Below are 60,382 nucleotides of genomic sequence, written 5' to 3'. Positions count from 1 at the left end.
ATATATATATATATATATATATATATATATATATATATATATGGACCACAAACTTTTGCACATTCTTGACTCAACAAAGTTCCAGTCAGCCACTGTTTAAATAAGATGTTACAGCTTAAAAGGTCAAAGATGAACTTGCTCTTGGGCTTCCTGCCAGATTCGTCATTGATGCGAAAGTATTGTAAAACCCCTCCAACATTCTTTTAAAAAAGCTGACGTGGTTTTTACAAGCATTCCCAGCCACCCTCTAAACAGGATCAGTGGTTGGTAATAAATAGCTGAAGTGAATCTCTGCAGGAAGTCTTTGCTATTGGACTTCCTGTTTCCATGCTTTTGATTGACAGTGTGACAGAAGACCACGGGGTGGCTGTATTGTAGAGAGTCTGACACACAAACGAAGGATCCCGAGACACTGCGTTCACGTTGGCCTGGTGTTCTTTTGCCTGACTACAATCTGCTGGAGGACGCTGCATTTCCTCTGGAACAGACGTTACCTAAGCAGCCTGATCCATGGACTTGTTTTTTTTCTCCGTCATTTGGCTGTGGGTGGATTCATAAGCTCAGTGGAAAACAGGTCTCTTAACAGGCTGGCTTCATGACACAGCTTTAAAAAAACTGTTATATATTCTCCGGCTACGACGCCTCAGTTTGTTCAAATATGTCACAGGTTTTCATGCAGTCGGAGGTTTACCGCAGCATGGACAGCCTGAGTCATTGCATGATTTCCGTCTCAGAAAATGCTGGGAAAGGGATGAGTTGGACAATACAATTGGTCACTTTTTAGACACAATCTGGAGATTTGTTATAAATGTTTAGTAACACAGTGTCTTTTTAGCAGATGTTTCTGCTCTTGATGCGACTCTCCAGCTCACATCGCATCTGTTTGTTATACAAGTTTCTCTTAACAACTAATCACTTTTCTCCAATAATATGAATTCCAATTTCTGATTGCCACTAGATTAGATTAGATTAGATTAGATTGGATTCATTGTCATTGCACAAATTACAGTAATAAACCAATTCTGTTCTCCATAATGACCAATCCCTGATTTCTGTTCTCCATAACAGCCTATCAGTGATCATGGTACAAGGCAACAAAATGCATTGCACTAATTGCAACAACCAAATATTGATAATTTTTGCTCCCAAAGACCGGTCCCTGATCACTGTTCCCCATAAAGACCAATTCCTCATCACTGTTCTCCATAATGACTAATACCTGATCACTGTTATTTATAATGACCAGTCCCTGATTACCGTTCTCCATAATGACTAATCCCTGATTGCTGTTCTCAATAACGACCAAACACTGATCACTGTTCTCCATAATGACTAATCCCTGATCGCTGTTCTCAATAACGACCAAACACTGATCACTGTTCTCCATAATGACTAATCCCTGATCGCTGTTCTCAATAACGACCAAACACTAATCACTGTTCCTCATACCAACCTATTATTGATCACTGTTCTCTTCATGAAGACTAATCCCTGATCACTGTTCTCCATAATGACTAATCCCTGATCACTGTTCTCCATAATGACTAATCCCTGATCACTGTTCTTCATAACGACCAATCACTGATCATTGTTCCTCATAACAACCAATCAGTGAACGACAAATTCCTAATTAAAAAAACAATCCTTGATAACTGTTCTCTATAACATCTGAACAATGATCACTGTTCTCCATAACGACCAATCCCTCATCACTGTTCTCCATAATGACCAATCCCTCATCACTGTTCTCCATAATGACCAATCCCTCATCACTGTTCTCCATAATGACCAATCCCTCATCACTGTTGCTCACAAGCGTTCAATACCACAATGACTTCTCAATGAACATGTAAATTAGTCTCTGGCATTAATTTATACTTTTTCCTTTAATTTTTTTGAGCACAGCATTTACTTTGCTCTGAAAACCAGCTGGCAGTGTAGACCTCAGTCAGACACCTTACACAAGGAGCTACATGGGATCACATGAGAGATCAGATCCTAGATCACGTTACACAAATTGTCTGGGTCTATCGAAGAGTTCTTTCTTCTTTTCCCTCTGATCAGACAGTGGATCTCTTCCAGACACTTTTATTCTTTAATAGGAAGCCAAGGCCGCCAGGGGGATTTGTGAGTGTGTGTGTGTGTGTGTGTGTGTGTGTGTGTGTGTGTGTGTGTGTGTGTGTGTGTGTGTTGTTTGGTGTTTTAGCTCTTCGTCTGCACTTTGATGGTGATATTGACACACTTATAATTATCCCTTTACCTCCTTACGTCTTCTTATCAGACTGATCTTTCAAAAATATTGGCACCCCTACAAAATATTAAGAAGTATATAAGGCATTCGTCACCGCTTCTTGCTTAACAACCAGAATTTTACTGTTGAAAAGATTAATTATTTATTCTGGGTGTCACAAAAAAATAAAATAAAAAAGAATGACTTTACACATTGCATAATCATATAATCAGTGTTTAATCAAATTTTTAGTTGTAAGCCTTTTTATGTGCATTTTATGTTTCATAGGTTATTCATTTAATAGGGATTAGGAGGCTGAGATGATAGTTCAGTGGTTAAGACTTTGGACTCTGGATGGTTGTAAGTTCATATACCAGCACCACCCATCCACCACCATGTGGCCCCTGAGCAAGGCCCTTCACCTTCAAGTGCTTATAATGGTGTCTAAATGTAATATAACTCAATGATAATACTCAATGCATTCGAACACTTGGTTCTGCCTTCTGGAATATTAAGGCACATCATCATCTGCCGCTTATCCGTAATTCGGGTCGCGGTGGCAGCAGTCTAAGCAGGCCCCCGCCTGCTGCCCAATCCTCACAGCACCGTCCCTTACGGTCCCTCCTGCAGGTGGTGAGCCCACGGGAAGGCGGCCCGACGTCACGGACCTTGATATTTCCCTCGTAAGGGACCCCCGGAGCATAGAGGGTTAAGGGCCTTGCTCAAGGGCCCAAGAGTGGCAGCTTGGCGATACCGGGGCTTGAACCCCAGACCTTCCGATCGGCAACCCAGCGCCTTAACCGCTGGAGCCACCACTCCCCCATATACATATTAACGCACTTTGCATTTAAATTCTATAAATTTTCATTTTTTTTTATTTTATAATACTAATTATCTAATATATAAAAAGTATATTTTATAATATTTTTCTTTTTCTAAATGTTTCTTATACTATCTATGTATTTATTTAACACTATTCTTCTTATTCAAATTTTATTCTTGTATTATTTAAACAAATTCTACTTTGTAATTCTCACTGTTTTCATCGTTTGTTTATTTTATTATTATTACTATTAATATTATTATTATTATTATTATTATTATTATTATTATTAATATTATTATTATTATTATTATTATTATTATTATTATTATTATCATTATTACAGACCAGTCTTGAAAGCATTTCACTGTGTATCCATTTCTTTTATATTTTTCTATAGTTATATACACCTCTAAATTAGGTTTTTTGTTTTCATGGATCATATGCATTAATTTAAATTTCATTCAACTTTATTTGTGTAGTGTTTCAAACAATGGACATGATCACAAAGCAGCTTTGCAGAACTGAATTATTAATACACACACTTTTCTAGGAAGATGCTACACTTGATTTTTTGTGGAGATTTGTGAGATTTCATTACACAAGTGTGTTAGTAAAGGCAGGTACTGATGTAGGTGAGATGAGGAGGTCTGGTGTGCAGTCAGAGTTCCAATTAATTCCAAAGGTGTTCATTAGGGTTTAGAGCTTTATACCAGATCTTCCTGTCCAACCCACACTCTTCATGAAGATGGATTTGTGCAAAAGGGCATTGTCATGCTGGGACAGGTTTGATGTAATGCTATTGTATCCTAAGATGTCCTATACAACTTGATGGTAACAGTTTGGAGAAGGATCACATATGGCTGGAAAGGTCAGAGTACTTTTGTCTATATATTATATATGCTTTTTTTTAAAAATGTATATAAAAAAAATAAAAAAGTGTTTTCCCTTAGTGTCCACTTAATTACAGGCATTTCGACTATCAGAGTTTGTGTGTGTGTGTGTGTGTGTGTGTGTGTGTGTGTGTTCATGTTCGCTCTGTGACACCTGCCAATTTTATGCTTCTAACCACAAAGTACTAGTTCATTTAACCCACAGATTCATCTCTCCCATCATCCTTCATGTTTCATCCGTCTTCCAAAAATCTCTTTGTACATGTACACGTGTCTGTGAGTTGTGTGTGTGTGTGTGTGTGTGTGTGTGTGTGTGTGTGTGTGTACATTCTCTATCCCTCCTAGCTAGTGAGGCGCAAAATGCAATAATCCTCACGTCTCTTTCCCTACTAGCATAAAGTGCAGCGTGTGTGAGGTGGTGCAATGCTTTCTTCCACACACTCGACTTTTCTCCTCATTCTATCCTTCACATAGCCAGCAGTCTTCGCACTGTTTTCTTTTGATACATATTTGAAACATCTGCTTTTGCTCTTCTTTCTTTTTCTCCTTTTCCTGCACTCTCCTCTTGAGTGAGTTACTGCTGGATAAGCTCAAAAACGGAGTCGGACCGTCCCAAACCAAGAGCATTTATTCCTGCCCAAATTTTATGACCTATGTTTTTGCTCTTTTGTTTTTACATAACATTGCAAAACAAGTCCAGAATTCTTGGCGTCCTTCTTTTCCTGCAAAACGATCAACACCCTCACACATTGTGTTTGGTGAATTCTCAGCTACAGAGACTCTATAAACTCTAAATCTTTTATTTTAATGTTTAAAGCGTTTTGAGACTGTTGTAAAGTATCTTTCTCCAAGTGGCTTTACATATATTTTTGGTTTGTGCATGTGTGTACAAACATTCTCTTTACTTCAGACCACTGAAAATCCCATCACCTTACCAAAGATTAAATACCTGGCAGAGGCAACCATGTGTTTCGAATAATACAGTATATCATGCTACTGACTCTGTTTAATACAGACCACAGGTTCTAAACAGGGAACAATGTGGAAACTTGTTCTTCTGGTAAAGCTTAATCTCAGGTACTTACTGTCTTCACATGGTTCACCAAAGCTAGAGATTTTGGTTTCTTAGTGGAATGATTGCCACCTTCTAAATGTCAACCTGAGGAGATTGTAGCTCAGTGATCAAGGCATTGATTGTTTGATTGGCAGGTCATGAGTTAAAATCCCAGCACCACCAAAGGGGTGGTTGCTCCAGTGGATAAGGCGCCGGGTTACTGATCGGAAGGTTGGGGGTTCAAGCCCCGGTATCGCTAAACTGCCACTCTTGGGACCTTGAGCAAGGCCCTAAACGCTCCAGGGGCCCCGTATCATGGCCGACCCTGCGCTCTGACCCTAACTTCTAAGCAAGCTGGGATATGTGAAGAACAACATTTCACTGTGCTGTAATGCATATGTGACAAATAAAGTCTATTCTATTCAAACCACTGCCACTGTTGGGCTCTTTAAACATCCTTAACCATCAACTGCTCAGCTGAAGGTTGCTCTGGATAAGAGCGTCTTCTAAAAGCCACAAATGTTAACCTAATGGCAGAGGCAAACTTTTGGTATTAAATATCCTAGAAATCATGAGTTTATGAGTTAATTTTACAATCTCCAAGACATCAGTGATCCTGCACTATATTCTACAGTGTGTTCGGAGACTTTTTTTTCTATATAGTCTAATGTGTTTATAGTTATTTACCACAAAGCATGTTTTAGTGATGCACAAATAAATAGATATATGTCCAGAACTACGACTTTATTAAGAGATCTTAGGGAGTATTAGAGATTGCATAAAAAATACCCAGAGACGAAGCACTTTTATTATCCTTGAAACATAAACATAATGGTGGCATGACTGAAGTTCCAAAATAGACTAATAAAGTTTGTGACCTTCTCATATTGGATTAGATTTTGAGTGTTTCAATAATAATGTCATATCAAACACCTCTTCATTCTTTAAACATTTACTAATAAAGAGTGAGATTGAAACAAGGCCATTTAAACAGTAATCCTAACCTAGATTTGCTAATGGAGTGTGAACCCCACCTCTATGAATGTGTACAGTATAGAGACGTACACTACATGATACATTAATGGCATTTGGCAGACACATTTATTCAGAGCAACTTACAGTTGAGCATTTAAGGGTTAAGGACCATGCTCATGCTTCAAGGCATGGGTCACACCAAACTATTCCCCACAAAGCTGGAGGCACACAATCGTATAGGACGTCTTTGGATGCAGTAGCATGACATTTTCCCTTTACTTGAACTAGGAGACCTAAATTTTTTCCAACATGACAATGCACATGAAGATATGATGTATATGGGTAGGATTGGAAGATCTCCTGCTATAGAGCTCTGACCTCAATCCTATTGAACACATTTGGGATGATTGTGAACACTGATTGCACCCCACCCCCTCACCACAGCTACATTCCTACCTGACTTTACTAACACAAATCTAACTAAAGAACTAAATCTTACTAACTGAGCACAAATCTCTACAAGCACACTCCAAAATCTAGTGGAACATCTTCTCAGAAGACTGGAGGTATATTATAACAGTAAACGGGGACTAAATGTGGAAAAGCAGATACCAATCTTATGGTTAGGTGTCCACAAACCTTTGAGTGTAGCTGTATCAGTAGCTGGGTGAGTGTAAACAGAAGAGTTCGAGTTGGAGTCGGCATGTTCAGAGGTTAAAGTGGATCCTCTCTATGTCAAAGTAAAGTTTCGTGAAAATTCACATGTACACTGAGAAATCACTTAAACTTAATGTGTAAAATCGGTCACAAGCCCTTTACCTTATCGACCTGGACCTTAGCGCCACAAGGGCTGAGATAAAAAAAAACTGGAGTGTACACTGTATGGATACATACATGAATTATTCCTTATCGTTATTCTTTTTATTTATTAGAGTACAAAAAACTTGACATCTGATTGGACAACAGAACGAACAGACGTTCAGATTTTAACAGCACCAGACATCTCTAACGTGTTTCTAATCATTCCTAATTCCTGACTCGTCTCGTCTCCAGTTTTCAGGAATTTTGGCAGATTTAACATTAATGCAATGGGATTTTGCAGGACGATCGGGAACTTCAGGCGGATTTCTCAATGTTGCGTTGGGTTGTTTTGCACTAAATGATGTTTGCCCGTGTTTACCTTATGTAGTCTGGTGCAGAGGTGTAAAGTATTGTATTTGAGTAAATGTACTATGTTACTGTACTTAAGTAATTTTTTATCAACGTATTAAAGAGTATCAAAGATATAAACAACTTTTAGTCTCTACTCAACTACATTTATGATTCAATAGATGTACTTTTTACTCAGTAGATGTACTTCAGATAATGACTGTTACTAATTGAATTTTGCATCTCTGTTGAAGATATAATTAAGGCTCAACACTCCCCTACCAACATCTGCTGCCTGTGAGTGACTTTTTAGCTCAGCTGGCCTCATTTTCAGTCCAAAAAGAGCTCGAATCAATTTTCCAAAACCTTATAAATCAGCTTTTTTTGAAGTTGAATAAAAATATGGTTCCTCTCTAAGACTGAGATCAAATCACAGTCAGCTCTTTATATTTAGTTTTACTTTATCAAAAATTATTTAATTAGATTTGTCAATTGAATACTAATAGTTCTACTTTGTGACATGATACTCTAATTGTATTTGCTTTTCATTTTCCATTTTTGAAAGATTACTTTACTACTTTGTCTTTTTTTTTAACCGTCTGGTTTGATCTTTGTTTCATCCTGTTGAAGAGGTTGTTTTGTTGATCTTAGTTCATGCAGTGTTGTGGTGTACAATTTGTATTTTAGGAAATATAACTTCACAAATCAGCTGGTTTTGGCTTTTTATTAACGTGTGTCTTGGTGTTGAGGACTGGTGCATATTTGAGCCTACGTTCAATAGGAGTCAAATACTGTTTCAAATCAGATACTATGACTTTTACTCAAGTCATATTGGAATTGGTGACTTTAAAATTGTAATGGTGGAAGTTGTAAAGTAAGGTATCTCTATTTTTACTCAAGTAGGATTTTTCAGGTACACTTTCCACCTCTGGTCTGTGGTATAGGTCTTTATTTTGTGTTCATTGAAGTGAGTGCCTTGGTCCTGAAGGAGTGTTTTTGCATTCTGGAGAGGCTATAATATGGAGATTTGTGCTGATTTGAGGAATTTTAAGGCTTGTTGTGCCTCAAAACAAACGTCAAAGATGTGGAGTCTCAAAACAAGCTTCACTGGATGGATCTTGACTAACACTTGGAGATTAGACGATTCTTGGCACACAATATAAACAGAGACAAAGAAGGAGAGAGTAGTGGATGTCTCTCTCTCTCTCTCTTTCTCTCTCTCTCTCTCTCTCTCTCTCTCTCTATCTTACACACACACACACACACACACACACACACACACACACACACACACACACACACACACATATACACTCATACATACACACACTTTGGTTTTAGATAAATACAAGGCAATGAAATGGCGGGATTCCCAGGCCTCACACATACAAAGAAAGTGTTTCGCATGGCAATCAGTGTTACCAGGAAACACACACACACACACACACACACACACACACACACACACTATTGAACAGATGAAGTAAAAAAAAGATGGCTGACCTTTTAGTTGGCTGAGCTCTGGGACTCCGAGCTGGGAAGGCCACCATTACATCGGGTGGAGTTCTGCTTAAAAAAAAAAGTTTGTAAGCCTTATAGTTGTATAGAGGAGGTCCAAGCTTTCAGTTTTCACACAGATCCACACAATGAAAAAGGCGAGCGCATGCATATGCAAAAGCACAACCTTTTTATGATGCTTGATAATAATACAGCATGTGTGATATTCTTGCCAAATCCCCCATTTCGCACAAAAAAAGGGTCCAAAACGTTTTTTTTTAAAGAAGCCAAAAAAAAAGTGTAAATTTAACAAATGAATTGTGTGTGTGTGTGTGTGTGTGTGTGTGTGTGTGTGTGTGTGTGTGTGTGTGTGTGTGTGTGTGTGTGTGTGTGTGTGTGTGTGTGTGTGTGTGTGTGTGTGTGTGGTCTGAATCGGAAAAGCTTGGAGAGATGCCCTTTTTATTCAGTTCACATCAACTTGGTGAACAGATCAAGGGAAGCATTTCAGAACCCACGCTGCTCTCGTGTTCTTCCTGACTTTCTGTATTTTATTTCTGAAATACAGCCAATGAAATGACCATCATTTTAAATATTAATGGTGTTATATGGCTTTTTATTTTTTGCAATTTTGGAGTGCTGAAATACATTTCCCATCAGCCCCAGCATGTCCTGACCACTATCACCTGTGTCTCATTATCTAAAAAAAAAATCATTAGTAAGCGCCCCTTCCACATAGTATTCCTTGTTCAGGTTTTCGGTTCTTGTGTTTGATCTTGGGTTTCTTTTACAATTTATAGATTTGTAAAAAATCTGCACTTGGATTTGCTGGTACTATAAAATCCCTGTTCATAGAGTATGGTGTAGGAATGGAAGCGGTCACATGGACATTAGAGCACAGTGGAATTCCTTTATTTATATACTGGGGCTTGAACCCTGACCTTCTGATCAGTAACCCAGAGCCTTAATCACTGAGCTACTACTTTCCCCACTAAACATGTACTTTATGATTTATAACACCATGGTCTACCTGAATATTAGCCTGTGATTGGCTGGAAGTTCAGGCATTAGACCAGAGTGGTAGTTTGTGGGCAGGTCATAGATGTTTACTAATGACCTTACTGAACTACATGGAAACATTTTGCATGCAGTTTAGCTTATATGGTCAATATGGTGATTTTGATAAATGGGTCGTGAACTTGAGAGGAGGAAATGAAAACTTAAAAAAAAGAGAAATATCCTGAGAAATGGCACAAGGAATTAACTTACAAAGCTTTATTATTAGTAACGATGTGGCTCAGATAAACGTAATTCACACGCTCACACAATCTTTCTATTTATTAACTCTTTTCTGAAATGAATTCAAATAAAATGATACAGCAATACTTTATATCTGTTTTAGAGCAGCGAAATTGAAGCCTTTATGACTCAAATATACTGCATAATAACAAAAATGGACCGTAATTTTTATCCAATTATCCAATTTTATCCCATTTTTATTCAGAAGTGTAATAGGGATGATCCCTGAATGCACCGTGCTTTGCATTGGGTGGTTGTTCGCCTTTACCTCTATTTTGGTTTATTATTTTCCGTAAGTTACCACCACAATGTTGATTCTTTTGTTAAGATCAGAGTATCAAACACAGTGTCAAGGCTTGGTATAGACAAACAACGGTTAAAAACTAACCAGAGTCTCTTTTATAAACTGTGGGTAATTAAGCAAACCTCGTAATGTAAGTAACTGGGAAAATGTGTGCAAGGTTTTGGAGTATTTGAAGGTTTGTAGACCATGATGTTTGCTGGAAGTCTAAGTTAGGCTGCGACTATGTGAAGCATCAGCTATTCAGGTCACTGTGAATGAGATGTTACCAAGGAAATGGTAATGTGCTGCTGTCCAATCAGATTAGAGAATTGAAGAGCGGACATTTGGATGTATTGGAAAAATGAACCCCCAAGTTTTTTGTTGGAATGTGAGTTGAATTTAAAAAGAGATGGTGGTTAGACTTTTGTTTAGAAGGATGTGAGTTCAAATCCCAGCACCACTAAGCCGCCATTGTTGGGCCATTAGGCAAAAGTCTTTAAATCTTAACTGCTCGGTAGAATAAATGAGATAATTGTAAATCGGTCTGGATAAGGGCGTCTGCCAAATGCCATAAATGCTCTGATGATTCCAAAAATTTGCAGTGTTCCAGTGGTGTAAGTAGAGAGTCAATATATTGCTTATTGCTGTGGTTAACCCTGCCGTGGTTTGGGATGAAAGGGCAGAGAAGAAGTCAAGATGCATGACAACGATGCATCATGCATACAACCTGTTTTTTGTTGCTGCCAGAAAAAGCATTGCTAATGTAAGGTTGTGATGAAAATCAGGAGTAATTGTTAGTCTGGTAACAATAATGTTAATTTAATGCTGATTTGCTGTAAATGATGGAGAGAAGGAGAATGCAAGCCTGCTGCTGTGTTGAGCTGCATGTTAGTTTTAGCATGTAAATGATAGCATGAGCTCAGTTTCGCAACAGCGGCCCACTTTGATGTCGAACACGGTCCTCTTGCAGAATCAGACACATGCTGGGTTTGAGAGGCCTAGTAGATTCAGAGCAATTCGGAACAGCATGTCCTCCTTTCTGATTTGGAATCGAGTGTGTATTTGTATGTAATCCTGAGCGTAGTAGAGGCAGGAAGCCAGGATGAAGACTGTTCTCCCCCTTTTCACTGGCCCTCTCTGATTTAGTTTATATCTTAGGATTCAAGCATTCCTCAAACGTTGCCTAATGCCTCTCCCCCTAATCATGGAACAAAAAAACAAAAAAACGAGAGGAAGTGCTTGGATTTCTGAGCGTTACACAATCAGAATTGTCAGGGTTGAAGCATCTGCATTTATTGTTATCAGTAATGTTTTTCCAGAAAGGTCTCACCAGAGAATGGGTTCTGTTTTTTCAGATGTTCCTGGACAAAATGCGGAAATTGTACATATGGTTTTTTTTTTTTTTTGCTCAAACTTTGACTGCAGATGTTGCAAGGAAATAAAAAAAAAAAAAGTCTAGGAATGTCTATACTTTTCATACTATAACTTTATAACCACACACACAAACACACACATACATGGTGCCTCATTTATCATACTGGATATGAACCTATGAACCAATTTTTTGTTTGTTTTGGAGAATTTTGAAATTTTCCCCCAGTTTTTCTTCATAATTAAGTCCTCTGCCAAGTCCCACATACGTGTTTACCCTCCCATATAACACAAAGGTTATCAACCAGGAAGTGTGAATCCTAACATGTGCTTCCTGTGAGAAATTGGACAAGTATTAACTCATCCTACTCATTCCATTCTAGAAGCCCTCTCCTGTCTTCATTTCCATTGGTAGATGGATTATGTGCAATCTACTGTCTTAATTCCTATTGGTAGTTAGAACAGATGTCCTCTAATGTTTTCAATCCCATTGGTAAACAGTTTAGACATGGTCTAATGTCTTCGGTACCATTTGTAGATGGATCATTTGTGCTTTACTTTCTTCAATCCCATTGGTAAGACAAATCAGAGATCCTCTGTCTTCAGTCCCAAAAGCAGACAGATTAGACATCTTCTACTGTCTCAGTCCCAATGGCTGACAGGTCAGACATCCTCTACTGTCTTCAGTCCTATTGGTAGACAGATCAGATGTCCTCTACTGTCTTCAGTCCCATTGGTAGACAGATCAGATGTGCTCTACTGTCTTCAGTCCAATTGGTAGACAGATCAGACATGTTCTCCTGTCTTCAGTCCCATTGGTAGACAGATCAAATGTGTTCTACTGTCTCCAGTCCTATTGGTAGATACTATCATATGCACTCGATGATTGTGGCTATAATAGGATTGAAACCTCACATTTTCACTCCCTCGGGAGCCTGGATAGAGTTATTACATTTATTTCCAGGATTTACACAAGAAATGTGGTATTGTGATGTATAGCCATGTGAAAAGTTGTGCCTCAGTGCTTAAGATGTTTGGTTTCTAATTGAAAGGTCATAAGTTTAAATCCCAGCATCATCAAAGACCTGCTTCTGGGCACTTGAACAAGGCCCTGAACTGCTCATCTATATGAAATAATTATAAGTTAAGAAATAATTATAAAGTAGAATTATTATTCTGGATAAGGTCATAAATGAAAATGTTGATATTAATGAACAGAAATCATTAAAATGATCCAAAACAAGTACTAGCCATTTGATGGTGGCAAAAATAATGCCACCCTATAAAAGGTAGAGGATTTAGTGTGTGACTGACATTCTGTAATGGCTGAGCTGCATTTTTGAATGACTTATTGCAAGCATTCTTAGGAGGTGACCTTTGGGTTTTGTGGCTGTGGCTAAATGGAAATCAGCTGTGCCTCTGAATTCACAATTGAAAAAGCTGAGTAGCATTTATCACCATACACTTAAAAAAAAAAAGAGAATCGGTGTTACAAAGAGATTGAAATCCACCAGGAGGTTGTTTTTATTTGGTTTGGCTTAAAAAAACATTTACACAACTTTTCTAAAGGCTGATAAATGAGGTACATTGAACAAGGGCTCCAGACAAACTTGATCCTCATGATACTTGTGTAATTACGGATTTTCCAGTCTGATTATTATGCATCCAAAGAAAATCTGACATGCTTCCAAAGAAAACTCCCTCATACATTTTTTAACCATTTTTTTAACCAGACAAAAAAACACAACAAAACCTTGTCTGGAGTTCAAACAACATTCCTCAGAATACCTGGCATTGGGACATCTCTCAAGTCTCACTTATATCAAGTATACATTTACAATTTATGGTGTTTGGTAGATGCCCTGATCCAGAGCGACTTACAACTGATCAGGTGAGGGTTTGCTCAAGGACCCAGAAGTGGTGGTGCTGGGATTTGAACTTGTGACCAGGGTCCATTGCCTTAACCACTGAGTGTCCACATTCCTCAAGCACCATTGATTGAAATATTTGAATAATTCAAATGCAGCAAAGAAACTGGGAGGCCTAATTAAACTATTATATACTACATTACTGTGCTGTAAGTCAGAGATTTACATATTTATTTATTTGTGCATCTAACAGGCATTGTGGTTGACATGGCTCTCATTATATTGTTGACTCAGCTGAGTGTGATTGGCTAGTGGGGAGAGGTTTGCTAGGTCTGCATATACATGTAACAAGCTACGTAGCCATTAGTGGACTACTGGAAGTCGAAACCCAATGCTCATTACAAGCAAGTCAAGTCCAAAATTCGAAACCTGGGAGAAATCTGGATTATTATTTTGTATGCCAAACACACAAATCCTGACAAAACCCTTTAAACCTCTACCAAAAAATATTAAAATATTTCAGTCCTCAACGAGAACAGCACATTTGGTAAATTATGCTGAGAAATGTTTTTTTTTTATTCATGTGCAGTAGGAACTTTATTCTGGTTAGGGTAGTGGTGGAGCCTGAGTCTATTCCAGGAACAGTGGAAGCGAGGCAGCATCTTCTGTCTGCAGAGATGTTATTTCTTACTTATTTTACCAATATTAGTTTTTTCTGCTTAAATATTGGTGACTTTTCATTTGGTCAGCTCTTCTTTTTCTTATATTTAAGCTTCAGTATATACAGGTAGTCCCCGACTTACGATGGACATGAGATGCGTTCCGATGAGCACATTTTAACTAACGGAAATATTCGAGTTCAGACATGGCCTAGCCTAACCAGGAGTCTTAAAGAATGGTGATCAGTATGGGGTAGTATATGCACTGTAATTCGTCAAATTATTAACAAATTACAGTACATAATTAACCAAAACAGCAATTGACAGTATTGTAATGTATAAACTGTACATACTGTATGTATGCCGAAGCGGGCAAATGGACAAGCACAGGTTTGCGAGTGGAGGGCGGAGCTGGACGCACTCCGTTTACTGTCCGGCAATGCCGATAAAAGGAAAAAGACAAAAGCTAGGACTTTGAAAGTATAAAGCATTTAATAAGGCAGGGGATGTGTAGCAGCCTTTCAACTTTTCATACAAAAATTAAAATGCTGCCCAACAATTACAATATTTGTATCATTTTTCTGTATTGCAAGTGTAAGATTGAAAAATCGTAAGTCAAACAATTGACTTACGTTTGTACTTACAATCCCTGAAATACAATTGTTTGACTTACAATTTTTTTTCAATCTAAAGGGAAAATTCCATGTCCCCACATCAAAAGACATCGTATACAATTGTACAACTTTTTTTTACCGTATAGATTTCTTATATATCAACAATTTTTACTTTTAATAATTAAGTATACTTTTGTACTGTTGCCTTAAGTAGAAATGTAAAAGAGGAAGTTTTACATTTACTGGATTTATTTAATGTATAAGCATTAGAGCATTTTACATCCATTTATAATTAAATATATTGTTGTGAATTATCGATAAAATGAGGACAAAAACATGTAAAAATGTGTATTTGAGTAAAGAGAAAATAAATGTAAAATCTTACAGAAACCTCTATAAAATAGTTAAAAAAGGTTTAGCTGATGTGTTATTATGTATTATGTAAAGCCTGTTGTAGTGTTTTGTGTTATAAATGTTTGGGCTGTTTCTCATCTGCACCCTGTGTTTTCATATTTGGTGCATTTACATTTCATTTTAAAGGGTTTATCATTGTTGAGAAACAAATGCTTTATCTAACACTGATAGTGCACAGATGTCTACTAAATCCGAGCTCTCTATATCACACACGCACGCACGCACACATGCACGCACGCACGCACACACACACACACTTATACTGACACACAAACACCCCCCCTACACACATTGACACACAAACACCCCCCCCCCACACACACACACTCATATTGACACACAAACACCCCTATACACACAGACACACAAATAAAAACCTAAACACATATCCAGACACACAAACACCCACACACATATTCAGACATACATACACAATCACAAACATTCAAATACACAAATCCACACCACCACAAATATTCAGACACACAAACGCCCTCATGCATTCATACTGAGACACAAATACCTTCCCACACACACATTCAGACATATACAAAAACAACCAGAAACATTCAGATACACAAATCCACAAAAACACACAAACACAAATCCACACACATATTCAGACATATACAAACACACATACAAACACACATATGTGTGCATATGAGACCCACAAATATACAAACACACTCTCACACTACAATGTTGCACTAAAATGAGAGTAAATTTCCCACTGTGTGACTTTCATTTGGCAAAAAATAATAAAAAAAATTACACTTCACCGGTTTGCAGTGTCAGATTCTGGGAACTCTGGGTGTAACTTATTTTTTTAATGAGTTTAAAAAACTCAAACAAAGGCAAAGTGCTGGCAGTGGTGTTTGGTGAGAGCAAATAAATTCAAACCAGACTCAACCAGACGTTCCAATTAATTATATATTTTAAAAAAGAAACAAAAAAAGTTTTCTGACACGTCTGTGTAAACATACACTATATTGCCAAAAGTTTGTGGACACCTGGTCAAGTCAAGTCAAGTCAAGTGAAGTTTATTTCTATAGCGCTTTTCACAACAGATATTGTCTCAAAGCAGCTTTACAGAAATCAACAGTTAAGGTGAATGGTGTGTATTTATCCCTGATGAGCAGCCGTGGCGACTGTGGCAAGGAAAAACTCCCTTAGATGTTATGAGGAAGAAACCTTAAGAGGAACCAGACTCAAAAGGGGAACCCATCCTCATTTGGGTGACATCAAGAGTTTGGTCTTTTTGAGCATTGCATTCCACATTTAGTCCCAATTTGCTCTAATTATTTCCTCCTCTGTTCTGGACTAGATTTTGGAGTGTGTATGTGGAGATTTGTGCTCATTCAGCCTTAAGGGTGTGAGTAAATTCAAGTACAGATGTTGGTGAGGTGAGGAGGCCTGGGGTGCATTCAGTGTCCACATTCATCCCAAAGGTCAGAGCTCTATTGCAGGGGATCTTCCACTCCATACCATGCAAAGCATATCTTAGTGGAGTTTGCTTTGTGCACAGGGGCATTGTCATGCTAGAACAGGTCTAGTTATTATACTTAATTATATATATATATATATATATATATATATATATATATATATATATATATATATATATATATATATATATATATAGTAAATATAGATATACTGTAATGTTCTCAGCCTGTGGAAATCTTGATTTAAGTGGAGTTCTGGCACTAGTTACAGGTAATAAAAGCACATCGTATTTTGATTAAAGAGCTATAATGTTTCAGCCTGAGGGGCTTTTCTGGGCCAGCGGTGAGTCACAAACACAAACAAGAGTTATAGATGGACAACAAAGTCCAGCTCGAAGGCCTAATGATTATCCACATGCTGAGAGGGAAAAGGATGTGAAGAATATAAAATTTTCTTCGCCCACTTCCTGTTCGTGAAACCGTGGCATGCTCTCTACGGAAATTGGTGGGATTGAAGCATTTGCCACTGGTTTTAATATGGAATGGATGCACTGCTCATGAGGCAGATATGAATAAATATTTGGAATGACAAAATGTCTGGGAAGGTTTGTAACAACTAACACTAAAGTGTTTAAACAAAACAAACAAATTCAAAATTTGAGGACCTTTTTCACACTTCTGCGTTTGACGAAGGCATTTTGGAAGTTACATCAAGCGAGACGCACCTCGCTGTGCTCGTAAGCAAGAAATGGCTTTGTGACATTCCTAGCCAGTTTAAAGAAACCTCTTTTGTCTGGTGTAATATTATTGACCAGTTTAATGGTGCTGTACTCACTAGCAACTGCAATCTAAACAAACTAAACGTACATGTATTGGCACCTGAATTTTCAAGCCATATCCGGTTCTTCCCCAGACACAAAATTGGAGACATCCAATTGTCTTAATCTGTTAGAATCAAATTTGTCCTCACTTGTACTACAAGACTCGAACCTGTTCCAGCATGACAATGCCCCTGTACACAAAGCCAGCTCAATGAAAAAATGCTTTTACATGGGTTGGAGTGGAAGATCTCCTGCTACAGAGCTCTGGCCCTCAACCCTATTGAATACATTTGGGGTGAATTGGAATGCTGACTGCACCCCAGGCGTCTTCACCTCACTCGTATCAGTACCCGAATCTTCCTAGAAGAGTGTAGGTTACTGTAACAAAAAATACAGACTAAATATGGAATGGAATGTTCAAAATGCACATACTAATCTTATGGTCAGGTATCCACAAACATTTGACCATATAGTGTACCTACATAAGGTATCATTAAAATAATAATGCGATTTGGTGCATTTCAATTACTAAACTATGTTCAAAGTTCCAATTGTAACATTCCATTATACTATACAGTATGTTTACTATGATAAATACAGCGTAGCAGTGAGAGTGCAGGTGGTCAGTGGCATGTTTTGTCTTCGGTGTTTTAACAACTAACTTTAACTTGAGAAAAACAGATGTGCAACAATTGCAAAGTGAGTGGAATGTTGTTCGGTTGAGAATGTGTGCACGCTCTGCATATGCTGTTTCTCCATCAATGAACATTTAAAGGCTCTGGCATGGAGGAGTTGGTGTTGAATCTATAATGATCTCAGATGTTGAGCTAATTAATGTTTAAGTTGCTCAGGAGCTCCTGTTTCTGGAGGAACGTTGTCTTATTTACAGTGTCAAGTCAAGTCAAGTCAAGTCAGGTCAAGTCAAGTCAAGTCAAGTCAAGTTTATTTCTATAGCGCTTTTCACAACAGACATTGTCTCAAAGCAGCGTTACAAAATTTAGCAGTTAAGGTGAATGGTGTGTATTTATCCCTGGTGAGCAGCCATGTCAACTGTGGCAAGGAAAAACTCCCTTAGATGTTATGAGGAAGAAACCTTTAGAGGAACCAGACTCAAAAGGCGAACCCATCCTCATTTGGGTGATATCAAGACTGTGATTATAGTCTTTAAACAATACAGAGCACTGGAGAGTGAGAACTAACATGAGCACTGGAATGTAAGATTATGAGTAATGTTCTTTTTACAGTCTTATACAGTCATAAAACTAGGAGCTACTGAGCAACTCATAAAATAGCTCAACATATGCGATCATCACAGATCCAGCACCAGCCAGAACCTTTAAACACTCAAGGTACTTTGTACCACTGTGTATGGTAGAAATGACAATAAAAGCCTCTTGACTTGAATTGACTTGACTTGAAGGATGGGCTCCCCTTTTGAGTCTGGTTCCTCTCAATGTTTCTTCCTCAAACCATTTAAGGGAGTTTTTTCTCTTGCCACACACTTACCCCAGGTTTGAATCAAACTTGAATTGAATTGAATTGAATTGAACTGAAAGTCAGTCCACTTTCTGGTTATTGAGCATTCTGTGTTCTCTGGGGACAAAAGTCCACACAGTCTGGCTGTCAGGGCTCAAATGTTTCTGTACTTGATCTCAGACAGCACTTTGTATACAGGATGTGTGTGAGTGTACACAATGCTGGAAACTTTGTGGATGCAATGTATGGTTTAAAAGTCTGTGATCGAATACTCACTATATGCTGCAGGCTCTTGAGATCCGAGACGGCACAATTTTCAAACAAGGAAGTGATGCAGATTTTCAGGATGCACTTCATAGTCTGTCTGTAGAATGTGTTGAGGATTAAGAAGGTGCAAGCTGAAACCTGGGATTCCTTTATCCTTTATATGAACTCAAGTGGCTTTATTGTCATTTCAAATGAAATATTTCATTTTTTTCTTATGTTTCCATATATAGTTTTCTTATAAATATTCATGTGTGATAATCAATGCTTTGGCAACCTCTTTGTGCACGACAGTGATGTTAATAATGTCCATTTGAATATAAAAGCATAGTGTTAATTGCATAGGCAGTAGAGATGCTGCTGGGATTTTATTTTGGCTATAAATGTGATGTTGATGGACCAGGTGAGGTTATCCTCCAGGTATGGGAAATCCAACAGCTCACTAGTAGTCCAGTGTTTGGGAGTGATGTAATGTCCAGACAGGTTCATAGGAGAAGGGAATTTGTTCTCTGGGTGTCGTTTTGACAAGGTTTTGAATGTGAAATACCAGAATTCATACAGGTGTAAACAAGTAATGTAGTGGAGTGGATTCACCTGTATAGCAGATTCACCAAAATATTAAACTGAATGTTAATCATGTCGCACTTTTAACAGTAGACACTGTCATGACCCACCTTTACAGAAATAGGAAATATATATTAGGAATATATTGTCAATGCATAGATTTGTTCCTATTATTATATCTCAAGTGAGTGAGCCAGGGGCGATGGTGGTGGTGATAAAAAAACTCCCTGAGATGGTATGAGGAAGACATCATATGAGAATCTGGACTTAAAAAGGCAACCTTTCTTTATCTGGGTGACACCGAATGTCCATTCAATATAGTTAAATCATTGCTGAGGTAATCAACTGTTCATGATGGACACTCAAGTGCAAAATTGTTCACGGCAATTGTACTCTTAAGCCATGTAGTAAAATCAACTGTTTAAATCCATCTTCATGGTTCCTCATGATTAAGGTTTCAGTTCCAGTAATAATAAAATCTGGTTAATGATGAAACCCTGCTCAGATCATGACTGCACGTCTTATTTTCCTTATTCGTATATTTACCTATATTAATTTTTTCAATCTTAAAATAAAATGTGTCTATTCCCAGTCATGGCAGAATGAAAGACACTAGGTAAACTGTGCCTCTGTAAATAGCTGAGTACTTTTTCAGCAACACGATGTTCCACACAGAGAGATGTGAACTTGTTTTTTTTACCTTCTGCCACTAGACGCTACAACATGTCTCCTTTCCTGCAGTCCGAATGGGAGCCATGGAGCAGCATAGACACTGCACTGGGTTAACTCTAGGTTTCAATTATTTGAGAATTTCCTTAGTAAATATAGCGTTCGTCTGCCTATTATCTCATATAAATAGAAACAACACGTAGACCGTAAGGCAGGACACAAGTGGGCGAACTCGCCATGTGTTTTATTAGACGTGATCTAAAAACCATTGCGGTAGTCTGAAGCACAGGCCATATGAAAAGCGGAAGCAGGCAAAGTAGGTATAAATATGCTAAATAATCATTAATAATATGTAAAACAGTTGCACACAATCACAAAAAGTGAAATATGAGGAATTGCGAGCTGAAGACAAGAATCTTAAGATCTTTGACACAAAGGATTAATTTGCAACAGACCTCTTGTTATCAAATACTCCTTATTGAGCTGATCATGTTGCCTTTGGTGTAGTTTAATTCCTGTTTCCGCCCGTTTTTTTCCAACTTAACATTGTTATCACCTATTCACTCAATTCCTTTGACAAATTGGTCTATTCATACTCTCTTGTTTCTGAGTTTTGCTCAAAATTCTCCTCATGCTTTATTAAAAGGTTTATGCCGTGTTATGTAATGACCATTTTTGTTTACTTTTTCTTACCTTCACCTGTTTTCTCATTCTCCAAGCACTGGAGAATCATTTAATTTGATGCTTTCTACCTTGTTAACCTTATAAAAGAAAGAAAAAAGAATGTCTGTTAAGAGCTGCAATGGCAGAAACTAACTTGTTTCTTGGATGTTCCATAGAATTTAATGTTATAATTATGAAATTATAATATTATTATATTATTTTAAAAAACGATGTCGAAAAAAAATGCTAAAACTAAATAAACTGCTAAATTGCCAAAAGAGAACGTATTTTTTCAAATGATAATTATAAATCAATTTATATGAAAACCTCATTAACATCCTTGTCTGCTGTTCCTACATCCGAGCTTGGGGCAGCATAAATCCCACCCCAGTGGACCTTTTTTATGATTTATGCTCCAATCCCTATTTCTGATCACTAGATGCAGTAATAATTCTACAAAACAAAAAAAAAATTCCACAAAACTTTGGGGCACTATACAGATTTTAAGTTAGTGACAAATAACCCATCAGTCCCTGCATGTCATTGTTCACTCATACCTGCTTCATGTTAATACCTGATAAGTGGACTGTTTTTAATTCTGGGTTGCGTGTTTTTCGTGCTATTTTTGTTATCATGTGTGCGTGTTGCCATGTGCACCATGTGCGCCTTTTGTATGATTTTTTTCTTATAGTGCTTGTGCTCACCATCTTTGACAAAAACCTGAAAGCCTGGTTAGGAGCAGTGGTGTATGAAGTGTTACAGTGATCACACTGGGACTGATAAGGTGAACACAATAAATGCTTTCACTACAGTCCCACAGTACTTTACCCCGATTACGTGGCTTTCTCTTTTTTCTTTTTTTTCCCTTTTCTTTTACTATGCTCCAGCAGGTGCTGAATATCACATTTCTGAATTTCTTTCAACTTTGCACAGTTTGGCTTTTCATTCTCATTCATTTCACAAATGTACTGATGCATTGAACAGACCGAAACCTGGCCACAGCTTTATGAAGGCTGGGCCATGTGCCTCTCTTCTGACTTCACAGGAAAGCTGAGCTGGATTATAGCAAAAAAAGGTAAAAAAAAGAAAAAAAAATCTGTATCCACTATCAGCATTACTGCTCCTACAAACAAGCCACCTGCCACGTAATGAAGTGGAGGAAGTATGAACAAATGCATGAATGCAAGATATTCGTCTTAACAATGCAAACAAATATAATACTAATGACAAGAAACCATTAACAGGACATGAATTCTAAGACAAGGGCAACAACAACAAGGGAGAGACAATGATCTGAGACTTAAAATGTGAAACAGGTGCAGAGATCATGCTGAATAATCATTCTCATTCAATTCACAAATGTCCTGATGAATCTAACAGACCTAACCACAGCTTCATGAAAGCTGGGCCCTGTGCCTCTTTTCTGGCCTCAAGAGAGAAAGCTGACTTGGTTTAAGGCAAAAAATAATTCTGGTGCAGATTTACAATAGTCTTCGCTAATATTATACTGTTTTATGTGAATGGAGGCACAGGGTGGTTTTCAATCATTTCAATACAATTTTGTAACAAAGACTCTGTTATACATGACTCAAAGGTTTGTGATAATGTACTTAAATATGTTTAATACAATTATTTAATTGTCCTTTTAATTTAACAGTTGATTATGTCAAAAATACAAACATATACATGGATGTTACTCACATATTATTAAATCCTACTTCATTAAAAATTACAAATACCTTACTGAACTTGACTAAAGGTATTTGACTCATATTAAACTTTAAAGCTTCAACTCCAAGACAGGTGTTAGTTAAAAGACAAAAACAGTTCATTTGTGAGGTTTTATTTCCTAAAATCCAAATCAAATTGAACACCTCAACACTGCATTAGTCAACAACACAACAGTCTCAGCATGATAGAATAAAACAGATGAAACAAGTCGGTCACAAAAAAACTAAATAGTGAATCAATCTTTCAAAAGGGGATCTTTAAATGGAAAACAAATTAAATCACAGTATCATGTAACAAAGTAAAAGGACCATTAGTATTCAGTGAACAAAAAAAATTGCGATGGAGATTTTGCATCTTCTGCAGAATAAATAAGCCATTGAAAAAATTGTCAGTTACAATAGAGCGGAGTAAAAAAGTACATACATTGAATCATAAATGTAGATGAGTAGAGATTAAAAGTTGCTTATATCTTTGATACTCATTAAAACTAGAAAGTAGCCAAAAATGTAAACTCTATGTTTATTTGGAAATAGTACAAAAATATCAAATCGCATGTCTGAGAATTGTAATTGTGTTTCTTTTTGAGAAACATATTCTCATTTGAACTTGATCCCAGCAACATGTTTTAAAAAGAAATTTGGCTTCATGTGTCTTAAAGGAAGCACATGCTAGCATACACCCTCCCTGGTTAGTTTGTGTTAGGAGGAGCTAGCTAGTGTGAGGAAATTAGCATAGTGGAGAAAATACGTTCTCATTTCGAAACTGATCTTTAAAAAAAAGTTGGTGCAGGAGCGATGTCAAGTGATCTTCAACAGCCTGTGACAACTCTGCTTCCCAGAATACACCTCAACACATTCTCTTGAGTACTAATCATCCACATCTGGTCACTAATCACACACACACAAAAGCAATTACACCTCATATTATTTTAAAACGCCTAGATTGTGAAATAATGCTTAGTTTCTACACTGTTCCCTGGTTTGTTAATATTCTCTTTTGGATCTTTGATTGTTCCTGGGTTCATGATTTGTTGGTTTGTACCTCGTATAAGCTTTAGCTGTCCCTGGATTATGATAAACCAATAATGATTAATAAAACTACTCCTAGCATTTGCATTCATCACCACACATAACTTGTGACACACAACAACAGACTGGAAATGTCTTGTATTGTTATATAAAATAAACACCTTTTCTGTATAAAAAACAGGCATGGCTGAACATGTCAATTTTAAAATAAGTATGAAACAAACATCCCAGAGAGGTCTTTACAAATATGGGTTCATCACTCTGTGCAGTGTGTGTATGTGGTGTGTGTGTATATGTGTGTGTGAGTGAGTGTATCTCTGTGTTAAGAAACTAGCCATCAGATCAGATGCTGTGCTAAGCCTTAAGCAGACACAGCCACATCAGCCAACGTCCGCTCTTGAATTCTAAATTGCATCCAGATTGTTTACAGCGTTCGAGTCAGCAGTCCAAGTTGCAGACTCACACTGTGTGGTTACAAGCTCCTACACAATATTCTCGACCAGAAAACGACTGAGAAATCACCCCCGTGCCACCACAACCCACCAACCCCCACAGGAAATGAAGGTAGATTATACAGGTAGAACATGCCTACTGTCAGGGATTCACCCTGCCACGCCCCCCTCTGTAGCTGTCAGGGATTCACCCTGCCACGCCCCCGTCTGTAGCTGTCAGAGATCCACCCTGCCACGCCCCCCTCGATAGCAGTCACGCTGCTTCCCAAGATTACCGACAGCTGTGGCTCATGAAAGATCAGACTACATAAACTCACGTTCTTGAGTCACAGGCTGTCGGTCGTTGTATTGTCATGCAGGTAAATCGCGTGGCTGCTCAAATGCCGGGATTCACCGCTGGCTATTTCTCCGAACTCCATTTCCTTATTGAAGTACTCATTGCCGAAAGCTTTACTTGCATTGGGATTAGGCGTTTGACATTCGCGCTCATAGTGGATACTTCGTTACGAGCGGATGTCTGGGTTTGCTTTTGTTTTCATTGGTGTATGAGTGTTTTGTTTTTTGCACCTCAATAAAGAACATGATTGGACTTTATCTGCTTCCGCGTCTGCAGCCTGACAGAACGACCGACCTATACCGAACGCGGATTCGCCATTCCGCGATTCCGACCGCGACGGATCGGCAGCTGAACCCGGCTTCGGATTTCCTCCGGAAGCTCAGTGCCGCTCCTCGCGGATCAGATCCACAGAAGCCGGATCATGAGAGCGTGGCTGCGCCACGCCCCTCAGAGAGCGCGAGGGGATTACCGGCTCGTTACTCGGGGAAAAAAGACAAATTAGGCGGATTTCTGCAAGGCATCGGCGAGTATGTGGCTGTTAACATTTCCCGGTTTCCTTCCGAACGAGCCAAGATTGCCCTCTGTATTTCCCTCCTGTCTGGTGAAGTTCTTGCCAAAGCCAGCTCACTATGGAGCGCCAAAGGGGGCAAATTCGGCTCACTCGCCGAATTCAGCGGGCTGCTTCTGGGGAAGTTGGGGATAGAGGTGGTGGATCTCCACTACAGTTCCCTTGAGGAGGAAGGTGCTCCATTCCAAGGTTCTCAAGAGCACGTGGCTCCGTGCCGGATTTCCCATGAGCCTGCAGCTCAGCCCCAATGTTTTAATGAAAGGGCTGCTTCATCTCAGGGTCTCTACCAGCGTGCTGCTGTGTTCCGGGGTTCTCGTGGACGCAGCACACCATCTCCGAGCGTCGGCGAGCACACCATGCCGTCACAGAGCTTCTACAGGCGTGCCGCTGTGTTCCGGGGTTCTCGTGGACGCACCACACCATCTCCGAGCGTCGGCGAGCACACCATGCCGTCACAGAGCTTCTACAGGCGTGCCGCTCTGTTCCGAGGTTCCCGTGGGCGTGCCACGGCGCCACAGTGTCTCCAGGAGCGTGCTTTCCCGCCACAGAGTCTTCACGAGAGCGCCGCGCCGCCACAGAGTCTTCACGAGAGCGCCGCGCCGCCACAGAGTCTTCACGAGAGCGCCGCGCCGCCACAGAGTCTTCACGAGAGCGCCGCGCGGCCACAGAGTCTTCACGAGAGCGCCGCGCGGCCACAGAGTCTTCACGAGAGCGCCGCGCCGCCACAGAGTCTTCACGAGAGCGCCGCGCCGCCACAGAGTCTTCACGAGAGCGCCGCGCCGCCACAGAGTCTTCACGAGAGCGCCGCGCCGCCACAGAGTCTTCACGAGAGCGCCGCGCCGCCACAGAGTCTTCACGAGATCGCCGCGCCGCCACCTCCGGTCACAGAAGGCGAAGTGACTCCTCCGAGTCCCTCTCCAGACGACGCCACATCCCAGAGCCCCTTCCAAGGCGACATGCCCACGAAAAGCTCGGCTCCGCCTCAGGATCTCCAAGAGAGCTCCGCCCAGCTCCAGGTCCCTCCAGAGAGCTCCGCCCAGCTCCAGGTCCCTCCAGAGAGCTCCGCCCAGCTCCAGGTCCCTCCAGAGAGCTCCGCCCAGCTCCAGGTCCCTCCAGAGAGCTCCGCCCAGCTCCAGGTCCCTCCAGAGAGCTCCGCCCAGCTCCTGGCTCCTCCAGAGGGCACGACTCCGCTCCAGGCTCCTCCGGAGAGCTCGTCTCCACCTCCGAGCGACCCCACGAGCTCGTCTCCGCTTCAGTGTCCCAAAGAGAGCTCCACTGATGTCGTGGACCTCCAGGCGAGCCCGGGCTCCGCAGAAGGCGACGGTTTGCCCCCCGGGCTCCGCAGAAGGCGACGGCTCGCCCCCGGGCTCCGCAGAAGGCGACGGCTCGCCCCCGGGCTCCGCAGAAGGCGACGGCTCGCCCCTGGGTCCTCTTCAGGGCGAAGGATCGCCCCCGGGTCCTCTTCAGGGCGAAGGATCGCATCCAGGCTTTACGCAGGGCGAAGGATCGCATCCAGGCTTTACGCAGGGCGAAGGATCGCATCCAAGCTCCGCAGAAGGCGACGGCTCGCCCCCGGGTCCTCTTCAGGGCGAAGGATCGCATCCAGGCTTTACGCAGGGCGAAGGATCGCATCCAGGCTTTACGCAGGGCGAAGGATCGCATCCAGGCTTTACGCAGGGCGAAGGATCGCATCCAAGCTCCACGCAGGGCGAAGGATCGCATCCAAGCTCCACAGAGGGCGACGTCTCGCCCCCAGGTCCTCTTCAGGACGACGGATCGCCCACAGGATCCCCGCATGGCGACGTCGGTCCTCCAGGTCCCTCTGACGGCGACGTCGGTCCTCCAGGTCCCTCTGACGGCGACGTCGGTCCTCCAGGTCCCTCTGACGGCGACGTCGGTCCTCCAGGTCCCTCTGACGGCGACGTTGGTCCTCCAGGTCCCTCAGAGGGTGGTACGACGTTCCTGGTCTCCGCCCGGGACGTCCTCCACTCCCCGGTCATTGTCATGGTTGGCGTCCAGTTCCGGTTCCCCGCCATGGATATCACTCCGGCTTCAATCCCCGCCAGGGGCTTTACTCAGCCTCCCGTCAGCACCGAGGGCGTGGCTCCGTTCCGGATCCTCCTGCAAGGTGTTGTTCCATGCCGGCTCTCCGCAGAGGATGTTCACCAGGCCTCCGTTGCTCCCAGGCGTCTAAGGAGGCCTTCCTCGGAGTGCCCTGGCCCGCCTGGCATAGGTGGGTTTTGGGGCGTCAGGTGTCGCCCCTGGAGGGGGGGGTACTGTCAGGGATTCACCCTGCCACGCCCCCCTCTGTAGCTGTCAGGGATTCACCCTGCCACGCCCCCGTCTGTAGCTGTCAGAGATCCACCCTGCCACGCCCCCCTCGATAGCAGTCACGCTGCTTCCCAAGATTACCGACAGCTGTGGCTCATGAAAGATCAGACTACATAAACTCACGTTCTTGAGTCACAGGCTGTCGGTCGTTGTATTGTCATGCAGGTAAATCGCGTGGCTGCTCAAATGCCGGGATTCACCGCTGGCTATTTCTCCGAACTCCATTTCCTTATTGAAGTACTCATTGCCGAAAGCTTTACTTGCATTGGGATTAGGCGTTTGACATTCGCGCTCATAGTGGATACTTCGTTACGAGCGGATGTCTGGGTTTGCTTTTGTTTTCATTGGTGTATGAGTGTTTTGTTTTTTGCACCTCAATAAAGAACATGATTGGACTTTATCTGCTTCCGCGTCTGCAGCCTGACACCTACTGACAGCTCATGGGTTTATAATAGCGCTCTTCACTATCCCGTAAACCAGCGCGTATACTGTACACATTCGCTTACTCTAATTGCAGGTGTAATAAAAACATTCCTTAGATGAAACACCAAGATGACTATCGCTGCCCTGAGCTCTGTGATACTTCAGCTCACCCGCATTCAAAACATGACGTACCTGTAGATAGGCATCGCACAGAGAAAGTGTTGTGCATTGAAATGAAAAAAAGACAGAAAAAGGAATAGCTATACTAGTTGTACAAGCAAGTATGAAGTAAATGGAAGTAGCCAGAGAAATCCACAGCTCAGATGGAAGCGGGACAACCAGGACCTGGACACTCCATACAAGTGGGATTTTTAGAAGAGTGGTGAGAATAGAACAAAGCCAACAAACACCATCCTTGTTTTGAAGCATGGTGGTGGAAGCATCATATTCAGATTACTCTGTCACTTCCTTTTGGTGGCTGGGCTCCTCAAGGCAAGATCACATTTGTGCAAAAATCTGTTTTTACTTTAACTTTAACAAACTATGGGTTCTACCAAAAACAGATGTATTTATACAGAAATCACTGACAACAACTACCAATGGTAAGATTCTCCAAAACTAATTTAGTTTTTGTAACAGTAATAATGCACTCACAATTTTGTTATGCAATACATGTAGTCCCCAAATTACGATAGAGATGCGTTCCGATGACACCATCGTCATTTTTAAATATCATAAGTCGAGATATGGCCTAGCCTACCCCAGTGCTCGAATTGAGTCAAGTCTTATCGGGGGTCCCCAGTTGTTCTGTTATTTATATAATTTTTACTAAAATAATCTTGGGGACCACTAAGTAAATTTTTTTACTTGTCATGGGGGTCCCTAATGCCTTATGGGAGGTCCTGGATCCCCCCAGCCCCCCCTCAATTCGAGCACTAGCCTACCCATGAGTCTTAAAGGATAGTGATCAGTATGGGGTAGTATACTGTAATTTGTTAATAATTGAACAAGTTACAGTACATCATTTAACACAACAGAACAATTTATAATGTATATACTTTAGAGTATACGTATATGTATTTTGCAGAGGGTGAGTGGACAAGCGCCGGTGGAGGGCGGAGCCGGATGAAACAAGCGGTGAGAAGGAAACCTGTAGCCTGATATGAGACTAATCAGTACACTCTGTTTTAGTGCCAGTAACATGATAAAAAAGGAGAGGGGCAAGAGCTAAAATTGGGCTTTGAAACAAGGAAAACACAGAAACACTAAGACAACTGAACTCTGTCGAGAGTAAGACATCTCACAAGGCGGAAGATGCGTACATCATGGCAGCATCTCAAAACATCGTACCGCATATACGCTTGCCTAAAAATATACGAAGCTTAAAAATATTTGTACGATTTTGTCTTATCGCTATCATCATCATAAGATAAAAATAACATAGGTCAAACCATCGCAATACAGGGACTACCTTTACATATTGTTTTTCAGACATAAAATTACTACAAGTCAACCATGAAAAAGGTATAATGGTTCAAAGATTTTATAAAGGTTCCTTCAGTGGAACCAGGGCAGCATAATTAAAAAAGCTAACAGGTCCACATTTTACTAGGACATATTGGCTTCATGTTTCATCTTCCTGTTTTCCTCGATTCCTGCTCCAGTTGTGCCCTGATCATTGCTTGCACCTGGGTCTTGTTTGCTCACACATGTTCTTCATAATTAGTCTTGTCAGTATTTTGCTGGGACAGGCCACTGCTTGAAACATGAATGTAGCCATGTGTAACACTCTTCATGGTTGATGGATTAGCTCCAGTTAACAGGGTGTACTCAATAGGGTACAGTTTGGAAACAAGACTAGTTTCTGTTTATAGCTTGTTCTGGTTAATTTGCCATGTTCAGTTCAGCCTGCCTGCCATAAGGGTGCTCTGATTGACCCCAGTTGTTGACTGGGAGTACTGGGAGTACCCCAATTAAGACAATTCTGGTTATAACCCTAACTGTCTTCAGTTAGTGTTTTTGTTTCTTTGTGAGCTTGGATCTCTCAGTGAATAGTGAAATTGGAACACTTTCTCTGAAAGGGCACTGGTTCATCGTTACACACATTCATTGATGTTCCAATAGATTTTGGAGTGTGATTGTGGACTAGGGTGTTCAGCCACAAGGGTGTTAGTAAAGTCAGGTACTGATGTAGGTGAGGTGAGGAGGCATAGGGTTCATTCAGCATTCAAACTCATCATGTTCAATATGGTTGAGGTCAGAGCTCTATTGCAGACCACTTAAGATCTTCTACTCCAACCCACGAATGAAGCTGGCTTTTTGCACAGAGGAATAGTCTTTTTTTTTTATCTGTTTTTGGTATCCTAGTTCAAATGTAGGAAAAATTTCATGCCACTTCATTCAAAGACATTCTATACAAGTGTGTGCTTCCAACTTTGTGCTAACAGTTTGGAGAAGAATATACAGTGAGGAAAATAAGTATTTGAACACCCTGCTATTTTGCAAGTTCTCCCACTTAGAAATCATGGAGGGGTCTGAAATTGTCATCATAGGTGCATGTCCACTGTGAGAGACATAATCTAAAAAAAAAAATCCAGAAATCACAATGTATGATTTTTTAACTATTTATTTGTATGATACAGCTGCAAATATGTATTTGAACACCTGTCTATCAGCTAGAATTCTGACCCTCAAAGACCTGTTAGTCTGCCTTTAAAATGTCCACCTCCACTACATTTATTATTCTAAATTAGATGCACCTGTTTGAGGTCGTTAGCTGCATAAAGACACCTGTCCACCCCATACAATCAGTAAGAATCCAACTACTAACATGACCAAGACCAAAGAGCTGTCCAAAGACACTAGAGACAAAATTGTACACCTCCACAAGGCTGGAAAGAGCTATGGGGAAATTGCCAAGCAGCTTGGTGAAAAAAGGTCCACTGTTGGAGCAATCATTAGAAAATGGAAGAAGCTAAACATGACTGTCAATCTTACTTCGGACTGGGGCTCCATGCAAGATCTCACCTCGTGGGGTCCCAGTGATCTTAAGGAAGGTGAGAAATCAACCCAGAACTACACGGGAGGAGCTGGTCAATGACCTGAAAAGAGCTGGGACCACCGTTTTCAAGGTTACTGTTGGTAATACACTAAGACGTCATGGTTTGAAATCATGCATGGCACGGAAGGTTCCCCTGCTTAAACCAGCACATGTCCAGGCACGTCTTAAGTTTGCCAATGACCATTTGGATGATTCAGAGGAGTCATGGGAGAAGGTCATGTGGTCAGATGAGACCAAAATAGAACTTTTGGGTCATAATTCCACTAAACGTGTTAGGAGGAAGAAGAATGATGAGTACCATCCCAAGAACACCATCCCTACTGTGAAGCATGGGGGTGGTAGCATCATGCTTTGGGGGTGTTTTTCTGCACATGGGACAGGGCGATCCGGAGAGGATGACCGGGGCCATGTATTGCGAGATTTTGGGGAACAACCTCCTTCCCTCAGTTAGAGCATTGAAGATGGGTCGAGGCTGGGTCTTCCAACATGACAATGACCCGAAGCACACAGCCAGGATAACCAAGGAGTGGCTCTGTAAAAAGCATTTCAAGGTTCTGGCGTGGCCTAGCCAGTCTCCAGACCTAAACCAAATAGAGAATCTTTGGAGGGAGCTCAAACTCTGTGTTTCTCAGCGACAGGCCAGAAACCTGACTGATCTAGAGAAGATCTGTGTGGAGGAGTGGGCCAAAATCCCTCCTGCAGTGTGTGCAAACCTGGTAAAAAACTACAGGAAACGTTTGACCTCTGTAATTGCAAACAAAGGCTACTGTACCAAATATTAACATTGACTTTCTCAGGTGTTCAAATACTTATTTGCAGCTGTATCATACAAATAAATAGTTAAAAGATCATACATTGTGATTTCTGGATTTTATTTTTTTTTAGATTATGTCTCTCACAGTGGACATGCACCTACGATGACAATTTCAGACCCCTCCATGATTTCTAAGTGGGAGAACTTGCAAAATAGCAGGGTGTTCAAGTACAAATACATTATTACCAGTGAGTAAATAACACTGATTATCTCTTAATCATGGCACCTGTAAGTGGGTGAGATATATTAGACAGCAAGTGAACATTTTGTCCTCAAAGTTGATGTGTTAGAAGCAGGAAAAATGGGTGAGCGTAAGGATTTGAGTAAGTTTGACAAGGGCCAAATTGTGATGTCTAAACGACTGAGTCAGAGCATCTCCAAAACTGCAGCCCTTGTGGGATGTTCCTGGTCTGCAGTGGTCAGTATCTATCAAAGGTGATCCAAGGAAGGAACAGTGGTGATCCGAGTGGCCAAGACTCATTGATGCAGCGAAGACTTGCCTGTGTGGTCCGATCCAACTGCTAAAGAAGTCAATGCTGTTTAGGCTCAATGGGTCAGGACAGTTTTAGCAGCAAAAAGAGGACCAACACAATATGAGACAGGTGGCCTGATTGGTGTCTGCAGTATGTATATTAATATGTTTGATCATGACAGCAGAAGGAAAGCGTATAGTAAAACCTCATAAGGATAAGCAAGCTTTCAAGAAGATTGATTTTAGCCAAAGACACGCTGGCAGCGGCAAGATTCTACCTGCCTTTTCTTCTCTCACGCTTAAACTCACACACTGATTGAAGCACTTGCATTGAATACAGTGTGGCATTCAACTCTCTGCTTATACACGCCGTGTGAATTTTGCTGCTGGCAAAGCGCTTTGCTTTAAACCGGGCTTACACACCAGCCAATACTCTGAAAAAGATGTGTTTTCCTTTCTCTTTCTTCTTGTAGCGCCATCATCTGCAATCCATTCTGGATGAAATCTCCCTCATATGTAATTATGACCGACTTTGACTGTTTAGACGCAGGCCTGCTAAATAGGTACCTGTGGAAACATGTGTATATCATTTCATCATTATTTATATTGGTGACACATTTAAATTGCTCTTCCCACAAAATGTTTGTGAAAAACGAACAAACAGGGGATCGACTGAACTGTAGGCTGTGGCTTTGTTCTGCTTTAGGTCAGCTGTACGTTTCCGGAATGAAATAAATAAAATACTGTTGCAGGCATCATAGCGTACACATGTCACAGTGTAATTAGAGTGTTCGTTTTACACATGGCACCGAGTCCAGAGCTGTGAGTAGGCAGCAAATTGGCCACTTGGGCAAAATGACTGTCGTAAAATTGCTATACAATGATATAAACATAATTTTATCGTGTTTTGACATGTGAACAAATGTACACATGACTACTGTACTCACAGCTGGAATTAAAGAGAACCATAACATGAAGATAGATTTTTCAAAAGCTGTATCATGGTCAAACAAGCTTTAAAATCTTTCCCTCTCTTTTTTTTCAGTTTCACTGTCATCATTGAATTTTCCCATTCTTTGGCAAAGCAGTACGTATTTAGTATAAATTGAATGTTATATATATTATAATTAATTTGATTTCATTTAAGAATTTCTTTGTGCAAATGTCACATAAAAAACCCTGGACCTGACCTCGTACACCTTTTGTCTGCTTTACTCTGAGTTCAGTGTATTTATTGCCAAGGCTTCAAAAACTGACAATTAAAAAAAAGTGTCTCGAGTTTAGTATAGAGCTGGAAATATTAGAAGCAGATCCGTATCTGGTATCAGGGATTTGTAGACAAGAAGCCATAAATAATGTTGACATGGCAAGACAGGAAACTAAGATCTTAAAACAGAAAGACATACATGGACTACGGAGCAATGTTAGACAAAAGCTGGACCATAAGTGATGTGTGGGACGTTACTTTAGGCCATGTTCACAATACTATGTTTTTGTTTGAAAACGCATGTTTCTCTCCGCTTTGTCCTTCCGTCCACACTGGGATAGAGTTTTCAGTCAACGAAAACGTAGCTTTTTGAAAATGCTTTAAAAAGTAGCTACATTTTAAAATGCCATTTATGTGTTGCAGTGTGGACTGTAAGAACAGAGGCTTTCAAAAACAATGATGCATTTTTAGTCATGTGACGTGACGTTTCAAAAAGACGGAAAGTAAATAAACGGCAGACGTAAATGATGCAGGTTGAACGTAAAAGTTTTCAGACGTTCCAGTGTTACAGAGCAACTTTTTCGAAAACGATTGAAAACAAGAATAAAAAATAATTCTCAATAATTCTGTCTCACTAAGTAAACCATGACACAGGTGCAAAGAATCATGACGCATGATCCGGTGAGGTGCCGTGCCTGATGGGTAGTGTATTCAAATGCCAATCTGTGACATCTGGATGCACAGTGTATCTATACTCTATGGACAAAGACAAGAAGCAAAAGAAGGAACAGTGCTTTATACTTGCTACATGTACTTTACAGCACAGTCAAATTCTTTCTTATCATATCCCAGCAATGTTAGGAAGCTGGGGTCAGAGCACAGGGTTAAACAGTCATTAAACAGCGCTTCTGGAGTACATAGGGTTAAGGGCCTTCCTCAAGGGCCCCAAGAGTGGCAGCTTGGCGATGCCAACCTTCAGATCAGTAACCCAGAGTCTTGACAAATGAACTACAGACACCAGACCAGTATTATGATGTGATTTTTGAGCATCCCATTTCACATTTAATCCAAATTTGCTGTTATAATAACCTCGACTCTTCTGGGAAGATGTTCCACTAGATTTTGGAGTATCCTTGTAAAAATTTTTGAAAATTCATACAGTCACAAGGGTGTCCGGTAAGTTAGATGTTTTTATGACTGGAGCAATCATTTCACTGAATGTTGTACTGTGTATGATTATGTAGGTCAAATACAAATATAATAAACGTTGACATTCCTATAAAGTATGTGTGCAAATATATTACACACGTATTTTGCCCTACATGCAATTAAAGAAGTCCTGAAATTGAAACTCGAAAGCTGTTGATGAAACGAAACGCTATAGTAGAAGTAAAGGATTATGCTATGTTTTCGTTTATGCCATATCCCTCTTGAACAGTGTACAAAATGCTCTGCTAAAAAAAAAAAAAAAGCACATAAATTTCACAGACTCTGGAATTCGGTGAAGAGGATAAGCAGGTCACCATCTGTAACCTCCAGAGAGCTAACACTAACATCCTCCAGCTTTCCACTCACTGAGCTCAAATAGAAGTTGAGTGTTCCACTGAAATGCTAACACTGATAATGCTGCAATCGCTGCTAATGAGAAATTGACGTGTGCTAACAAAATTTCAAAACTTTTTCTCCAAGATTTGAGGTCAAGGAAATGTGACTGGAATGAGTTAGACTTGGTTAGCTAGCTATGCTATGTACATATCTAGTTATGTAGCGGTTGTTTGATGTAGCGCTATGTTTTATCTAGTAACAGGAGCCTAGAAAAAAATGTTTCATTTTACTGTGTACTGCATCGGCTATATAAAGAATTGTGTTTAAATTACAGCTTCAAGACTAATGACTAAATGTAGGTGGGAAAAAAAATTCTCAGGCACTTGAAGCATCATTCCGTTAAATACTTGTTTCCATTTAGACATTTTTGCTTATGTAAGCTAACTAGATGGCGTTTGGAACATTTGGAAATATGGCTGAAATATAATCCTCTCAGGTGTCAGTCAACCACCAGCTTTGGAAAAGTAATTCATTGCAGATGTGCATCTTTAGGACACTATACAGACAAACATGTTACCTGACCATAGGATTGATATGTGCTTTTTGATCAGCCCATTCCACATTTAGTCCCCATTTGCTCTTATAATAATCTCCAGATTTTAAGGATATTTGTTCTCATTCAGACACAAGGTTGTTAGTAAAGTCTAATGTAGGTGTGGTGCAGAGGTCTGGGGAGCAGTCACGATTTACATTCATCATGTTCAATAGAGTTGAGGTCAGAGCTCTACAGCAGGAGATCTCCCACTCCAAACCATCTCTTCATGGAGCAGGCTTTGTGCACTGGGGCTTTGTCATGCTTGGGTCCCCTGGTTCAAGTGAAGGGAAAATTTAATGCAAACACATCCAAAGAAGTTCTAGGCAATAGTGTGCCTCCATCTTTGTGGTAACAGTTTGGTGAAGAACCACATATGGTTGAAAATGTCAGGTGTCCAACTTTTTATAAAGAGTTTTTCGTTCATTTTCTGCTGAACGTCATTAAGCAAAGCATCACAAAATCTCCATAGGTTATGTAAAGGAAACAGAATTGAGTAGTTTACTTCTCAACTCTCCTAATACGAGTCGTTCGTCACGTGACTCCCATATACGCTATGCAGTTATCTATACACATATTAGTTATTGGAACTATAGTCAAAATTTGTGTATGCCGGCATGTTAAGGGATCTGCTTATTGAAAATTTCAATTGCTCATTTTATTTTATTTCTGATCAAAAAAACAAAATGATAAAAAAAAAAAAAAAAAGATTTGTTCATTTGGATAAACCAGATCATTGTCACTAAAATAATCTGATCTTCCAATCACTATTTCTTATAACAATGTGCCATGCTTTTTTATTTTTTTTATTTCCTAGCTAGGAATTTGATTCACAATACGCTCATGTTTAAACCTATTAAATTGTAATCAATACCTGAAAACTTCCATCATCTCCGTACCTTTTCTGTTCATTCATAGCAGTTATTCGATCAAATGATTTTCACTGCGATGACACAAACTTGTAATGTGCTTTAAGCTGCTGGGATCATCGTATATCGAATGGGGCGTGTCCTATTTCCAGACTTTTCCACAAAAGGATTGATTTTTATGTAGCGACATTTATCGAACTTTTCATTTCTAATTGAAATAAAAAGCAAAAAGATGCAGAAAGGGACAAAATGAAAGCGTGAAGTGGAGTAAATCTGAAGCGTGGTTTCGGTTGAGTGGAAGCCAGTTTTTCACCTCCAGTCACCCCATTTTCACATTGAAAGCCTCTCTGAGTAAACACAAACTGTGTGTGTGTGTGTGTGTGTGTGTGTGTGTGTGTGTGTGTGTGTGTGTGTGTGTGTGTGTGTGTGTGTGAAACTAGTGCATTGTCTACTGACCGTCTGTCACAGAAACAAAAGAATGATGGGTAGAAAAGGGGTGAAAGTTTCCACTATAAAGAAAGCACTGAAAGCACTGATCTTCTCTGCACTTATGTCATTACTAGATGACACTACGGTGTGACACATATCCAGTCTGTCTCTCTCTCATTCTGTCTTCTCTCTCCTCTCTTGTTCCCCTGTCCCTCGTCTTCCAACTTCTTTCGGGAAGTGCATGCGAGGAAAGTTCTCTACCAGTTATCTAATTCAAGAAGGATTCTGAAACCAAACCCTCCCTCCTTCCCTGTTTTTTTTTTGTTTTGTTTTTTTCTTCCCCTTCTCCCTTCTCTCCCTCCTTCCCTCTCTCTCGACTTGCTCCTCTCTTGTTCTCGTCCCCTCCTCCCCTGCTACAGCACACCTGCTTTCTCTTGGCTGCACGCATTCTCACAGTGATCGGCTCTTTGGCCTGCCGTGCTGCAGCTTCCCTCCATCCTCCTGTGGATTTTCGGCTGGTCGCATTTCACTCCAGTTCTTGCAAACGGCACAGGTAGGACTCGCACCACCAACTTACACACAATAAAACATATACACACACTGCATGACTTCATGTATGAAAATGCTATTGTATTCATACAACAAGCAACCCCCCCAACACAAACTTACACACACTTTTTATCATTCTCTCCAATATCATTAGGTACAGGAATGTGGTTTATGCATGTATAGATGGATGATGTGGGATGATTTTTACTTTCTGGGAAATTCATTAACACTTCTATTGCTTCCCTTTAAACATTTTGGGGGTTGAGGGAAACTTTTTTGGTGCTTTTGCTGGTGATTGTGTGTGTGTGTGTGTGTGTGTGTGTGTGTGTGTGTGTGTTTGTGTGTGTGTGTGTGTGTGTGTGTGAAAGAGAGAGAGAGAGAGAGAGAGAGAGAGAGAGAGAGAGAGAGAGAGAGAAAGAGAGAGAGAGTTTATAAAGGGGGTGTGGTACAATTGAGACCAGCTGATGCTGCCTAATTTTTTATTTGCATATCTCATTCGTATGTGTCAGTAAACTTCTGCTAAATTCGTCCTACATGTCTTTCTCTTTCTATCCTGTGCTTTTGATATTTGTCACACTGATAGAATTATTTTTTTCTTTTGTGCGACTGTTATCTTCTCAGACAGTGGTGTATGTGTAGGATATGTAGGATAGATAAATTGAGAGAGAGAAAGAGAGATGGAGAGATGAGTCATTTGTTGTAGAGATTCTCTAATGTCGTAAATAAAATGCCTGTATTTCTAGCCTTTAGGTCTCGTGACGTAGAAAAAACTTTTTCCTATAAACTGAATCTCTAACTATTCAAACTCCAAATCTCAAACTACCTGCTGCTCCTTAAACAAGTGTAAGTGATGACAGATGTCGCCAATCCCCTGGACTCAGACCCAAACAAGAGCCTTAATAAAGGAAACTAATACATACTTACAATATTACAGCAATTTATTTGCAATTTAACTGAAATTAAGCTCTGTTTAAATATACATAAGGCATTCAGTTAAGTGCTTTTTTAATTTGAACTACTTATATTTCACTTAAAGTATCATTGTTACATTACATTTTATTACATACATGTCAGGACTATGAAAAACGCCAAAATAAAATATAATATATGCTTTAGTAGTACATTTAAACAAGTTAAGCCATAAATATGTTTGGTTGCCAGATCTGTACAGAAGTATTTACTATGAAGTACATTTCAAATTTTGCAATGGAAAATAGAGAAATGGTGTACGGTGTCACAGGAATGAATGTGAAGTAGTTTGACATAATACTCGTGCACTTAGTTATGCGTCTTCATGGGAAGGAATCAGGCTTTTCATGGAAAGCTCATTAGGCTTCTGCATGCTTTCACATCTCGATTTATTCCTTAATACCCAGATTTCTTGCCAAGTTGAGAGACATAAATCATATTAGACATTTTTTACTGTCAAGACAAAGATGACATTTCAGTCTGTTTTATGTTAGAGACATCTCTCTTATCTTATCTCTTCCAGGTCTTTTACTATATTTATATGTATATATAATACATATAAATGTACATATAAATGTACCAAAAGGCATGAGCTAGAGGAAGAGACGGCACCCTGGCACCAAGGTCTCATAAATCCTTTAATAACACTGCTCTCCTTTACGAAATACAGGCTGAGCCGATGAAGCATTTCCCAGCAAACCCCCACCAAATTCCCAACTAACTCAAAACACAACCGGAGTTAAGAAAAGGAGGGGGAAGTAAAGGGGGAGGTTAAGGGGTGCAGGGGTTAGGGGGGTCCAGACAAATATACAGCAGCCTTGAGTGCTTTACAGTATTTCCCATATTTGGAAGTGCAACTTTAACTTTTATGGAATAAAATAAACCCTGGCAGAGAGATTCCTTACCCTGTCATTCAATTCCTAAAGCAGATTCATAGGTGGGTCCCAGTGAATGAGAAACATGCTGGACAATGGCTATCATACTTTTTTCCCACCTCTCATTCCTGTCCCTGGAGTCTGGACTTTTAGAGCAGGAATTTCCATTGCTAGACCCAACACACATTGGCTCGATGAGAACGCTTAAAAGTCAGTGAAACTGGTTGTGATGTGGCTTAACCATAAGCATACCTTCTCCCAAACTGACCGTAAACACTCCGAATGTTTTCACTATTAAACTGCAGAGTCGTGGCGCTTTTCCTCCCAAGACAGGGAATTTTTTTCAAAACTCAGTGGGAAAGTCTTCTCATTTTATTTTCATTTGGTGGGCTTGAGGTGATTGAACCATCAAGAGTTGCGAGTAATTTCCTGATTTATTTTTGTGCAGTGGAAGCAGGTGTAGGGATCAGTTATCTGGACGTAAGACAGTTTTTCTTTGTCTTCATGCTCATCCACTGATAGTTTTCAGGTCAAAAATAAAATAAAGAAAGAAATCTGGATGAAATGGTGCAATAGAAAATATGACATTGTGGTATTTTCCATTCAACGTTGGTCCAAAAACCTCTCCTTACTCAGGCACAAGGCCAAACCGATATTTTCCTGATTTGTCATGTCGAAGTTTCTGCACAAAAATAAAGAAAAAGGACTGGATTATTTTACTTATAACAAAATGTATTTATAGCTATTAAGATGCTTTCTAATATTTAGTATCAAAGAAAAGGCTAGCAAAATGAAAGTTTAGCAAAAACAAAGTTTAGCTGGTGCATTTTGGCTGGCAAGGAAGATAACAAAAAACCCTCATGTTTGATAAAGAGTTCACAACATTAGCGACGATTCATAGCACATTCCATCGAATTCCATCGAATATTCATACAAACATCAATGAATATAACAAAAATAATTGTCTGGTAAAGTTGTAATGGCTAAGCAGCTAGCATTAGCAGTGAAATAAAGAACATCTATAAAGATTATAACAATAAATCTCACAGAAAAGTCTTTTGCACCAATATTAACTAGTGACCCATAACATTTAGTTAGAAATACCTGTGAAAACTACCTAGCATTAGTAGTTGCGGGTAGTAGAATCTAAAAATATGACTTGAATATTCTGAACATTTATGAATAGCTTTAAAAGCTTAGCCTTTAGCTTGTAACTGCTGTAGCATTGAAAGTGAAAGCTAGAGTAAAAACGTTTGTGAAAATGGCAGAAATAAGTATATATATAAATATAAATATAAAATATATCTAAGCTGTATAAGTCAAAACAACATTCACATTATTGTCTTTTGCTAGCAAAAACCCGTTGACTTTAAAGCTACATTTCTGGATAAACATTTTAAAAACAGTGTAATTTATCATATTCAGTCTTTTTTAAATAGTCAAGAAAACAAGCATGTGCAGAAAATGTGAAATGGTTAGCTGGCTAGTTAAGTGCATTAGCTAGCTAAAATTACAAGTTTTAGTGACAGTAGTGTCATCCAGTTAAGTTGAATAAGTTAAACAAATCGTTTAGTTGCTAATACTAACTAACACTTACTCCTAATTTTCTCATGTTTTGTAAAAGTAATTAGCATAATTTCTAGCTAACTATCATGTAAAGTATTTTGGGAATGCTCACACAAATGTTTTCCACTTTTTCTTCCTATATAAAAGGTCAGAGTACAGACTTAGGTGCCTAAATAAATTTAATTATATACAAATTAATGAATTTTTTATCAAAAAAATTATATATGAGAGTTACTATCCTGAATGTTCTTTTAAATTTTTCTGGCCATTTTTAATTACATTAATTGTTGCTGAATGTCCACATGTACTGACACTAGCGATTCATTCCATATACAAAGCACTGACATTGAAGACTCCTTCCATATAAAAATCACTGACACTGTAGACTCCTTCCTTTAAAAACACTGACACTGGAGACTCCTTCCTTTTAAAACACTGACACTGGAGACTCCTTTTATTAAAAAAGTACTGATAATGTAGACTCCTTGTATATACATATCTTTACGGAATACATCACCATATCAATGTATACACTTTGTTCACTTTTTTTTTACTCAGTTCTTTACTATAGAATCAATATCCTAATTGAGGGACCTTCTAAATGCCGTCATAACAAAAAAATGATTCAATACACAATCAGAATGGAGACGTTATTAGCACTGTGGTTTAACCTGAAACACTGTGGGATTTAGTGCCTTTGGGGTGAAAGTAAATCTGTAGCTGAGACCGCATGTCTTTAATCTCCTGCAGATTCCATTGTGTTTCCTGTCACTACTTTGCTAACACTGTAAAAACACACTGTGTGTGTTTGCTTTGGGGGGGGTGGGGGTGTATCTGCAGGGGGGGATAGTGTTATATACAGGTTTAAATACAGGTACAGGTACAAGTTTAAACCCCATTCCCACTTTTCTTAGTGATTTTATTTATCATCTGAAGCCATGACTACACAGACACATACTAAAAACAAACGAGTTGAGCCGAGTCGAAAGCAAAATGACGACATGCTGTTTCAAGAGCCACGTATCCTTTTTCTGAGCGCTTTGGAGGACCGAGGTGATGCTTTCAGCCAGGCACTGTTTCAAAGCCTGGAAAAACCCAGCAGTGAATCTTAGCTGGACTGAAAACACACACACACACACACACACACACACACACACACACACACACACACACACACACACACACACACACACACACACACACACGGGTCGCCTCCAGGGGTTTACCGGAGTGAAGCAGTTTCCATTAGTGCTGAAGGGTGTGTAATGATCTGGCAGGATTTGCTTGTTAACAAAGTAAAATATTCCCTATTTGCTTTCTCCCTCTCTCTTTCGTTCTCTTGCTCTCTCTCTCTCTCTCTCTCTCTCTCTATGGATCACGTCATCTTCATACAGTTTTAATAAACTGCTAATATGAGTCTCATTAGGCCACAAGGACAGTCACCCATTGTGTTTCTTGTGCTGGAACTGTAAATAGATTGGACCACCTAGTAGGCAACTGAACCCATTATCACTGACCTTCACTTTAGTTTAAATAATAAAAAGAATTAAAAAAATTATTAATGGATGCATTGATGTCATGCTTCGTGATTTCTCCATAAAATCACTTACAAGAGTAAGACGTTACGAACCGAATGCCTTATAAAGACACTGTGTTACTGTAAATCATGTCCACACTGTAATAAAAACTGTAGTCTGTACGAACATGCAAAAACAGGTAGATGCCATTTTTTAAAATAAAGGTTAAGATGAAATTAAGATTCAAAGCAACACCAGAAAGACTTTTAATCTATTTTGCGGTATTGATAATCTCTGACACCTGTCTGGCTTCGGCAATTTCATCTCATTCCCAGATTTGCTCTGTTGCAACCTGTCTGCACCTTTAGCATATTTTATAACGAAGACAATCTCATACAGTATCTTCTACATTTCACCAAACGGAGGTTCACATTGAGATCTTTTGGCCTTTATGGTCTTCACCTGGCTGTAGAACAGGGCTGAACTCAGGACTGAAAAAATGCTGGGTAGGTGGGTGGTCAGATAGGCATGGCAGGAATCTAATACAATGTTTAGAAAGGAGAGTAAAACAGTGCTCGAGGGCTCGTCACTCCTGTCTTGGCCTGTTCGTTGAGGTTGAAAAGCGTTAAAAAGAGTTTGCGCTTCAGGCAGAGGTTTTGATCTTTCAGTTAAATGAGAATTTTTTTGAATGAGACACGTGGTATATTAAGTACAAGTTCCAGAGTTACGGTGTATATTGTAAAACGGATCCATTGTTCCAAAATTAAAAGGTTTTATTCATAGTCAGTGACTTACATTGAAAAAATACTCATTAAAATTGTTATGTAAACAAAACAAACAAAAAAAAAAAGTTCCTGGTATTCAGAGTTGGGTTACACGCCCCCTTTCCATTTTAAATATTTATATATAAAAAGCTAAATATCGCATGAGAATATTAGAATATTTAAAAACTGAAAGCCAAAACTAGCATGATTATGGTATATACAGATGGTCCCTGAGTAATGATGGTTTAACTTCCGATTTTTTTATATTACGATGGCAAAAGCCATTTGACAAAATTGTATAAAATATGTAAAGTTTTGCACAGCAGGCAAACGTAGCAGCCTATACTCCACCCTCCTCTTGCAAACCAGCCCTCGTTCCACACACCCACTGCCACATACATATGTACAGTACAGACCAGTAGTTTGGACACACCTTCTCATTCAAAGAGTTTTCTTTATTTTCATGACTATGAAAATTGTAGATTCACACTGAAGGCATCAAAACTATGACTTAACACATGTGGAATTATATATGGAATTATATACATAACAAAAAAGTGTGAAACAACTGAAAAATGTCATATTCTAGGTTCTTCAAAGTAGCCACCTTTTGCTTTGATTACTGCTTTGCACACTCTTGGCATTCTCTTGATGAGCTTCAAGAGGTAGTCACCTGAAATGGTCTTCCAACAGTCTTGAAGGAGTTCCCTGAGAGATGCTTGGCACTTGTTGGCCCTTTTGCCTTCACTCTGCGGTCCAGCTCACCCCTAAACCATCTCGATTGGGTTCGGGTCCGGTGACTGTGGAGGCCAGGTCATCTGGTGCAGCACCCCATCACTCTCCTTCTTGGTCAAATAGCCCTTGATGCCTTCAGTGTGACTCTACAATTTTCATAGTCATGAAAATAAAGAAAACTCTTTGAATGAGAAGGTGTGTCCAAACTTTTGGTCTGTACTGTATATATACTGTATAAATTGCTCTGTTTTGTGAAAATGTGTTCTGTAGTGTGTTAAATTATTAACAAATTACAGTATACTACCCCGTACTGATCACCAGTCTTTAAGACTGGGCCATGTCTCGAATTTCAAGTCATCTTCATTGTAAATCGGGGACTACTTGTACATGAAAAGATGATAAACAATGAAATAAACATCGAATAGGAGTCTAGCTGGATGAATAAGAAACATACTATATTACTTTTCGAATGTATTACACATAAGCATTTGCATTCTCAATACAGAAACAATCTGGGATAGAAAATACAGACTGAGGATTCAGAAGTCTAGTAAATGATAAATGAATAGGAAGCTGCCAAGCACAAAGTATTGCCTCTACATTGCTATATGATTAAATTCAATTGATTTAAAACAATGGCTTTTAAAATAGCACTTGATCCAGCATATCCTATTATTTAGCATTTTTTTACTGGGGCATGTTACACTGTGAAATCATGATGTGTGCATAATATATACTTTATTCTACCCTGCTTTCAATTGCCATTGTGGTGAGATGAATTGTTTCAAGGATAAGCAAGCATTTTTCTTCAACCTCTTCAGCTCAGTTTATTGTGGTGTCCTTGCTTTTTATTTGTATACAATCCACGGAACTTGCTTGAATAAACGAAGAGACACTTAAAATATGTGTCTCTAGTGAAATCAGAGGTCAGAGGATGTACTAATAGTCATTTACTTTTGCAAGTCTGGTTCTTCTGTTAATATCTTGAGAAGAAGCTTTGAGAGGCTTTCATCCAACTAAGGAGGTTGAAGTCATGTGACTGTTTCAAGATAAATAAGATCTTTTTTTGCTTAAAGAGCTTGGCCGATATCATTTTATTTTATTATTTTATGCTCGTTTCTTTATAATCCATTTGAAATCTCGTTTCAGGATGTTTGCGCTTTCTTGAGTTTAAACTTGTTTGACCCTCAGAGGTCACTGTCCCAATTTTTTTTGCTCGCCATACCATAATTACACCGTACACCAAAAGCAAGAATGAGAGATGAGAAATTGTTTGGATCGGACCTAACCTTGAATTTACTAACCCAGCAATTTTACTTTCATTCAAAAGCATGTTGCCATGTCCAAGTTCGTGTGTGTGTGTGTGTGTGTGTGTGTGTGTGTGTGTGTGTGTGTGTGTGTGTGTGTGTGTGTGTGTGCGTGTGTGTGTGTGTGTGTGTGTGTGTGTGTCAGTATGTTTATGGCAGGAGTACTTGCAATATGAAGACTATTTTATTCTCCATGACTGAAAGTGGGCCAGTTAGAAGGGAGTCTTAAAACTTTTACTGCTAAACTGCACATAAGATACATACAGAAAAACAATCAACATTGAGGTAACAGTAACTCCGCTTCATCAAACCGCCACAATAACGTTGATTGTTTTATTATAGGAACACTACAAATCTTCCAGTGTTTTATTCCGCTTATATCACAACACCAGCAACACATACTTTAGTCATATAGTTTTATAGTAATCCAGCATTTAACTCTACCATCTCTTGAAAAACACTTGAAAAAATATGTTTCTGTACTCAGTCTGGTTTTAATGCTAATCAAACATAAATACACAATTTCAGCAGGACGTGCAAGATAAATATTATATACTAAAAAGTTGACTTTTCTTTCAATCTGCATTAATATCACCACACATTCCACAACTCTCAAGTCTCCTAAATTACTTTAGCTTCTTGAACTCCAAAACTCCATTCTGCCTTTTCAACTTTAGACCTCTGATCTTTTGCCCCATATCTTTCACACTCCAGGTCAGTGACAGCATGAGGTTGGCCTGTCTTACCCTGCTCCTGGTGTCCGTGTGCTGGTCTCTGCCCTTCCGTCAGTCTGGGTTTTTGGACTTCATGATGGAGGATGAGGCATCTTCAGGTGGTGGGGAACTTACACCTACGGAGCCGGTTCCACCTAGAGAACCTGAGGGACCAGTTTGTCCCTTCAGATGCCAGTGCCATCTTCGTGTGGTGCAGTGCTCTGATTTAGGTAAGGTTCACTCTTATGCATCACATACAGGGTAATCACCTATAGCATCTTATCAATTAAGCTTCTAGAGATTTTAAATAATGTAATCTACCATTGTAGGATATCTAGACCCAGTTAAAGCTATTTTAGTTTCACATTATAATAGTCAGAGTTCCGATTTATTCCAAAGGTGTTCAATAGATTTTTTACTCCAACCCTTGTAGATCATCATGGAGCTAGCTTTGTGAAAATTGCCATGCTGAAACAGGTTTGGGTCTATTTCAAGTGAAGGGAAAATGTAATGCCACCACATCCAAATACATCCTATACAATCGTGTGCCTCCAACTTTGTGGTAACAATTAGTAACTCTCCTGGAAAGCTTTCACATGCAGGGGTGTGCAATCTTTTCCACAAAGGGCCGGTGTGGATGCAGGTTTTCATTCCAACCAAGCAAGTCCACACTATTTTCTACCTGTTCAAGCCTAATGATTTTAATTTTCAATGACTATCAGGTGTGGGCATTGATTGTTTGGAATGAAATTCTGAAGAACTAGAATTTTACATTGATATCTTTGTAACTTTGTTACATTGTATATCTTTGTAAAACTACAGCTAAAAATAGAAATATAAGGATGGTTTAGGAGGCCAAATTCTATCATTTGGATTGATCTGTACCTACCAAACTTGTTTTAATTGCATTACATGACTTTTTCTGCCTGCAAGGAATGCTGATTATGAACAGCGGTCCAGATATAAATCCTTTTCTCCTGACTGTGTAATACTGTTGTCTTTGGTAAGCAGTGCTGATGATCCAAAATATGAAGCAGAAAGATAAAAGATTTATAATCGGGGAAGACAGAACTTTGGCTCGTGTGCAGCTTTCCTGCTTGTCTCCTGCTTTTACAACTCTGTCAGCCTTTATTTTAAACTATCTAGTGGTGTTGAGTTTGCAGGCTTGAGAAAGCTTTGACTTTTCACTTTTTATGACACAGGAATTGAGTGTCTAAGAAGATTTTTTTTCTTGATCTTGCCATCTTCAAGTCATTAGGTTAATAACATAGTCTGACTGTTTGGATGTCTTGAAGCCTTCACTTCCTTTCACAAGCGAGTAGAAAGACAGCCCAGGTTTCCTAATTACTTCCACAGATTCCTGTCTGTGTCTGAGCTTGGTGGGGGTTGGACACGATCTTCTTCCACGTCTTTTTTTGTAGGAAAGGTATCTGAGCTAATTAGAGATTTTAAACCGAACTATACTCAGTTGTACAATACGTTGTTTTTGTTTCATTCCAGTAATTGATGTTAACAGTGCTAACATGAAGTGAAAAAAACTCTCATTTAAGACAAAACGTTTGAGTGTATTTCACTGTACACCATGTACACCATGTGAGCCAAGGATCCATTAAAAAAACTGAAGCAAAATCCATTAATAAGAGTATTAAACAATGAGCAACTTTTCCAGATTTTGCCAACAAACCAGCCACTTGGTTTATCTTGGCAAACTAGACGAGCTCACAAAGCTCATAATTTCTTCTTTTAAAAATCACCTAGAAATGAAATTCACTAATATCAATAGTATTTCTTTCCCATTCAGTGCATAAGCTTTTCCCCGTGGTGATTATTTTTGCATTTGCTTGACTAATGTTTTAGCGAAAAAATCTAAAATCGCAAAAAACCAACAGCTACACAGTAGCAATTTTTCCCCCTGAAGCAACCCTTTAAAGATCCTTAATTCTGTGTGGATGCTATGATTTGTATTATATTTCCAGGTAAAGGCTAATGTTCATTCTCCAGCACATGTTTTTACTCAGTTTTTGCATTCTGAATACAAATCAAACAAAACGATTGTGTATTATTATTTCAGTTTCTAATATGCCAGAATGTTCAGGATGTTTAATATACAACAGGCAACTTCGGACCGCTTCGAATCCAGGATAAATAATGAGCAACATGGAATCTGTTCTTAATAAAAAAAAAAAAGAAGTGATGCTGAAGCTTTATTCAATTACTATTACACTTTGAGCAATAGTGGAAAATCATGCTTACAGTCATTTCAGCCTCAATCCTCCCAAAAACTGATCCTGAAAATTATATGTATTGGGGAAAAAAAAATTTTTAAAAGAAAAGACATGATCAGATGGAAAGATAAAAAAACAAAAAAAGCTTTATTTCATTTAGTAAAGCTCCCTAAAGGTTAAAGAGAAAGAAGGGGGGAGTAAAATGATGGAGTGAAGGTTGGACTTCCTACAATGCAGGCCTCATCTGTTCCACAGGCCTCCTGGCAGGCATCATGGGGCGAAGAAGAGGGTAGAGGAGGGAGGTGGCAGGTCTGTTCTCTATCTAACCTTCAGCCATAAGCTTTATTTCCATCATGCTTTCATGATAACATACAGATTTGAGGAACCCTAGCATAGAATCAAATACAAATTCATAAAACTGAACATGAAATGTATGAAGGTCTTGTAAAAATGAGATGTTATGTCAGTCAAACATGCCTTGAGCCATTTTGGGTCCCTTCCTTTTTTGTAAACTTTTAGTTAATAGCAATGCTTAAAGAGCTACCTAGGCTTACGTAAGCTACTGTAGTTATGACGTTTAGCTTCAGAAATATTGCTAATAGTTTAACCCAACATCCATCAGTTGTCATATAGTCCACCCTTAATGTATTACTTGATTCAGTACTTTAGTTAACAGTGATGCTCATAAGGGTACATAAGCACTTCGTAACGTAACGTAACATAACATAACACCATATAACAACATATACTTATGACACTTGTTATGAGACCCGGTTTAACACTTGTCACTTGATGTGTTTATGAAGGTGTTATGTAGCTATGGGGTTTATGAAGATGTTCTGTAGCTATTAGATTTATGAAGATGTTATGTATCTCCAGGCTTTATGAAGGTGTTATGTAGCTGTGGAATTTTTTTAAGTGTTATGGAGCTATGGAGCTTAGGAAGGTGTTATATAGCTTTGTGGTATATAAAGGTGATATGTAGCTGTGGAATTTATGAAGGTGTTATGTAGCTGTTGGGTTTATGAAGGTGTGTATATATATGTGATTTATTAAGCTGTCATGTAGCTATGGGAATTATGAAGATGTTATGTATATACAGGGTTTATGAAGGTGTTATGTAGCTTTGGGATTTATGAAAGTGTTATGTAGCTATAGGGTTTATGAAGGTGTTATGTAGCTATAGGGTTTATGAAGGTGTTATGTAGCCATGGGGTTTACGAAGGTGTTATGTAGCTATGGGATTTATAAAGGTGTTATGTAGCTATGTCTGTGACATAAAACATCTTGAATCTATAGCGCTAGCGTTAGCCACTTCAGGGTTCTGAAACACAGTTGCTTTAACAGTTTTCTAGAGAATGCAAATAAAAGTGACTATGACAAAACAGATTTGTAACACGATCAATTGTATCATTTCGACTCAAGCAGCTGGACCTCGTTGCACATGCAGTGCTTTTGTTTTGTTTTCATTTTGACCTCTGCCTCAACTTATAACATTATTGTCATTAGTCGATGATTTGTTATGGAAATTCGAAAGCACATTATTCCCCCATTACCTCCTGCCGTGACTAGACTCCAGTCACGTTGTGCAAGTCGTGCATCAACTGTTTGTTCAGAAAGAGAAGGATATTTCTCCAGGAATAGATTGTGTTTATATAACACTTGGAATATCTTCAATAAATTGTAAAGTGTAGCAAATTGCGAATTGTTTATCCAGAGCGTCCATGTAGACTTTATCTCCAGTATTATATTGCTGGTATAAAGTTTGTAAATGATATTATGTGAATGCCTTTTAAGTAAACATACAATGATTGGCCCACACTCGTGGAAGTGCTCCAAACCGAAAAACAAGAGACTTGACTAAACAGAATAGGCCCTGTTAAGAGATAAACATATAAGAGGTCTATTAAATAATGATACATCAGGGGTTTAAGTATCCATACTGTTGCTGGTACACAGACATTCACTATGTAAACAAAAGTTTGTGGACCTCTGAGTATAGGGTTGGTATGTGAACATCCCATTCCGCATTTAGTCCCATTTGCTGTTGTATTAACCTCCACTCTTCTGGGAAGATGTTCCACTGGATTTTGTAGAGATTATTCAGAAATAAGGGTCAGGTAGTGATGTAGGTGAGGTGAGGAGGCCTGGGGGGGGTGCAGTCAGCATTCACATTTATCATGTTCAATTGGGTTGAGCTCAGAGTTCTATAGCAGGAGATCTTCCACTCCAACCCATATACAGCATATCTTCTCGGAGCTGGCTTTGTGCACAGGGGCATTGTCATGCTGGAACAGGTTTGGGTCTCCTAGTTCAAGTGAATGGAAATATAATATAAAAAAATCATATAATGGATATTAATACTACTGTATCCAAAGACTTTCAATACAATTGTATGTTTCTAAGTTTGTGGTTACGAGGAAAATGAGATATGGCTGGAAAAGCCAGGTGTTCCAGTACTTTGCCCATATAGTGTACTATTCAAACTGTTTATATACGCACACACACACACACACACACACACACACACACACACACACACACACACACACACACACACACACACACTAATGGATGGAGATTTGCTGAGCTTTCAGGACCTGAATTGGGCATGTTAGAGACTAAAACAAACCAGAAAATGATTCATGACATAATATGATATGAGTCACATCTGGCAACAACAATTCCTGAAACACATTATATGTTGACGTCTAAATGACTGACATTTCTTTTTGCCAAGTTAGTTAAAACAAAATGTCTTTTTTATTTTATCTCCTCTGAGACTTGCTCCACATTCTCTACAGCCAGTACCTAGCACTGATCTCAGAGACCAGGTATGTGATGCGTGATTGCAGCCATATCCCTAAAAACGTCCTACCAGAACTCCTACATGATTCAACATTTGCACTTGTTAGGATTTGCAGCATGACACATGGCATCTTGAATTACTTAGATAAAAATTGTCAAAGGTTTAGGTTACATCCAGGGGGTGGGGTTAGAGCATTTCTGGTTTGTTAGAGAAAACAGAAAATCTGCTGCCTCTATTGATTTGAATGATAAATTATGAATCAAATCTCAGATGATGGCAGGCTGATAATGTGGTATGAACACTGCATTGTATAATATATTAGTATGTTACCAATGGGGGGTTGTAGCTTAGTGGTCATGTCATTGGATTTTGGATATAAAGGAAATAAGATAAATGTAAGTTGCTTTGGATAAGGATTTTACATTTAAATAGAACATAAATTAATAAACAATACTAATTTTGTACATTTTCCGAGATGTTATGAGCGGAAAAAGATTTTTCTCCATGTTTTTTTGCTTTGTAAGTGTTTGTGAGTTTTAGGAATTCAATTTTAACTATACTTTCCAATTTTAAAGCAAAATTAGCAGAAATTCTAAGTCAAATTTATTCTGAGATGCAGAACAATTAGCTCAACTACAAGTGGACTACTTTTTAACGACAAGTAAGAATAAAATTGTGGAAAATCTGGCTACAGTGGAAGTTGATCTAGAATAATTTGATATATAATGTATATTTTTGGCATTTCTTCTTTTTTAGCATGGTTTCCCACTTGCACTCACTTGACACAATGAAAAATAACTTAATTTAATGTTTTAAGATTAATGTTAGTGGATAAAGTTAAAGGTCCAACCACAGGTTTTTTTTTTTTTTCACTTAAATCAATGTTTTTAAGTGTTTTAAGCTAAAGGAAAAAAGGAAAAAAGTAACAAAATAGAAAAAAAATTCTATGTAATCCAAAGGTGATTCAGGTATCTATATATAAAGGATGAATTTATGCAAACAAATTTATAGAGATTATAAATGTATGTATTTTTTATTCAAATCTACATTATTTCTTTATATAGGTTTTGAAATAAAATTGTAAAAAAATTATAAATTGATATAGAGGGATGCTTATAATTGTTAAATTTCTATTGAGCAATATACTTTATATGTTGTTAATAAAGTAAATACCTATACTGCACGTCCAGCATGTACATTCCTTTCGACTTTTTATGCTGATCTGTTTTTATTAATTGTGTCCTTGACAGGGTTGAAAAATGTTCCAGAGGATATCCCATCAGACGCCCATCTGCTGGACCTACAAAACAACAAGATCACTGAGATCAGAGAGAACGACTTCAAAGGCCTTAAAGGACTCCATGTAAAACCCTTTTGCTCTACCCCTCTCCCCTCTCTCTGTCTCTCTCTATCACTATCACAGCCTTGGCTCGAATGCTCAAGAACTGGCTAGGTGAACTCTTCTCAACTCTAGAGTACATTTTATGAAGAGAACGTTGTTTAACATAATTCAACTGTTCCAAACCACAGCGGATGCTCTAAGGACTTTGAAATGTGCTTCTTCTCTTTTTTGAAACGAATGGGAATGAAAAAAGAACGTCACCTAAACAAGCTAAAACATTCCTGGACATTTTGTTGGAACAGCAACACACAAAAAAACCCCATTTCAGAGCAATTAAAGAGTTAAGTATCAGGTCTGGTTTCCAGAAGAAATACACAGCCATTGCTCAACCTTAAACTCCTACAAAAACCCATCAAATACAGCCATGCATGGCACATAAAAGACGTTTGAGAGCTCATCTTTCACATCTCTTCCATGTCAGACCTGATAATGCTGTGGGTCCAGGTGCAGGCTTAGAAACGGTTCAGACTTCTGTGTGCACATTTATAGTGCATTCAGTACAATATATACAGCCTGCTTGCAAAGAGCTGTTTCAATGCTAGGTTATTTGCCCTGTGAGAAGTAGCACATTCTCAGCATTTCTGTCTATTCAAGCGAATGGCAGGAGTGGGTGGAGAGAGAGACCTTTCACGCTATATTTGGTAAAAACATTATAACGGCCGTCTCCGGGGCTGCAGAGATTTGAACGCAATCCTGAAGACACACGTGGAGAACAATCCACAATGCTCAATTTTTAATGAATGTTTCATTGCTTTTTTTTTTCTTTGAGGCCGAATGTAAGAAGTGAGGACTGTTCCTGATTCGATAGTTTACAGACTAGAGTACCACAAAGGACTAACAAACAACTTAACCATTCATGTGTTCAGAAATGTGCTGAACACATTTACCATTCTGATCTGACACTAAAGATGTGTTTTCATTAAGAAATCCTTCTTTATTCACTTCTATTCATATTTCTCCATTAAAAAGTACAACACATACAATAATCCTCTGCATCTTCGTTCATACAGGCCCTCATCCTGGTAAACAACAAGATCACTATCATCCACGCCAAGGCCTTCGCTCCTCTGGTCAACCTCCAGAGGCTTTACCTGTCCAAGAACATGCTAAAGGACATTCCCAGCAACATGCCCAAGAGCGTCCAGGAGCTGCGCATCCACGAGAACCAGATCACCAAAATTAAGAAGGCCTCTTTCACTGGCATGGTCAATGTCATTGTCATGGGTAAGACAGGAAGTCATGGCCATATCTATATCAGACATACCAAAAGGGTTCTTTGGAAACTTTAGCACAGGCCGCTAAAACAAGAAGCACCAACGTAGGATGTTAATCACCCTGAATGTTTAAAATAAATAATTTGTTACATTTTACATTTTCTGTTAAATCTGTAACTCGTTGTTACATTCGGTTGTCTTGCCAACCATTGCCACCCCATCTGCCACCCCAACACTGGTATCACAATATATAATATATTATATTATATATGACTGATTTACAGCAGTGGCGCTTCGATGTGAAGACAAAAAAACATATACCCCAAAATAATGGCAAGAAATCTCAAAGCGTAATCTGAACAAACGACTCTTTAAACTGAACTGCTTGGTCTTAGTTAATCAAACACATGCAACACAACCAACCTGATCAATGATCACAAACAAATAACTCTATCTGGCACTTTTAACGAATCAAAGCACTTGTATAAATGTACATGGCGTAGATTTAAACTTGCTACAAGTTTGCGTGGAACTAAAAAATACAAAGTTAATATCCCTTACCATCTCATTTAATATTTATCTACTCAATCCAGATATCAGGTTCCTGGTAAAGTCAATCATACATTAAATTTTTATAGACGTACATTAAAATGTGCACCCCAGTGTATACACCGAATATGTTTATCATTCCTTTAATCCTCAACAACCATGCAAGGATGCTTGCTTCATTGTTGCCACCCCTTATAATTCGCATGCCACCCCCTTGCCACCCCATAAATCATTTTGTACAACAGGGTGATTTTCATTTGGTTAATTTTGCTTCAACTACCCAAAAACACTTGAAGAACCAATTTATCTAGGTGTATGAAATAATTTCAGCAGTCCGTTACATAAAAAACAGGTAAATCTGAAAGCCTTCGTACTTCAGCTTGTCCCTATTTAAGGTTTTATACAGAACAGCAATGTTTTTCGAAATCCTATAATAAAAGCAGCTGACAAGTCATTTAAAGGTTCCTCAGAAGCATGTGGTGTAATAAAAACCAATGTTAAAATTTTCTGAAACTTCAAAAACCATAGGTCTAGGTAGAGTTTTGGATTGTGGCTGGGGAAGAGGTGTGTGTGTGTGTGTGTGTGTGTGTGTGTGTGTGTGTGTGTGTGTGTGTATTCCAGCACCTGTGTGTTCCTTTGTATGTAATTACACAGTGCATGGTTTTCTCTTTGCAGAATATGGCCACTCTTTATTCATATGCATTTATTCAGCTATAAAAATCTTGTTTTCCGTTTGGACTCTTTCAGCCGTGAGTGAACGGATTGTGTCAGCACAGCTGCAGCACCATTGCCCTCGGCGTTTGACATTTGCACCTGCACAAATCAGCCGATCAGCTTTTGCAATTCAATTACCAGCCATTTTTACTTTTCCATACACATAGAAAACACTAGTGGTCCTCAAGAAAGAGTGTAGTATTACCTGGTAGCATGCAATTATGCTTGAATCATGCGTAATAAAATAATTCTCATCTTTCAGAGCTTGGCTCCAACCCCTTGACCAGTTCTGGTGTGGACGCAGATGCTTTCAAAGATTTGAAAAGGGTTTCCTACATCCGTATCGCTGACACCAACATTACCAGCATTCCCAAAGGTCAGAAATACACACCACTGCTGTTTCACTGGATAGATTTGACTCAGTTCTATCATTATTTTTGGTTCAAAGTTGACTGCATACCAATTCCTTCCCATTCCTTGTCTTATAATTTGAACTGATTACTCAATAGTACTTTGTCCTATTTTATCCTGCTAACAAATCCAACTTTGCAGGACTGCCCACTGCTCTGTCAGAGCTTCACCTGGATGGGAACAAGATTACCAAAGTCACTGCTGACAGCCTGAAAGGTCTCAAACACCTGGCTAAGTAAGAACCTTAAAAACCTGTTCATGTTCTTTTGCTAAGTCCATCCAAGACTGAGTGCAAGGGCAGATGTTCTAAACATTTATCAGAATGTGTCATTATTTTATAAAAAAGTACAGTTTTTTCTAACATAGCACTGCGCATCAGGCAAAGAAAATCCATGGTCTATGGTGTTCCACCCAAAGTTTATTTCCACTTCACAACCCTGTGTTCTTAATGTCCAGCGGATAAAGTGATTGCTGTAAATGTGTGTGTGTGTGTGTGTGTGTGTGTGTGTGTGTGTGTGTGTGTGTGTGTGTGTAGACTTGGCCTGAGCAATAATGAGATCAGTGTTGTGGAGAACGGGACTATGGGCATGATGCCACACTTGAGGGAGCTCCACCTGGACCACAACGTTCTATCCAGTGTGCCTGCTGGTTTTCCTGAGCACAAGTACATCCAGGTAAGCATGACTTTCAGAACATACATTTTCCCCATTATAATCCCAATACTAAGGGGGAGATGGAAGTGGCATGCCACTCTGCCACTCCTGGGCCCCTGAGCAAGACAATCAAACCTATAGCTGCTTAAATTGCATAAATATAAATAAAATGTTATTTTGCTAGTCTGCTCTTTTTGAGATTAACTTGTAGACCACACATTTCTTTCTTTTTCTTTTTAGGTGATCTACCTTCATTCCAACAAGATAGCCAGTGTAGGAACGGAAGACTTCTGCCCTCCCAGCTTCAACACTAAGAAGGCCATGTATTCCGGCATCAGTCTATTCAGCAACCCTGTGCCGTACTGGGAGGTCCAACCCATCACCTTCCGTTGTGTTTTTGACCGCTCTGCTGTTCAGCTGGGCAACTACAGAAAGAAATAGGACGTCCAGTCATAGTGCCTTACCACTGTCCCTGTCCCGCATCCCACCCCATCCCTTTCCCAGCCCTTGTTCCCCTTTCCGAAACACCTCAAGTGTGTAACTAGGAAAATTCGAATGTCATGACTCGGATGACACAAAATGTGTTCTGGGTATACTGAAAATGGCACACAACAGGCAATACTGGGCACTAATCACGCATAATCGAGTAATAAACAGTAACAACATCAAGTATCTTGCACATTACATGTTACAAAAAAGAAATAGCTAAACACGTATCAGGCTTTGTTCCTTTTTTGTTCTCCTATTCAACCCTATAGCACTACAAGAACCTTAAATGAAAGAGCAGAATGAAATAATTACAGATGTATTATTGGTAAAAAAAAAAAAAAAAACTTGACCACTTATATAGTCCTTTGGTTCAAAACGATGTGGTTCTATTCAGATTTTTTGTTGTGTTCATATAAAGAAAGATCCACTCCTGCCCATCTCTGGATCTTATTCTTTGGGACTTTTCTAAATTGACAAGGCAGGCCTGCTGAGCGGGCAGCGGAAGGTTCATTAAACTCCACAGTACCAGAAAAAAAAAAAAAAAAAAAAAAGAGCTGATACACCAGGTGCACTCCTATTATTACCTGTATAGCAGTAGTGTTCAGTGTGTGCTGTTAGAACTACAGCCATCATGCTCAAATTTTCCTTTTTTTTTTTCTCTTTTTTTTCTCTGTAGTATTCATTTTAATAAGACGACACAAAGAATTGTCACACTGCAGTACATTATTTTCTTCCTCTGTCTTCAAACGAGCGTTTTTGTTTGTTTGTTCGTTCTTCTGATCGTTTTAAACCGAGCTGCCATGCCGGTTTAGAAAAAAAGCAAGAAGTAAAATAAACTAGATTGTCTGGTTTTTTTTAATGGAAGCAATTTCCAAAGATCTACGCTTTTTTTATTTTATTTTTTTTTACTATTCTTCTACTTTTTCTTCTTCTTCAGCAAGGGTGGCGTGTCATGTTTAAATGTGTGCATTTTTTCCTAAAAGAGGAGTGGAATGAGCAGGTAGACGTGGCTGAACGTGTCCCCCCCCTCTGTCCTGTGTTAGTGACTGTCACATGTATAGAAGCTGTAAATAAATGCTGTTTAAAACCGAATTCTTTTCGTTGCTTAAAGTAAAACAGTAGTCAACCAGATTTTAAAATATCGGCAATAATGGTGATTTATTTTTCTGAGACGGGGCCTCGTGTCCGGAGGTAGGTCCTTAAAAAAAGTAATAGCTGAAGTTTGGACAGATTAACACACACCAAGTGCATTATATGGACAAATGTATCGGGGCACCTGACCTCCCAAGCTGTAAGTGGTTTCTCCACCAAACTGTAATGCCTTTGGATGCAGTAGCATTATATTTCCCCATCACTTGAACTCTGAGACCCAAAACCTGTTCCAGCATGACAATGCCCTGGGGACAAAGCCAGCAAGATATGCTTTACATGGGTTGAAGTGGAAGATCTTTAATGGCCTGATCTAGAGCTCCGACCTCAACCCAATTGTACACCTTTGGGATGAATTGGGAATGCTGACTCCACCACAGGCCTCCTCACCTCACCTACACCAGTACTTGACTTTTGTAAACTTACCCTTTAAGAGCTAACCCTTGTAAGAACAAGTCTCCCAAAATTTTTTGGAGCATCCTCCCAGAAAGACGAAGGTTGTTATAACTGTGGAATGAGATGTTCGTCAAGCACATATCAATCTAATGGTATCCACATTAGTGTCCACAAACATTTGACATGGAGGAAGCCAGAGCCGAAGTCAACAAGCAAAACTTCAGGATTGTACTCCAGGGCCTCCTCACATCACCTACATCACTAACTGACCTTACTAACACTAATGAAGCTGATTAAACACAAATCTTCATTAACACACAGTCAAAGTCTAGTGGAACATCTTCCCAGAAGAGCAAATAGGCATGAAATGTAAAATGGGATGTTCAAAATGTACAAACGAATCTCATAGTAAGGTTTCCACAAACTTTTGTCTATATAGTATAGGATATGCATGTGGTTGTTTTGATGCAGCCTCTCAAATGTACAGAAGCCACAGAAAAGGACATTTATTATAAGACAAATTGTTCAATTTTGATATATACTGCAAAGTTTCTTATAATATTAAATTGCGGCACAAGACAAAATTGTTCAACCCTACCTCAATGTTTGGTTCGTGCCATTCTTGTCTTGGGAGAACAAGAGAACATAATTAAGAATGCATTTTGGGTTAGAGAGGTGATACTAACCAGTCATGGGAAAATTGTGGTTTAGCATTAATAGCAGGAACAATGCTGCACTTGTCTCAGAGGATGCACATGCTAACACTTAGCCTTCCTAGGTGGCCTTGGAGAGATATCTAATGGATGGAAAGTGGTAAGAAGAACCAACTTGGAAGAAAATGGGGGTAAAACAACAATACAATTGCAACTACCAGACTTGATTTCAAGTCATTACACTTTACTTTTCGGTTCCTGATCCACTGAAGACCTGGAATGCGGAAAAACTAAATTAGTCAACTACGGTAATTCGGAACTGTTAACTAAAGATTAAAGTCTAACTGAATACGCATTTCCCAGATACATGAGATAAAATTCTCATGACTAAAACAGTGCGTAAACAAATCTACTATCACAGATAGCAGCAAAGTAAAATATTATAACCGAATTTCTACAGATATAATGACTCATTCCACATTTTATTTCAGTGACACGTCAAATGAGATGTTTTGAGAATTGAAAAACCTTACACAAAAGGAAGCTGAAGAGGTAATACTGCACACATAACCCATTGTATACTTGTGGAAAAAAAACATTATATAAATATATATATATATATTTTTTTTTACATGTTTATATACAAATCAATGGTTTTAACATTTGACATTATGGATGATTTATCAAGTTTAATAGGCAAACACTGGCCAAGTAAAAAAAGCTAGAAGATAGCAGAGTGTCAGTTCATTAATTAGAGCTGTTCTCGTGAACTGTGAAAGAAGAAAATTATTGGAGAATAAATAGAGGTAGCATTCAGGTCATTAAAGAAGAATTGTATCACATCCAGAAAGCCAGTAAACATACATGTAAATGGGTGTATCTTCTATGCACTGTTCATATTTTAATATAAATTATGTTATTCCTGAGAAACTGAGGGCATAAATGACCTTCATCTGTTCACAAACTTTTGCACTTCATTTCGGAATATAAGAGAATACAGTCCAGGCTAATGATCACAAATCAAATGGAAATCGTAGATGGTAATCAACTGATTTGAATTCAGGATTTACAGAGGAACACCAAGATGTATTACAAATTACAGCAATCTCTCTCTCTCTCTCTCTCTCTCTCTCTCTCTCTCTCTCTCCATCTCTCACTATTTTAATTATTTTCTCTTTATGTCTCTCTCTCTCTACTATATGTATCTTTCTATTTATTTTCTCACTACTGTATATATCAATCAGTCTTTTCTCTCATCCCTCTGTCTATCTTCTTTAAATCTCTCTCCCTCCATATTTGTCTTTTTTTTTTTATCTGTCGCATTACTCTGTTCTTTCTCTTTACCTTCTTTCTGTCATGTCTATTTGTATCTATGTTTGGTGTCTCTATTTCCTGTCAGTCTCTCTCTCTCTCTCTCTCTCTCTCTCTCTCTCTCTCTCTCTCTCTCTCTCTCTCTCTCTCTCCCTCTCTCTCTCTCTCTCGCCTGTTTGCTGATCTGTATTTCTCTACTGCATATATTTCTCTGTATCTTCTTTCTCCCTCTCTCCCTCCTTATTTTCATGTAATCTTTTCTATCTATCTATCTATCTATCTATCTATCTATCTATCTATCTATCTATCTATCTATCTATCTATCTATCTATCTATCTATCTGTCTGTCTGTCTGTCTGTCTGTCTGTCTGTCTGTCTGTCTGTCTTCCCTATCTCTAGTTTCTGTCATTTTTATGATCTTCATTCTCTCTTTCCTTCCCACTCACTCTCTTCATTCTTTTTTCATTAGCTCTGTATTTTCTCTTATCTCTCCACCTATCATCTTTCACCCTCTCTCCCTCC

At 39.1% G+C, this 60,382-nt stretch overlaps 1 protein-coding gene across 2 annotated transcripts; it reads left to right on the top strand.

The window, feature by feature from the left end:
- Window positions 1-37,018: 37,018 nt before the first annotated feature.
- dcn (decorin) lies at window positions 37,019-57,443 on the top strand. 2 transcript variants are annotated; one of them, XM_083528020.1, is made up of 8 exons: window positions 37,019-37,443; window positions 45,887-46,115; window positions 52,170-52,282; window positions 53,332-53,545; window positions 55,061-55,174; window positions 55,351-55,444; window positions 55,745-55,883; window positions 56,103-57,443. In XM_083528020.1, the coding sequence occupies exons 2-8, from the start codon at window positions 45,899-45,901 to the stop codon at window positions 56,301-56,303; spliced, it is 1,092 nt and encodes a 363-aa protein (XP_083384146.1). In that variant the 5' UTR covers window positions 37,019-37,443; window positions 45,887-45,898; the 3' UTR covers window positions 56,304-57,443. The 2 variants fall into 2 exon arrangements, with proteins under 2 accessions (XP_083384146.1, XP_083384147.1); XM_083528021.1 differs by lacking the exon at window positions 37,019-37,443 and having other exon boundaries at window positions 45,869-46,115.
- The last annotated feature ends 2,939 nt before the right edge of the window (window positions 57,444-60,382 follow it).

Source organism: Silurus aristotelis, assembly GCF_946808225.1.
Source record: "Silurus aristotelis genome assembly, chromosome: 24".
NCBI lineage: Eukaryota > Metazoa > Chordata > Actinopteri > Siluriformes > Siluridae > Silurus > Silurus aristotelis.
This window is presented reverse-complemented; position numbering and strand designations above follow the sequence as displayed.

What these genes read in the sequence shown, in the direction of transcription:
- dcn (XM_083528020.1), top strand. Translation starts at nt 45,899, where the DNA reads ATGAGGTTGGCCTGTCTTACCCTGCTCCTGGTGTCCGTGTGCTGGTCT. An exon ending in GGTGCAGTGCTCTGATTTAG is followed by an intron (nt 46,116 to 52,169) that starts GTAAGGTTCACT and finishes TGTCCTTGACAG; the next exon opens with GGTTGAAAAATGTTCCAGAG. An exon ending in CATTACCAGCATTCCCAAAG is followed by an intron (nt 55,175 to 55,350) that starts GTCAGAAATACA and finishes CCAACTTTGCAG; the next exon opens with GACTGCCCACTGCTCTGTCA.